This window comes from Apium graveolens, chromosome 9 (genome assembly GCF_009905375.1).
Source record: "Apium graveolens cultivar Ventura chromosome 9, ASM990537v1, whole genome shotgun sequence".
Classification (NCBI taxonomy): Eukaryota; Viridiplantae; Streptophyta; class Magnoliopsida; order Apiales; family Apiaceae; genus Apium; species Apium graveolens.
Window position 1 is genome coordinate 170541740 of NC_133655.1, and position 72089 is coordinate 170613828.

The following is a 72089-nucleotide window of genomic DNA, read 5'->3' on the forward strand; positions in this document are numbered from 1 at the left end:
CCGAAATGCAACTAATACCATGAAATGCATAAACACTAGAAAAACGCATCAAATACACAAAATACTTGATTTCAAGACACCAATTTAAGCCATTTTAAGACGTTCTAAGTGGTATAAAATGCCACTTATCACACCCCCAAACTTAAATCGATGCTTGTCCTCAAGCGTCACAGACTCAAAAACAAATAAAAATATGCATGAATGCAATCTATATGAAAATGCAACGATCCCCCTTACTACAATTAACCAACCAAATTGTCACGTCTCAACGAATGCAGTTAGACACTAAAGATCAAGAAACTCATGCAAACGGACATACCACCACGAACATGGTGTGTGCAAATGCTTAACAGATATGCTTTGGAACTAGACCAATTACTATGACTAGACTATCCTCAAGGCAATCCTACGATTATACAAAGAATAAAAATTCTAGGCACAAAGTGATATACAACACTACAAGAACTCTGGAGCTTACTACAGAATCGTGCTTTTTATTTACAACACAAATGCTTATTTGACCGTGCAATGAGTGAGGTCCACAAAAGACTTATACAATGGTATCCATGTAACGAGCGTTAGGTTAGCGGATCCCAGACTCTAAAAGCCTTAGGTCACTAGGCACAAAGTCCCCTAAGAACTTAATAACTCGAATACCAAAGAGCCCACTCTTGATCAATTACGCAATTTTTTTTTCCTTCTCTGAGCAAGTGCGTTTCGCTCCATCTTGCTCAACCCTAGACTACTCGCATAACATGCGAGCCGGCTACTAGCCATTTGACGCCTAGCCACAACTAGCAACAAATTCCATTTTTACTCCATTTTTTTTTCTTTTTCATGCCTTTACCACTAAGAACCTATTATCAAATTCTAAGCATAATAAATAGATTATCCTCGAAAATAATCAAATCATAACAACAATCTAGTCCTTAAGCATTCTCTAAGACTTAGTGACAATACAAGTGCTTCTAGCATGCATATCAACCTACACAACTTAATATCACTTTAATGCTATCACTACACTCGCCTCAATATCACAATTCAGTCGATAAATTATTGCAAAAGGGATCATGGTATATGCATGAGCTATATGATTTGACAAACAACTAAAGCTATATAAAAAAAACTATATGGCAAAAATTATGCAACTATATGAACTAACTATCATGAATATGCAGCTATATGACACACACAAAATATTCCTTAACTACCACCCCCAAACTTAAAATCTTCACTGTCCCCAGTGAAGGTAGTAGAAAGGAACACAGGGTATACCTACTCGGAGTCATCATCATCATCACCCTCAGTGGGTGGAGTATCAGGCGGCGGGTATGCAGAGTCCTCACCAAAAACTGGCCACTGGATATCAGCTCCAAGGCCTCGAAAAGCAGTCCCTAACGCAAGGGTGAGCTCCTGAGCAAACCTGCTCTGCGTCTCATACATGGCATCCATCCGCCGTGAAAGCCTCCTATACTGGGCATCACCCATCCCAGCACCCTCCTGAGCTCTCGAAGAACTAGCCTCACCACGCCCTGGCCTAGCCATAGTAGCACCTCGTGCTGGACGCCCTCCTGGAAGACGATAACCCAGCCCATGCTCCTCAGGCTCACCACCAGTCCACTCCTGCATCCCATTCAGAGTGCCAGAATCTATCGGAGCTGCTGGCAACTGCAACTGCTCATGAGCCGGCCAGTTCACTCATACTGCTCGGCATAGCTTTGTAACCGTGGATGCATAAGGGATGTTCATATGCTTTGCTCCCCTCAAAAACTTCAGAATTCCTTGGTAGATAAACTCACCAAGGTCCACATAGTATTCCTCATTCAGAATTCCCCACAACAACTGTGCTCTCTCAACTGTGACCTCGTGTGCATGTGAAGAAGGCAAAATATTAGCACATATAAATGCATTCCATGCACGGGCATACCTGTTCATGGCGATCGCCGGAAAGTGACGATACTCATTATTGGCTGGACTGCGGTTCCAAACTGTGCCCGGTCGACAGAGAGTCGCACAAATCAAATCCAAGTCAAAGTCCTCAGCAGTCTTTTCATTCCAGTTCTCCTCCTCGGGCTTCCTCTCTCGCTGTCCAATCACACGGCGAATCGCCGCAGGATGATAATCAACCGTCAGCCCACGAACTACAGAAAACCCATTCTTTTCAGCCTTCGCGTTCGCGTAGAACTCGCGAACAACACTCATCGGTACTGCTTCGGGTGACTCACAAAAAGCTATCCACCCCCTCTCTGCAATCATGGGCAACAACTCACCATCCCTCCCTGATGGTAAAAACCCCCTCTCCTTCAGAATCGGCTTCCCCAACAGCCTAGTGTACTCCTCCTCCGCGGCTCTGTCAGTTAACCGAGGCCGTGCAGCAGTACCCCTTGATGAATCAGCAGTAGGAACTGTGATGCTGCTGTCAATAGTGCGTGCTCTCTTGGGTGCCATTGATTTGTGAATAAAAGTGTGTAAGAACTGATTTTTTGATGTTTATGAGAGGGTTTAAGTGTAGAAAGTTGTGGGAGATATGTAGGATAGGTGTATGTATATATAGGGTGTGGAGTAGGTTAAATTAGATTAGGAGTGGGGTTGAGGGATAAAATCATGGGGTAATGGGAAAAGAATTTGTGGGTTTATGGGCTGTAATGGGTTTTTTGTGTGTTTTTGTTTTTTTTTTTTTTCTGAACTGTAAAAAATTTCTGGAACTCGACCCCTGCGCGGCCGCTCAGCATTTCTGCGCGGGCGCGCAGCAAGCTGCGCGGCCGCTCAGCATAGTTGCGCGGGCGCGCAGAGGGTCTCTGGAAAAAAAAATTTTCAGCCCCTGTTTTCTGATTTTTTTGTGTTTTTGGATAGGTTATTAACTTCTAAGGGTTCCTGTAACAACAATTCATGGGTTGCCTCCCACGCAGCGCTTCTTTTTTGTCATTAGCTTGACGTTCCGTACCTTTCTCACGTAGTCAACAACATGGCACTAACCACCTCTCGGTTTGCCATGTCCCCATAGTAGTGCTTCAACCGCTGACCGTTAACCTTGAATGCTTGGTCCGAATCATTCTCAAAAATTTCCACCGCTCCATGTGAAAACACAGTTTTGACAATAAAAGGTCCAGACCACCTTGATTTCAACTTCCCTGGAAAAAGTCGGAGCCGAGAGTTGAATAACAGAACTTGTTGCCCTGGCACAAATAACTTAGGATGTAGCTTCCTATCATGCCACCTCTTCACCTTTTTCTTATACATTTTGTTATTCTCGTACGCTTGAAGTCGAAATTCATCAAGTTCATTAAGCTGAAGCATTCTTTTCTTACCAGCTGCATCTAAATCCAGGTTCAATTTCTTCAATGCCCAGTAGGCCTTATGCTCAAGCTCCGCCGGTAGATGACATCCCTTACCGTACACCAACTGAAACGGTGACATCCCAAGTGGAGTTTTGTATGCTGTTCTGTAAGCCCAAACAGCTTCATCGAGCTTTAAAGACCAATCCTTCCTTGACGGACAAACAACCTTTTCTAGAATGCGCTTTATCTCTCTGTTAGACACTTCCGCTTGACCATTTGTTTGCGGGTGATAGGCAGTAGCTACTCGATGATTCACATTATAACGCTGCATCATAGAAGTGAACTTACGGTTGCAAAAATATGATCCTTCATCACTTATGATTACCCGAGGTGTTCCAAACCTTGTGAAAATTTGCTTATGAAGAAAATTTAGCACTGCCTTTGCATCATTTGTCGGTAAAGCTTTAACTTCGACCCATTTTGAGATATAATCGACTGCCAGCAAGATGTACTGATTATTGCAAGATGAGATAAAAGGCCCCATGAAATTGATTCCCCATACATCAAAGACCTCGACTTCAAGCATCACATTTAATGGCATCTCATCCTTCCTTGACAAATTTCCCACTCTTTGGCAACGATCACACCTTAAAACAAACTGATGAGCATCCTTGAACAAGGTGGGCCAGAAAAAACCTGCTTGCAGAATACGAGCTGCCGTCTTCTCACCTCCATAGTGTCCACCATAAACCGTGGAATGGCAGTCTCGTAATATCCCCTCCGTCTCACAGAACGGGATACATCTCCTGATGATCTGGTCAGCTCCCTGTCTAAACAAATATGGTTCATCCCATATATACCACTTCACCTCATGCAGAAACTTCTTCTTTTGCGCGGATGTCAAATTAGGAGGCATTATATTGCTGACAAGATAGTTTACAATATCTGCAAACCATGGTTCTTCCTCCTGAATTGCAAATAACTGCTCATCCGGAAAAGATTCATTGATTAACGTCCTATCTTGTGAAGTAGAATCGGGATTCTCCAACCTAGAGAGATGGTCAGCTACTTGATTCTCGGTACCTTTTCTATCTTTGATCTCTAACTCAAATTCTTGAAGTAAAAGCACCCAACAAATAAGTCTCGGCTTCGAATCCTTCTTAGAAACCAGATAGCGAATAGCTGCATGATCAGTGAATACTGTCACTTTCGTACCAAGCAGATAAGATCGAAATTTCTCAAAGCCAAAGACTATAGCCAAAAGCTCCTTCTCAGTAGTGGTGTAGTTCAATTGGGCCCCATTTAAAGTCTTACTCGCATAGTAGACCACATGGAAGAGATTTTTCTTGCGCTGTCCCAGAACTGCACCTACCGCATAGTCACTCGCATCACACATCATCTCAAACGGTTCTGTCCAATCTGGTGCTGTAATAACTGGTGCCGTGATCAAACTCTCCTTGAGAGTCTCGAATGCTGCCAAACATTCATCATCAAATTTGAAAGGCACATCTTTCTCAAGTAAATTGCACAACGGCTTAGATATCTTTATAAAGTCCTTGATGAATCGCCGATAAAAACCTGCATGACCGAGAAAACTACGGATTCCTTTCACCGAATTAGGTGGGGGAAGATTTTCAATGACTCCCACCTTGGCCTTGTCCACCTCCAGACCTTTGCTAGAGACCTTATGCCCAAGGATAATGCCTTCACGCACCATAAAATGACATTTCTCCCAATTAAGCACCAAATTAGTTTCCACGCATCTTTTGAGTACGGCGCGCAGATTATTCAAACATTCATCATATGAGTGTCCAAAGACGGAGAAGTCATCCATGAACACTTCGACGTTATTTCCAATCATGTCAGAGAATATAGCCATCATACATCTCTGAAAGGTGGTCGGGGCGCCACATAACCCAAACGAAACTCTTCGAAAAGCAAATGTGCCAAATGGACAAGTGAAGGTAGTCTTTTCCTGATCCTCTGGTGCAATACAAATCTGATTATACCCGGAATAACCATCCAGAAGACAAAAATACTCATGTCCCGCCAATCTGTCAAGCATTTGATCAATGAATGGGAGAGGGAAGTGATCCTTCCTTGTGGCTTTGTTCAATTTTCTATAATCCATGCATACTCTCCATCCTGTAACTGTTCGAGTAGGGATGAGCTCATTCTTTTCAATTGCGACCACAGTGATACCTCCTTTCTTAGGTACGCATTGCACGGGGCTCACCCACGAGCTGTCAGAAATAGGATAAATGATGCCTGCATCTAGCCATTTCAGAATTTCTTTCTTCACCACCTCCTTCATGATCGGGTTCAGTCTTCGCTGCTGTTCCACAGTTGGCTTACTACCTTCCTCTAACAGAATTTTATGCTTACAATATGAAGGACTTATCCCCTTGATGTCTGCTATGGTCCATCCTATAGCCGATTTGAATTCTCTCAAAATCCTTAAGAGCTTGTCTTCCTCACTACCTGAAAGGTCAGCTGAAATAATAACAGGTAACGTAGATGAATCACCTAAAAAGGCATACCTCAAGTGTTCAGGTAATGGTTTGAGCTCTAAGGTAGGCGCTTCCTCTATTGATGGTTTGAGCTTCCCTTCAGCGTTCTTGAGGTCAGAAGTACCAAGAGATTCAAATGGTATATCTAGCTTTCGCTTCCAGGGAGAAGCGTTCAGATATTGTAATTGCTCGTTGCTATCTTCATCATCACTGTCAAATTCCCCTACTAAGGCCTTTTCCAATGCATCAGACATTAGCATGTGATCGAGTTCCGAAGTAACCGCAGAATCAATCACATCCACTTTTAAGCACTCCTCATCTTCTGTAGGGAATTTCATTGCCTTGAATACGTTGAAGGTCACATCCTGATCTTGGACCCGCATAGTAAGTTCCCCTTTTTGCACATCTATCAAGGTACGGCCAGTAGCCAAGAAAGGCCTCCCCAAGATTATGGGAATCTTCTTATCTTCCTCAAAATCCAGAATAACAAAATCAGCAGGAAAGAAGAGCTTATCCACCTTGACGAGCACATCCTCAACTATGCCCCTTGGGTAAGTAATGGAACGGTCCGCCAATTGTAGCGACATGTATGTGGGTTTTGGATCAGGCAGATCCAGTTTTTTAAAGATCGACAACGGCATCAGATTAATGCTTGCTCCCAAATCACAAAGGCACTTGTCAAAAGTTAGATTGCCAATTGTGCAAGGAATGGTGAAGCTTCCTGGATCTTTCAGTTTTGGTGGTAACTTTTGTTGCAGAACCGCGCTGCATTCTTCTGTGAGAGCAACGGTTTCAAGGTCATCCAGTTTCACCTTCCTTGAAAGAATAGTCTTCATAAACTTCGCATAACTAGGCATTTGTTCCAGAGCCTCAGCGAAAGGTATATTGATGTGAAGTTTCTTGAACACCTCCAGAAACTTCCCGAACTGTCTATCCAGCTTTTGTTGCTGCAATCTCTTAGGAAAAGGTGGTGGAGGATAGAGCTGTTTCTCCCCTGTATTAGCCTCAGGCAGAGTGTGTTCAACAGTAGTCTTCCTTGATTCCGCCGCTTTCTCCCTTTGCTTAGATTCTTCATCTCTAACTTCAGCTTCGACTTCTTTTGCCTTTTCAGCATCAGCTACTTTTCCAGACCTTAAGGTAATAGCCTTGACTTGCTCTTTAGCTTCCTTCCTGCCTGGTACTTCCGTGTCACTGGGAAGAGTGCCAGGTTGACAATTGAGCACTGTATTGGCTAATTGACCGATTTGATTTTCCAAGGTCTTGATAGAAATCGCCTGACTCTTGCACAACAGCTTAAGTTCCTCAAAATCAGCACTAGTAGGTGCAGCTGCACGTCCCTGTTGAGGATATGATTGTCTTGTAGCATACTGCTGTGGTTGCTGGAATCCAGGTGGGTTAAACTGTTTACTCACTCCTTGCTGATATGGTGACTGAATAGCATTCTGATTATTTCCCCAGCTGAAATTTGGATGATTTCTGTTGTTAGGATGATAGGTCGCTGGCACAGGCTGCTGTTGTCGCTGATAATTATTCACATACTGAACAGATTCATTGACAAGAGAACACTGATCCGTAGCATGAGAACCTGCACAAAGCTCACAAACCATAGCTATTTGATTAACTCCATATGTAGCCAAAGAATCAACCTTCATTGATAGCGCTTGGAGCTGGGCTGCAATAGCGGTGGCTGCATCAACTTCCAGAATACCTGCTACCTTGCCTGATGTCATCCTCTGAGTTGGGTTTTGATGCTCATTTGCAGCCATCGTCTCAATAAGATTGTACGCCTCAGTATAGCTTTTAGCCCATAAGGCGCCTCCAGCTGCTGCATCGAGCATGGGCCGAGATTGGGCCCCCAAACCATTATAAAAACCAGTGATTACCATCCAATCCGGCATTCCATGATGTGGACATTTTCTCAACATTTCCTTATAGCGTTCCCAAGCCTCGCACATAGATTCTGTAGGTTGCTGCGCAAACTGAGTAAGAGCACTCCTCATAGCAGCAGTCTTTGCCATTGGATAAAACTTCACTAGAAACTTTTGCGCAAGATCTTGCCACGTAGTGATGGACCCAGCTGGTTCAGAATGTAACCAGTCTTTAGCTTTATCCCTCAGTGAGAATGGGAAAAGCCTCAACTTGATAGCCTCATCAGTCACGCCATTATACTTAAAAGTGCTGCAGATCTCGACAAAATTCCTTATGTGCATGTTGGGGTCTTCAGTTGCCGCTCCTCCAAAAGAAACAGAATTCTGCACCATCTGAATAGTGCCCGGCTTGATTTCAAAGGTGTTAGCTTGAATAGCCGGATGAAGGATGCTTGACTGAATGTCATCAATTTTAGGCCGAGAAAAATCCATAAGAGCTGGATCAGCTTGAACAATACGATCTCCCATGTATACTGGTTCTTTCTGCTCAGTTCCTGAATCCGAATCCTCAAAATCTAACTTCTCCGAAGTATCAATAACTTCGTCTTTTCCTTCAGCTGTATCTAAGGTCCTCTTGCGAGCACGAGAACGAGTTTGCATAAACGCTTGCTAAAGTACCTGAAACACAACCGAAAAGAGTAATTAACTACTACGTCCTAATCACTGAGTCCTAATGACCAATGATGGTAAGTACATAAACTAAACAAATACGCCGAGTCCCCGGCAGCGGCGCCAAAAACTTGTTAGGGTGAAATCACGCACTAATATTCACGCAAGTATACGCGTTCACAAGTAATATAGAATACTTTCTAGTTCGTTCCCTCAGAGACTCAGACTAAGTTATTGTCTAATTAAACTCACTCACCAATGTATGATTACTTCTCAATGTTAAGATAACACTTAAAATTGTTGATTAAATATTAACTATAATTAACTACTTAATTAACCACTTAACTAACACTTCAATTTATCAATAATAAAACACTCATGAGATCACAACTTCATTATTACTTCCTTCTATAGCCATTGTTATTACCTTTAGCATGTGACAGTGATGATATTAATCGAATAACACGAAACTGATAAAAGCCAACTTTCATTGTACTAATACCATTCTACCAAGCATCCACAATTAAGATAGAAGTTGAATAGTCATCAATTATGTTGAGTTCCTATATGTCTACAGAAATTGACAACACAACGATTTAAGCACAAGTTATTCCTTTTTGATTACATAGGGCAAATAAAACTGTTAGAGTTACCCACTAATCATGCACAACGTACATGAACCTATGCTAGCATGGCAAGTTCTAAATCTCAAGATCCACCGTCGCTTCATAAGAGATTAACACCCTATCTTATATGTTCGCAACGCACATAAGACGAATACGCACAACCAATACTAGATATCATGCAATCATCACATACTAAAGTATTAAACAATTAACTAAAAAAGCCCATAATAAATCCGTTGCAACCCCATGATCACGATTAGCCCATAATAGAACTTATCGCCATCATGGGTTCATATGAAATCATGATAAACAAACACAAGAAAATAACAACTAAACTGATTATATTAAAACAGAGTACGTCACAAGAGTAAATAAGTCAAAGCAAGAAAACTAGCATCCAACGTTACAACGAAACAAGAATCACAAGAATATATGCTTCCTCTTCGTTGCTGTGCTAAATCGGTCTTCTTCCTTATCTCCTTCGCTTCTTGTAAAACACAATCTAAAACATAATCTCCTCTTCATACTCTGTGAAAAACGTCTCAAATCTACTTATATAATAGTCCCATAAAACTCAGATTACATAGAAGTTGGAAGCCAAACAGAAGTAGAAGTCTAAAATAATATATCTTTTTCCCCGACCCTGCGCGGCCGCTCAGCATTTCTGCGCGGGCGCGCAAGGCTGCTGCGCGGCCGCTCAGCATTGCTGCGCGGGCGCGCAGGACCCTTCTGGAAAAATTCCATGTTTGCTCCGTTTCTTCGCCGTAATCTGCCCGTTCTTTTCCTCTCGCAATGGTGAACATATGCCAAGGCTTATTCTTGATGATTCCTCCTCCGAAATGTAACTAATACCCTGAAATGCATAAACACTAGAAAAACGCATCAAATACACAAAATACTTGATTTCAAGACACCAATTTAAGCCATTTTAAGACATTCTAAGTGGTATAAAATGCCACTTATCACCATGTCAGAGGTTGTTTTAAGAACTTTTCTTGAAGTCAGAGCAAGATCATCCTTTTCATCAGTAATTTCTTCATCCTCAGGAGGCATATAAACCTTGATAGGTTCACCAACCTTTTCTTTACCCTTGGATCTTGGATCTATCTGCGGTTGTGATTTAGGCAGGAGAATGCCAGGAGACGTAAAGAATTTAATGTTGACAGATAGAATTAATTGTATCTCGTCTCCCCAAACTTGGAAAAAGAAAAACAGTCATTGGAAAGAGAAAACATGGTTTAATGCGCACAAGAAGCAAGTAAAAGTTGACTGTTCAAGTACGAATATCACTAACCCTAACCATAGTGACTATTAATCTTCCACTTCACATATTTTAGTTTGAACCGAGACTGTTATTAAATTTTATCCACAAATAAGTCAAGTAAAGAATTAGACTGTAATATCAGAACTTAGACTTATATCAGAACTTAACAGTCATCAGAACATAATTGCTTAACTCGAAAAAGGAATGCCTATCTTAGGAAGTCCTCACATAAATTCTGATTTATATTCTTCAGAACTTAATCATCAGAATATGTAATCAGAACTTGTCCTCAGAATTTATGCAATGAAACACAATGATTGATCATCTAAAACAACATAGATCACCATAATAATTTTTATCATTCATATTGAGTGATTAGTGTGTGCATTAAGCTAAATATCAGACAAAGATTAAAGTCTGATTCACTTCAGTACATCTTAGAAGTAAGGCATAACTAAAACTTTGCTAAAGAGCTGTCATTATCCAGAAACCTACTGATGAATGAGTTCATGCTTGATTCCACCTCAACTATTTTGTGCTAATTTTATGCATCTTTTTAAATTCCATTTCACAGTGGCTTCTCAGTGTAAGTGAGTCACGACTACTTATCAGAATTTATGCTATTATCAGAGTATTTCTCCAGTAATCATAGAGTGTGAAAAGTCACCAAGAAAATATTTTAGTTGCTTTTCTGATGCATATTACTTAATACCAGCAATGCACTTGGGTCGTTCCTTCCACATTTTTACTCTAGATCTCAAAGGAGTACCTGATTTTATTCTTTGATCCTTTTGCTTTTTCTTTTGATAAGTGAGGTTTATCAGCACTTAGTGCATTCAGCAGATTTACTAGTATCAAAACTTAACAGATGAGTAGCATTATTCTAATTTGTGACTTAGTAATAAGATAAACAAAGTAAACTCAACTAAGCTCAATTATCAGAATTTGCTTGTGTCAATAGATTTCCACAGAAATAATTACTTCTTACATGGGATCCTTTATTTATTAAAGACTACTAGGTCAGCATCTAGCACAGTTATCCTCATAGGATTGAATAGTTACTTAAATAGACATATCACTTATCAGAGTTTAGAAACATATATCAGACAACAGTCAGTACTTAAACACATTTGTCAATTAAGCACAGAATACACAAAGAGATTAAATTCTGTAAATACTGATCATAAAGTCTGATATAACAGAACAAAACTAAGCAGATTTAGAGAAAGAACCTGAAACCATTCCAAGTTTATTTACCAACCTTGTAAAAGTGGCTTCACACAATGGTTTTGTGAAGATTTCTGCTAGTTGTTGATCTCTTGGAACAAAGTGCAATTCCACTGTACCTTCATCCATATGTTCCCTTATGAAGTGGTACCTGATGCTGATGTGCTTTGTCATAGAGTGTTGAACTGGATTACCTTTCATAGCAATAGCACTTTGATTATCACAGTAAATAGGGATTTTGAAATATGTTAACCCATAATCCAGTAACTGATTCTTCATCCAAAGAATCTGTGCACAACAGCTTCCTGCAACAATATACTCTGCTTCTGCAGTTAATGTGGAAATTGACTTTTGTTTCTTGCTGAACCAAGAAACCAATCTGCCTCCAAGAAATTGGCAGCTTCCACTTGTGCTTTTCCTGTCAATTTTGCAACCTGCAAAATCTGCATCTGAGTAACCTATTAGTTTAAAATCTGATTCTCTAGAATACCACAATCCCAGATCAGCTGTTTCTTTAAGATACTTGAAAATTCTTTTCACAGCTGTTAAGTGAGGTTCTCTTGGATCTGCTTGAAATTTTGCACAAAGACAGGTAGCATACATTATATCAGGTCTACTAGCAGTTAGATAGAGTAGAGAGCCAATCATACCTCTGTAATCAGTAATATCTACTGATTTACCAGTATCCTTATCCAGTTTTGTTGCAGTGGCCATGGGAGTGGATGCACTTGAACAATCTTGCATTCCAAATTTTTTCAGCAAGTTTCTGGTGTACTTAGTTTGACAAATAAAAGTGCCTTCTTCATTCTGCTTGACTTGAAGGCCCAGAAAATAGCTAAGTTCCCCCATCATACTCATCTGATACCTTGACTGCATCAGTTTGGCAAACTTCTTGCAAAGTCTGTCATTTGTAGACCCAAAAATAATATCATCAACATAAATTTGGACCAGAAGTAAGTCCTTTCCATGGTTGAGGTAGAACAGTGTTTTGTCTATTGTTCCTCTGTTGAATCCACTTTCGAGAAGAAACTGAGCTAAAGTCTCATACCATGCTCTAGGAGCTTGCTTAAGTCCATAAAGTGCTTTATCAAGCCTGTAGACATAATCTGGATGTTTGGAATCTACAAAGCCTGGAGGTTGTTCAACATATACTTCCTCCTCTAATTCTCCATTGAGAAAAGCACTTTTCACATCCATTTGAAAGACAGTAAACTTTTTGTGAGCAGCATAAGCCAAAAATATTCTTATGGCTTCTAACCTAGCAACTGGTGCAAATGTTTCATTATAATCAATTCCCTCCTGTTGAGAATATCCTTTTACAACCAGCCTTGCCTTATTCCTTGTAATTATGCCATCACTGTCAGTTTTGTTTCTGAATACCCACTTTGTACCAACAACAAATCTATTCTTTGGTCTTGGCACTAGGGTCCAGACTTTGTTTCTTTCAAATTCATTTAACTCTTCCTACATTGCTTGCACCCAATCAGCATCTTGAAGAGCTTCTTCCACTTTCTTTGGCTCAGTCTGAGAGAGAAAAGAATTGTAAAGACATTCGTTTGAAGTACCTGTTCTAGTTCTGACACCTGCATCAGGATTTCCAATTATCAAATCAGGTGTATGTGATTTAGTCCACTTCCTTGCAGATGGAAGGTTTTCTCTAGAACTGGATGCTCCCCCATGATCCATGTTGTCTTCATTTTCATTTTCTGATGCTCCCCCTGAAACTATGCTCTCTGAGTTGGATTCTTCAGAATTTAGATTTTCAGCACTATCAGAACTTGGCTTATCAGAACTTGACGAATCAGAACTTGAAGAGCCAGATGTATGTTCTGATGTTTCTTGAGATGTGGTAAGATCTTGAGTATGCTCCCCCTGCATAGGTGCATCTTCTTTTGGCGTAGTCACCACAGTTTCAATAACATCAAAGTTTAATCAATTAGAGTTTACAGTATCAAGACTTAGACTGTCAGGATTTTCAGTATCAGAATTTGAGTCTTCATTTTCAAATCTCAGCTGATCATGGTCAATAAAATCTTCAAGACCAGTAATCTTCATGTCATCAAAAGAGACATTGATAGATTCCATGACCACTTTTGTTCTCAAATTATAGACTCTGATGGCTTTTGTGGAAAGTGGATATCCAACAAATATTCCTTCATCAGCTTTTAGATCAAACTTGGATAGCTGTTCAGGATGAGTCTTGAGAACAAAACACTTGCATCCAAATCCATGAAAGTACTTCAGATTTGGCTTCTTTTTCTTCACCATCTCATATGGTGTTTTTCCTTACTTGTTAATGAGTGTTGCATTTTGAGTAAAACAAGCAGTCTGCACAGCTTCAGCCCAGAAATAGGTTGGAAGCTTTACTTCTTCAAGCATTGTACGTGCAGCTTCAATAAGAGTTCTATTCTTCCTTTCAACAACTCCATTTTGCTGTGGAGTTCCAGGAGCAGAAAATTCCTGCTTAATTCCATGGTTTTTGCAGAACTCTTCCATTATCAAATTCTTGAACTCAGTGCCATTATCACTCCTTATTGTTTTCACAGAATCTTTGACCAATTTATCCAGATGTTTGACATGATCAATCAAGATAGATGCAGTTTCACTTTTTGTGTGCAAGAAATACACCCATGTGTATCTAGTGAACTCATCCACTATGACCAATGCATATTTCTTCTTTGCAATAGACATGACATTTACTGGACCAAATAGATCAACATGTAGTATATGATAAGGCTCAAGAATTGATGATTCAGTCTTGCTCTTGAATGAAGATTTTCTTTGTTTGGCCTTCTGACAAGAATCACAAAGGCCATCAGGAGCAAATACTGACTTTGGCAGTCCTCTCACAAGATCTTTCTTGACCAGCTCATTTATATTGTTGAAATTTAAATGAGAGAGTTTCTTGTGCCAATTCCAGCTTTCTTCAATTGATGCTCTACTCATCAGACAGATTGCAGACCCATCAGTACTTGTTGAAAGCTTAGCTTCATAAATGTTACCACGCCTGTATCCTTTCAGAATAACTTTGCCTTTAGATTTACTCACAACTTCACAGTGTTCTTCAAAGAAATCAACATAATAACCTCTGTCACAGATTTGACTTATACTCAGCAGATTGTGTTTAAGTCCTGAGACCAGAGCTACTTCTTTAATAATGACATTCCCAAGATTGATATTGCCATATCCCAATGTTTTTCCAATGTTGTCATCTCTATAAGAAACACTTGGGCCAGCTTTCTCCACAAAGTCTGATAGCAGGGCTTTATTTCCAGTCATATGTCCTGAACATCCACTGTCCAGAACTAGAATATTTTTCCTGTTGCCCTGCAATCACAAAGACCACTAATGATTAGTTTTAAGGACCCATACTTGCTTGGATCCTTTGGCCTTATCAAGTTTTTTAACATTTGCAGCGGATTTAGCATCAGAGTTTATGTTAACATTTTTCTTATCAGAACTTACACTATCAGACTTTGAGTCAGAATTTACACTAGAAGGAATAATGGAAACTTTCTTCAAAGAAGGTTTTAATTGATAATAATCATAGTACAAACTATGATATTCCTTACAAGTATAAATGGAATGCCATAAACTACCACAATGAAAACAAGGATTTTGTGGTTTATATCTAACAAACTGACTCTTAACTCCTGATTTTGAAGGTAAGGAGTTTATGTTCTTATTCTTCCTACAAAAAGAAGCCAGATGATTAGAACTTCCACAGTTATGACACGTTTTCCTAGGAGCATCAGGAATATATTTATAATCATTGCTTTTATTCACACCTTCCTTTCCATTCCTATTTTCCCTAGGTGATTTAACCTTGTTTACATTCTTAACATCTTTCAGCTTATGCTTAAGCTGCTTCTTAGTCATTAAGCCTACGTTTACTTCAACAGTCTTTTCCTATTTTAGTTTGTCAGAAGTTAATTCCACTTTAACTTCTGATTTCTCATTATCAGACTTTACAGTTACAAACTTAACAGGTTTTAACTTTGCCTTTTGTTTAACAACAGGCATAATTTCTACAGTTCCTTTATCATTCTTATCATCTCCATAACTTAAGCCCTCTTTCCAATTTTCACTACTTAGCAAATTTTGAGTTGTTCTGCCAGAGTTAGTCCAAGTCCTGATTATCTCTCTTTCCTTTTCTAACTCAGTTTTTAGAGATTCATTCATTTTTAGCACTTCATCCCTAACATAAAAAGCATCATCTCTATCCTTCTGAGTTTGATGGAACATAACTAACTCTTTTTCTAAGAAATCATTTCTTTTCTTAAAAGCAAGATTTTCAGAAGTTAATCTTTTACATGTTAAAGTTTGATCTCTATAACTAACAAACATGGTTTTAAGATATCTTCTCAACTCATTAATATCATCAGTATGAAAAGCATAAGTAGTCTGAGGTACCTTTGTTTCAGCAGTTTCAGAACTGCTCTCAACACTTTCTTTATCAGTATTTGCCATCAACGCATAGTTCTCCTCACTTTTAGAGTCTGAGGTGGCTGTCCATCTTTTCTGCTTTGTGACAAGAGACTTGCCTTTGTCACCCTTTACCTTCTTGCAATCAGGAGATATGTGGCCTTTCTCACCACAATTATAGCATTTGACATTGGTATAATCTCCTCTATCAGACTTTCCTCCTCTGCCTTCAGATCTTCTGAAATTCTTCTTATCAGAACTTATGCCTTTCCTGGAAAACTTCTTTCCCTTCCTGAACTTCCTGTATGCAATCTTTGTGATTCCTTTCACCATAAGAGCACACAGCTTCATCATCTCCTCATCAACATCAGTCTCAGGCAAGCTTTCAGAATCTGAGTCATCATCACTTTCAGAACTTGATGACTCAGTATCAGACTTTGTGAAAAGAGCTTTACCCTTGTCTTTCCTTGAGGTAGCTGCCTTGGGGGATTCTTCTTCAGCCTTAAGTGCAACTGTCCTTGACTTTCCTCCTTTCCTCTTGCTTCTTTGTTCCATCTCAAGTTCATGAGTCTTGAGCATTCCATAAATTTCATCAAGAGTTGTTTCATCAAGATTGTAATTGTCTCTTATTGTTGTTGCCTTCAAATCCCAACATTCAGTAAGAGCTAACAGGAATTTAAGGTTTGAATCTTCAAGATCATACTCCTTATTAACCAGTGACAGATCATTCAAGAGTTTGACAAATCTATCATATAAATCAGTCAATGATTCATTAGCCTTTGAGTCAAAGTGTTCATACTCTTGAGTGAGTATTGTCTTCCTGTTCTTTTTAATCGTATCAGTTCCCTGACACCTTGTTTCCAGAGCATCCCATATCTCTTTAGCAGTCTTGCAGTTAATTACCCTGTTTGACATTACATTATCAATGGCACTATGCAGTAAGTGTCGTACCTTAGCATCCTTAGCAATTGATGCGATATCTTCAGCAGTATAATCACTCTTTTCCTTTGGTACGGTTTTTGCTGTTTCACCTGCAACTGCAACAGCGAGCTTGGTTGGTTTGTGAGGTCCTTTCTTGATTCTATCAAGATATTCTGGATCTGTAGCTTCCAGAAACATGGTCATCCTCACCTTCCATATGGCATATTCAGATGGTCTCAGTATGGGAACTCTGATGGTTTCATACCGACTTTGGATTTGTGTCTTTGGAGGTTCTTCAGTTTTGGTAGGCTTAGTTGGAGTTTCTGTGTCAGACATGATTGTGTTTGGATCTTTAACTGTATGTGTGTTAACAGATAGGCTCTGATACCACTTGTTAGGTCACACACACTGTAGAGGGGGTGAATACAGTATAAAATACAATCAAATCGAACTTTAATATCTTAAGTAACAGAAAACAAACTTTATTGAAACAATAAACTCTGTTACAGTATGGAACTGTTACCTCTCAGTGATGAACAAATATCACGAGAGCTGCTAGAGTTATAATGAATAATTTTCTCGAATATAATAACACTTATAGTGTAAACCCTATGTCTGTGTTTATATACTACAAAGTTACAAGATAATCGCTAATTGATATGGAATATAATTCTGCTTCCTAAAATATATCAATCAAATATCTTTTCTTCCAAGTATTCCATTCTTCATGGAACTCCTTTTTCATGCATATCTCTTCTTATGTTTATCTCGATCTTCTTTCCTTTAATCAGCTATTGTCCTTATCTAATCGTCCTTCAGCACTTAAGTTCTGATATCCAACTTTTGATGATTATCTCCTGATAATATAAGTACTGATATCCTTAAGTCCTGACTTCCAGTATAAGTACTGATTCCCAGTTAAGTACTGATTTGACCTGTTAAGTAAGATCTGAAAACTAAATATAAATCATATCAGCCATGACATTATCAAATATATCTAACATAACTTCCGTGACGTTTCTTCATGTCTTGACTTTGATAACATGATTTTCTTCAGATTAAATCCCTGTAATTATCTGATACCCTGACAAGATCTCTGTCACTTGATTAAATCCACAATCTTGATTTATATCACTGAGGCTTGATCAATTTCTTGAACTTCTTCCAGTGAAGTAATTCCTCACGTCTGTAGATGAACATTGTTTCTTAATCCTTTGACAGATGTTACTTTGAGAGATCTCTTTGACGATAGAACCACTATTTACTTGTTACATTCTTATTTGAGTTGAGTTAAATCCTCGAATAAATAAATAGGCTATGACATATGCCTTTCAGGTCTCGAATACATTGATTCATATTTAGGTTGTTATAAACACCTTATTTCATTAATATAACATTCTCATCGATCCAGTAAACAAACTTTCTTAATCTGCTAATTGAAAAATACACTTCAACTCAATCGAGTTATGATACATTTGTGGTTATTTTTGTGACTTTTTAAAATCGAGTAGATTTTGATGTTAAGTTCGAAATAAAACTCAATATATTGGTCTGAATCAAAAAATTGAATAAATTTATGAATTATGTGTACATCTAACATCTCTCCATTTATCCCATAATTATAGACTTATTTAATTTTTTACGATCATTTTGGTCAAATAACTAAAACTTAACATTCTATTTTTAAAAAAAATTATATTACATATACTTTTTAATAATATAATATTTATTGAATAAACACGCATTATAAACTTTATTTATTTATTTTTCGTGTTAGTGTGAACATGATTATTTGACGCTATTTATTAATTCGTATATATAATATCGTAGATTTTAATAAGAGGTTACTTAAAAACATATTATATTATTTATTGAATACATATTATGTCTTAATTTATTTATATATTTCTTATAATGACTTTATTTATATGTTAAATATTGATCAATGTTATTATATTAATTGCAATTTTAATTATTTATGTTAGGTCACACACACTGTAGAAGGGGGTTAAATACAATGTCTAGCACAATCAAATCGAATTAAGAACACAAGTATGAAACACATAATAATCTTACTAATAAAACAGTATTACAATGGAACCGTCTTCTCCCAGTGATGAACAAATATCACGAGAGCTGCTAGGGTTACAATGAATAATATTCTCGAATAAGATAACACATATAGTGTAAACCCTATGTTGTGTTTATATAGACACATAGTTACAAGATAATCTTCTAATTGATATCGAACATAAGTCTGCATCCTAAAATATATCAACTAGTTATCTTTTCTTCCAAGTATTCTTCATAGAATTCTTCTTCATGCATATCTCTTCTTATTTTAGTCTCGATCTTCTTTCCTTCAATCAGCCGCCTTCCTTATCTGAAAGTCTTCTTAAGTCCTGATATTATCTCCTGATAAATATCTTCCGATAACTTAAGTTCTGACAACTTAAATTCTGATATCTTAAGTCCTGACTTCAGTATAAGTACTGATTTCCAGTTAAGTCTTGATTTGTCCTGTTAGTTAAGATCTGAAAACTAAACACAAATCATCATTAAACATGACATCACAAATATATCTAACAATCTCCCCCAACTTGTAAATTAACATAATATACAAGTTCAACAAATATTTGATGATGTAAAAAACATTAAGTACAAATGCATGAAAATTTGACTAGATCACTACAACTTACAGTCCTTACAGCTTTACCATCCTTAAAGTCTGATATCAACTTCAGTTTGTATATCATTCAGAATTTAAGCAGTTGTAGATCTTTGACTTGGCTTCAGTATGTGATCTCTTTAATATCAGGAGTTGTTCTGAGATAGTTCTTCAACAGACTTCTCTCAGCATATTCAAGTTCATTCTGCATCCTCTTTTTTGCATCTTTAAGTTTAACTGTATCTTCACCTGTTTGGAAGATAGCAGCCCTGAGATCATTTATTTTTGCTTTCCGTATATCCTGATCTAGTCTGATGATATAGGCTTTATCAGACTCTAGATTGAATTCAAGTCCCTTAATACCAGAAAATGTAGTGATGATTTTTGCAGCATTAGGATTCATTTCAACAATATCACCATTGTGATATCTGTATTTAGGAAAGTATGGCATGTCAGACTTTACAGAGTAAAGTTTCTTCTGCCTTTGAATATCAAATTTTAAATAACTGGCAGCACCATTTGTTGATATATTTTTCACTTGAAGTTGAAATAGAACATGTTGCAATTCTTCAAAATACTTCATTTGAATAGCATTCTTCCTAATCTGGAACACCTTCCCATTTGTCATAAAGTATAACATGATATCTTCTTTCAAAACAGAGTGGTAAACCATTTGTACAGACTCCAATTGATTCAATCTTTCAGGAGTTGCACCTACTCCTTGTTCACTTAAGGAAGTTGGATCATTGGTAGTGTTGTGTATTCTTCTTTCATCAGAACTACCCAATCCTGATTTGTCTCTTGCTTCCTTTCCTTGAACAACTCTTGCTTCAAAACCACTTGATGTAGTCTTCAAAGGTTGAGTCTGTTGATCTTTGGTGAATCCTGGTAGTAGACTTGTAGTAGGTTTAACATGAGCGCTGTCAGAGGTTAATGTACCCTTCTTCTTATCTTCTGATATCAAGCCAACTTGAGCTATGTCAGAGGTTGCTCGCTTCACTGTAATATCAGATTTTACTAAGTCCTGATTTTGAACAACATGAGCTATGTTAGAGGTTGTTTGAATATTTTTTTTCTTCAAAATCAGACTAGTATCTTCATCAGATTTTGCTTCTAGATCCATGATTGGCATATATACCTTTACAGGTTCATCAATTTTTGCTTTGCCCTTGGATCTAGGATCAACTTCCACTTGTGATTTGGCTTTGGTTGCCTCAGAATTTGTCTTCTCCTTAATCACAATTCCCTTAGGCTTTGGAAGTTTCTTTTCAATAATAAAAGCTTTAGACTTGGATTTGACATTTTCTGCTTTAAGTTTGGCTTCTTATTCCTTTAGACTTTCAAAGTCCATTCCTCGATTTTCTTTGAGAAATAGTCTTTTTGAAATTTCTTCATCCAGCTTCTGTAATTCTTGACTTTCACCCTGTATAGGAACATCAGGCTTTGTCAGAACTTGTTTACCAGAACTTATTCTTTTATCAGCATCAGAGCTTGATCTCTGTGTAGAAGTTTCAACTTTCCTAGATGAAGAACCTTGACCTTGACCATGACCTCTGAAAGAGATATGTCCTAAGTCCAATCATTTATGAGGATTTAGGAATAACTTTTATGTAATCTATTTTGATTTTATTGATATTAATAAAAGACTTGTTTTGTTTTTATTGAGGGCTCTATCTATTTAAATATTTAAATAAGATATACCACAGTTTAGAGTAAAGCTTTTTATGGATTGTGATGAGATCATAATAATGAGACCTAAAAGATGATAACTCTAAACTTAAATAGTTCCTGGTCGTAGGATTACTAACTGGTAATTAATAATCCGCAAAGATCGGTACATACTATGCTTGCTTCATTATGAAGGATGTCTGTTCTCATAGACATTTGTGTGGTGACACTATAGCTAGTATGTAGGTGCTTATTATAGAATAAGTTCACTGAACATGACTCACACAGCTGAACAACTGATGGAGTTCACTCACGTGTCAGCAGTTGTTCATATAATGATAGTTGTACAAGTATCCTTAGACTTGAGGTCATCATGGTCATCTTGTGTACACTGAACTATGCTTTGGTTTAGTTCTTAGTCTCAAGGGACAATTATAAGGGCTCTATTGGGTATATGAATTTGTACACGAAGATAGTGTATGAGCAATAAAGGATCAACCCCTTCCAGTGAAGGAAGAGAATGTTCAATGCTGATCCACTTATGCTAGTTCAGGAATCTCTGGTCAGAGTGAATGAAATTAGAAAGGAGTTTCTAATTTACATTAAATAGAACTAAGCATAGTGAATGGGAAAGCAAGTGATTAAACAAGATAGGCTTGACACAAGTTCCATGCCTTGTATTTAATCGTGACATTGCAGGGTAGAAGGAATTGATTGTACGGTAACTACTCACTGAATAGGTTCTTGGTATTCTAAGCAGTGAATTCGTATTATCCGGATAGTCGCGATATGCTGAGAAGTATCCCTCACGATGTAGAATAAATTTGATTAATTAATTTAATTAATCATATTTAATGAATTAGAGAATTTATATAAATAATGATAAAATAGTTTTATTATTATTTATTTCTACTACCGGCTTAATATGGAACCTACAGGGTCACACCATAAAAGAGAATGATTTAATGGTGGAGGAATTAATTAATAATGGCTGATAATTATTTATTTATGAAATAAATAATTAATTGGCAAATTTAATAATTTATTAAATGAGATTTAATTGATTATAAATTAATTAAGAAAAAGTTCTTAATATTATTAATTAAGAATTTAATTTTTGAAAATTAAATCAAGTGAGAGAATTATTTCTAAAGAGTTTAGAAAAAGGATTAATAATTAAAAGGTGTTTGAATTATTAGTGAGAATAATAAAGGGTTAATAATAATAATAATATTTTACGGGAAAATTTTCAGCTGAAAAATTTTCCCTATAAATATACTATTATAGACCCTATTTTTGCCTCAACCAAAAAGATTTACAAAACCCTAATTCTCTCCATATCCTCCTCCTTCATTACATCGTTTTCTTCGTGGATACCGGTGGAGTGCTTCACACTTGAGGATCAGCTGCTAAGGATCTCCGTTCATCATTTTTGGATCGCCATTAAAGACCTCCATCTTTTCATTAACGTAAAGCTTCTTAAGGTAAACATACTGAACTACGAATTAAATATTATTTTTCGCATGGATCCTGCGGAGGGTTTCGGGTTTTTTAAGATTTAAATTTACGTTTTCGCTGCGTTTATGTGCTAAAAACCCTTCAATGGCATCAGAGCTACTTGCGAAAAGTTTTTAATTCGTTTATGTGTTTAACTGTTTTCGATATATGAGCATGTACGTGATTCGCCATGATTTGATGTTGATATAATATGCTTATATATGTATGGTTTTGAATATATGATATTCATGTGAGTTGTATAATCATAAGATGATTATGTAATCCGTATATATACTGATATATACATGATTTATGTTTGTTCTAATTATGAGAATCATATTAGATACAGATTCGGAATTGGCTGCTACAGATTTGCTGAAATCTGGGTCTGGTGTCCGATTTACGCAAACGAATACCCTATTCCATAGGTAAACGAGCGTCTGAACAAAACTAATAGCTCAAGCTATCAACAACTCGTCTGTAAGGCGTTTGACGTCGTTTACTGCCCGTAAACAGTGATTCTTGTTTTTCTGATTTGATTCTGATTTTTCTAATTTTTGTCATATTTTCTTTGTATGATTAGATCATGGATAATATGATATGTTAAGATCAGATTATATGTTTTAACATGCTTTTATGTGTTGTATGAGCATGGTGGATGGTTATGGCCTTTCGACCTTAGTGTAATGGTTTTGGTTTTGGTTTTAAATACGACTTGCATGTCGTCAATCTTTGTAATCATAAATCTCGAATGTAACTCGAGTTATTCTTGTATTAGATTAGTTTTACTTTCAATCATGTAATGTAATTGAAGACTCAAGAAGGCTATCCAATGGAGGTGATATAAAGAAGAAGACGAGGCATACAAGAAGTCTAAACAAAGAAGAAGACTTATGTAATAAGTAGTTGTATTTATTTCCATCACCATATTAGATTGACCTTGATCTTTATCATGAGCTTGATAAAGATCACATAGGATAGGGCCATAACCAAACACAATTACTTTATTTCACTTTACATTTACTTGTTTATTTAATTTTATATATGAGATATATGCCTATGTTTACCATGCGATGATAGATTTAGGTGAACTAAAATCAATATAAGGCGTGCTCTAGAAAATCTAGAATATGAATCTTTTCTTGCCTTAACAATAAATATTATGAATACGATCATGAGATTCTTGTGTTTATGAAATACGTAATTGAATATGAATTTTTAATATTGAGAGAAAGGATGATTCTGTCAACAACAGATTTCTATCTGTAAGAAAGAGTTATTAAGTGACGCCTCTTGACAATGCTTCACCCGATCTGGGAATCATCTGATTATCGATTATTGATTTGAAATATTTAATTTAAAAGGAAGAATCTCTTTATAATATGATTATGATTGTAACGTAATATAATCCCTCTAAAATTAAATAATATCAAGTAGTAATTGGCCAATGACACAACGGGCTTGTGTCGGTCATAGCCTTCCAACATGGTAGAAAGTGGTTCTTATTTTTAAATCATTGTCGTTTCGTGCTACAGCCGAGGGCTTTGATTTCAAAATAAGAAATACTTGTCTATTACATAGAGATGTGTACATTGAATTAGAATCTAAAGGTCGGTACGTGCTACAGCCGTGGGCCGTTGGAGACTGATTCAATTGTACGAAATGTTGGGTTAGACTTGACTTAGAATATTGAGTTTGTCGTGCCACAACCGTGACTCAATTATTCAAGAGGCTAAACTTATATTAGGGAATAACATAAGATGTAATTGACAAGAGTTGTCTGCCTATTGAACATCACATGATGTTTCGTGCCATAGCCGAGGTTGTGTGATGGAATGTAGGATCCATATTCCCACTAGCATTATGAATGCTTAATTTTCACTTAGGGGGTTGAAAAAATTAGATAAACTAGTGGGAGACACTTATGAATAAAGACCCGATTCATATAGTATTTTGAAATGAAATTGAATATTTGCTAAGTGTTGTTATGTGTTTATCATTTACAGATTTACTATATTCATCATGTCTTCTGCACTATCACTCCAGAGCATACTAGATGCTCACAAGTTGACTGGTCCTAATTTAGTTGTTTGTTTTCACTGTAACAAGTTGGGGCACTGGAAGAGGAACTACAAGGTTTACCTTGCAGAATTGAAGAAGAAGAAGAGTAGTGAGACTACCGCTTCTGATTCAGGCATGTTCATGATCGAAGTTAATATGTCACTAGGTCAAATTTCTACTTGGGTCTTAGATACCGCATGTGGTTCTCATATTTGCAATTCGTTGCAAGGACTAAAGGGAAGTAGGACTCTTGAAAAAGATGAGGTGATTCTACGTATGGGCAATGGAGCAAGGGTTGGAGCCATATCTGTAGGATCATTTAGTTTACATATGCCTATGGGCAATACTATTATTTTGAATGATTGTTATTACGTTCCCTCTATTGTGAGGAATATTGTTTTTATTCCTATGTTGGATGTGGATGGTTTTTTATTTATTATTAAGAATAATGAATGTTCTATCCTTAGAGATAATGTTCTTTTTGGTGGCATTTTAAATAATGGTCTGTATGTATGTGACGTAGAGCATGATTTACTTCAGATTTAACAAACTAATAAAAGAAAATGAGATGATGAAAATCTGACCTATTTATGGCACTGTAGGCTAGGTCATATTAGTGAAAATAGACTGCGGACATTGCATAAGGAAGGGTTACTTGACCCCTTTGATTTTGAATCATATCCTACATGCGAGTCTTGTCTATTGGGTAAAATGACCAAATCTCCATTTAGTGGACATGGAGAGAGGGCTGCAGCTTTGCTAGTAGGGCTGTAATTCGAGCCGAGCTTTTTTGAGCTCGACTCGAACTCGACTCGATTAACTCGGCTCGACTCGACTTGAACTCGTTATCGAGTTCGAGCTCGAACAAGATTTTAGGCTCGATTAAAAACTCGAGCCGAGCCGAGTTTTTTTGAACTCGACTCGATAAACTCGAACTCGACTCGACTCGAACTCGAACTCGGTTAATTTTTTTATAATTTATTAATATTTTTATTTTTTATATATGTTATTACTTATGTTATTAAATTACTAATGTTTTTCTATATTTTTATTTTTTTTCATTAATATAACTTGATGCTATCTTATTTGTTATTTACATGATTAATGATATTTTATTTTACTTATATTATTGTCCCTTTTTCTACTCAAGGGTGTTTTTTTGGTCAACCTTAATATACTAATCATGTCTTCCATAGCCTCATTACGATTCTACCATATTTGATTAACAAACTTAACACTTAACATTGTAATAGTGATATATAAATCCTGAAATTTAGTGTAGTATTGTACTATGATTGTAAGAAAGTAACAATATCACTAAGTAAATTAGAATATTATATCATCCACCACATAATTAAATTCCACAAAACCAGTAGAGATAAAAACATAAACTCATAAAATAATAAGTCAGCATGTTCCCCATACTTCATAACCTGATTTACCAGTCTACCATTTTCTACTTTTATATAATACATCCATTCCAAAATTACCAAAGTCTAGTTAAAAAAAGACAGCAAACTACACTTGAGAATTGAGATATGTCTCATAAGCAAAAGTTCAATAATCAAAATTAAGCTTCTTCTTTATGGTGGATTGTAGTCAACGATCTTGCTCATGTTTGAGTGAAATCTACGACCTCTGCAAAACGTGAACAAGAAATAAAAATAGAAAAAAGATGACATGTAATGGCAGAAAAATCTATGGAATATTAACACTTGTCTGGGAGTTATCACCTGAACATATACCAGCTTTCACATCTAACTCAAATTAATTTCTTTAACTTTAACTTTTTCCTTCTGCAAAAAAGGTAAAGAAAATTATTTACAACTAAAAGATGATTAAAAATAAGGATATAAAAAGAGGGTTTAACAATAGTACCTGACTCGACCTATTTAAACCATACAATGCTCGTACAATCAGCACCACACAATAACATTTGGACAGTTTCTGGTTCCAAGCATGAGCGGTGCGGCTCAATCACCCTACTTCATGCACTAAAAGATGACTCGGAGGCTGCTGTACTAACTGGTATAGCCAACACATCATGTTCCATCTGGGATAAAATTGGGTATTTAGGACTATTTGCTTTCCACCATGATATGATATCAAAACTTTTATGTGAATCACCGAGCATCAAAACTTTCTCAGACAGATAATCATCTAACTCTGATTTAACAGGCTCCATATTTGTACCACTGGACATCAAAAAACTTTCAAATTCAGAAACACCCGCTAAATTTCCAATTTCGCTTGATCCTATCTTTTCTGACAAAATCTGATTAGACTCTTGTGAATTCATTCCCTTAAGCATTGAGTCTTCTGCCACATAATATTGATAGATTTCGCTTAGAACATCTCGCAAGTATTTAAGTTTTTTGGCAGATTCACCTTCTTTTGTATAGAGAGTGGCAAAACTGAATTTCGGCAGGGCCATTTTAAATCTAGGATCCATAACTGCACCAATAGACATCACCAGATTACTCTCTCCCCAATATTTTTCAAATTTTTCTTTCATTGCTTCAGCCATCTCACTAATATAGTCATTTCTGTCACACACCTTTTCATCTATGACTTGTTTAACTCTTCTAATCTCTGAGAGGAATAAATTAGATGTTGGATACTCACACCCTGAAACAACTTTGGTAGCTTCATTGAAATAAACTAATACCTTGCACATATTTTCCACTCTTTCCCAATCTTCTATCTCTGGTACGTAATCTTGAAATCTTGCATCCCAATTTGCAAACCTAGGGAAAACTTATCTAACACCAAGAGCAGAATCTAACATACTATATGTTAAATTCCAACGAGTTGGGACATCCAAAATTAATTTTCTATGTGTCAACTTCAATTGCTTAGTAATTTCTGCAAATTTCAGTACACGTGCCTCAGATGCAGCTACATATTTAATGCCATCTCGGATACTATCAACTATTGGCTGTATTGTTTCAAGTCCACGTTGAACACATAAATTTAATATATGCGCACAAAAACACACATGAAAAAGATTTCCACCGAGGCGCAACGGCTTCCTAATGCTAAAAGACTCCTTTAAATTTTTTATTGCCACATCATTAGCCTTTGCATTGTCTACAGTGATTGTTCCGATTTTATCTTTTATTCCCCACTGACCAAAACATGAAAATAGCGCCTCAGCAAGAACATGACCGCTATGTGGAGGTGGCACATTAACAAAATTAATAATTCTTGAATTTAACTTCCACTCCTTATCTATCCAATGTCCAGTAACAACCATATAACCGATTTTCTGATTTGAAGTCCAACAATCTGTTGTAATGTTAACTCTATTGGCAAGACTGAATTTTTCCTTCAATTTTTGTTTCTCAATCTCATAAGTGGTTTTACAATCAGTTTTTAGTGTCCCTCTACTTATATTTTTCCAAAATGGGGTAGCTATTTTCATTACTTCATTAAACATAAAGTGTTCAACATGCATAAAGGGAAGTTCACATACCATAATATAGTGCGAAATTTTCTCCCTCATCAATGCATGATCATACTTAAATGTCGAAATATTTGCTTCTTGATTGTTTCCCCTTGCAAATTGAAGTAATGTCTGGCGATCTTGTCCTTATTTTGCCAAGCACTTTTCAACATATCTCTTAAAAGATGACGTAGATTTGCTCTCACTCATCTTAAGTTTCTTTGCACAAAATTTACACCTTACGTACTCTTTCCCATCAACTGTAATACTATCAAGATACTTCCAAACTTCTGATGTTGGTTCCCTTCGCTTCCGTTGATAAGGTTTATCTTCAGCTTGATTATTTTGTGTAGCGGCTTCTGAGGCAGATGCCATTGTCTCAATTCTGCTAGAATCCGTTAATTTCTTTCCAGGAGATTGGGACAAATTGATCTCGTCAATATTTTCATCTTCATCTTCAAGAGATTCGTCACCCAAATTTGGAAACAAGGTTTCATTTTCAGCAGTCACATGTGCTGGAGTAACATCAATTTGAGGCCTACGTTTTCTTTTACTTGCTGTATTTGCTGTCTTTGGAGTTGACATAATTAGAGCTGCAAAGGTACATATGACAGAGTAAGAAACACTTCCCAAATCTAATCAATATATAGGTAACAGGAAGTTACAAGACTCAAAATTATGGGTATTGCACTCGGACTAGAATTTGGCTAAAATGTGTATATATATTTGAATCATTAAATTAAATCATGCTTTAGATCTTAACTAATTTTTTATACAGAAAGATTTATTTTACAATATAGAGACTAGAAATCATATAATACTTGTCTTCAGATTTCAATAAAAATTGGCAGCCAAGTTCATTTTATAGCAAGTCAGCAAGTGGGAGTTAGTTTAAGTGTACACTACACCTGGGAGGCTGGGACATGGGTATAAATAATCAAACATGAATCTAGCATTTAAAAATGAGGATCCTTGTAATTAACTATATATTAATCTTTATAGCATTTACCACTTTATCACATGTATACAAAAAAGAATATAGGAGAATCTGCAAACATCAATCAGCTCAATTAGGTAATTAGGTTTAAGAATTAAGAACACTTTAACTTAAACCTATTCTAACACTAAATATCATCGGCCGAAAAATTGAAAACCGTACATACATACCTTAAAGTGTTTATAAGGTAGTAGACGCTAATATAGCCAGGCTCCTGTAATAGCTTCCGAGGAACCTCGATATCAAGACTCTGTACTCTCAAGTCTCCACTCTGTATTTAGGGATTTGGTTTACTTTTATTACTTGGTGTTTGGGCAGGATAATAAGGTAGGTAGGTAGCTTAAAAAATTTAAAAACGATTGGTTTCCCTTTATTTTGCTAAACTAATTTCTTTTTATTTTTAATTATTATGTTTATGACCAATAGTCTCAAATATATTTAAAATATTAAATTTATTTCAAAATAATTCTATTTTAATATACGCCACCTAAATAAAGATTATTTAATTTAAATATTTTTTTAATTTTTTTCAATATGTATGTAATTGTGTTATTCCATTATACATATAAATTATAAAACATTTTAGCTACCGACATTATAAAGCCTTCTTTATTGCTATTGTACACAAAATAGGGCTAATATGATTATCAAAAAAATATTTTAATTTTATTCTAGCGTATCATTTATAAATACTTGTTGACTCAGATTTCTTGTCATACTAATTTTTTTAAGTAAAAATTTCTGGTCATATTTTTAGTCTATCAATTTTTCATGTAACATTTATTGTGTTTCAAAACTAATTTTGTTTTGAACTGAATTAGATTTGTATTGCATCAATTATTAATATTTTATAGAAAAATAAGAATTTATTAATTTGAAAGAGTAAAACAAAAAAGAATCAAGTTGGAGTTGAAGCAAGTAAAATTATTATCGAGTTTCGTTTGATTTTATTTTAAAATAAAAAGGACAGTTACGAATTTTACATCAAATAATCTATTCAATATAGGGTTTCTATTTTTTTGTTTAAATCATGAATCTATAAAATATTCTTTTATTTTAGATTCAAAAGTTATCATTTATTTCAAAATCTAACGGTCCTTTATAGTAATAATGTATTACTACTATATTGATATTTTATTATAAATTCGATTCATACTTTTGATAGTTATAATTGAGATGTCAACTAATTACATCTAAATTTACAATTTAGTGATAAGTTAATAGGTATATTATACAACTCTGATATAAATTACACCAAAAAAAGTTTTATTATGATGTATTTCTATTAATTAAAATTATTATTTTTATAATTGTTATTTAATAATGATTTAATATCTATTGCGTACTTTTATTTTAAAAAAGATAGAAATTACTTTTCTCCCCCGAGTCCCGACAATAATAAAATTATCATATTATTTTATTTATCATATATATAAGATATACAATATACAATATAGAAAAAAAGTACATTTTTAGAGAATATGAAGATAGAGTTAAACAAAATTAATAAAATAGATGATTTGAAAAATTATACTAACAAAGGTGTTGTTATTTGTTTTCTAGTTTATACATGTATTTGAATATATTGTTAGATTTACCTCAGAACACATGTAAGTTATTTTGAACATTTATTTATTGTTATTAATAGTGAACCCGATAACTCGAAAACATGTTAAAAACTCGAATAACTCGATAAAAACCCGATAACTCGAAAACATGTTAAAAACTCGATAAACTCGTAGGCTCGATAAACTCGATAAGGACTCGATAACTCGAAAATATGTGAAAAAACTCGATAAACTCGAAAACTCGTTAAAAACTCGTTAAACTCGAAAACTCGTTAAAAAACTCGTTAAGTTCGAAAACTCGCAAACTGCTCGAACTCGGCTCGTGTATTACCCGAGCCGAGCTCGAACACACAATTCAGGCTCGATTATTTTCAGGCTCGACTCGACTCGATAAAAAAAAGCTCGAACTCGACTGTAAAAAACTCGAACTCGGCTCGAATTACAACCCTATTTGCTCGGATTGGTACACACAGATGTATGTGGACCAATGTCTACGCAAGCCATGTATGGATTTTCGTACTTCATTACTTTCATAGATGATAGATCTAGATCCAGATATGTGTATTTGATGAAACACAAGTATGAAGCCTTTGAAAAGTTCAAAGAATATAAACATGAAGTGGAGAAACAAACCAAACACAGTAATATAACTCTTCGATCAGATCGAGGTGGTGAATACTTGAATGGAGAGTTTCTAGATTATCTCAAAGAAAATGGTATAGTCTCCCAGTGGACTCCTCCATATACTCCACAGTTAAATGGGGTATCTGAAAGGAGAAATCGAACTTTGTTAGACATGGTTCGGTCCATGATGAGCTATGCGAATCTTCCAGTATTCCTATGGGGTTATGCATTGGAAACCTCAGCATATTTACTGAATAAGGTGCCTTCCAAATCTGTTCCTCAAACATCATATGAGATATGGAAAGAAAGGAAACCGAGTCTTAAACACGTTAAGATTTTGGGATGTCCAACTTATGTCAAGAAAGTTGACCCAGATAAGCTGGAATCTCGATCCGTAAAATGTAATTTTGTGGGATATCCTAAAGAGACTTTGGGGTATTACTTTTACACCGATCATCGGGTGTTTGTCTCCAGACATGCTACCTTCTTGGAAAAGGAGTTTATCCTTGAAGGAAACAGTGGGAGGAAATTGAACTTGATGAAGTTCAAGAAGCACAAACTACTACGGATCAAGTGGAAACACCTGTTCAGACTGAACAACCTTCTGTGGAACAGCCCATTCGTAAGACAGGGAGAGTGTCTCACCAACCTGAGAGGTATTATGGCCTTGTCATTGAGAATGACAATGAGTTGTCAATCATTGATGATGACGACCCTGTGACCTATAATGAGGCTATGAGTAGTGTTGACTCGGAGAAATGGCATATTGCCATGAAATCCGAAATGGAATCAATGTATACCAACCAAGTATGGACTCTGGTTGAGGCGCCTGAAGGTGTTAAGCCTATTGGGTGCAAGTGGGTATACAAAAGAAAGATTGGAGCAGATGGCCAGGTGGAGACCTATAAGGACATGCTCGTGGCAAAATGATTTAAACAAAGGCAAGGGATTGACTTTGATGAAACTTTTGCCTGTAGCCCTATTAAAATCAATTCGGATTTCGATTGCGATTGCTGCTTACTACGACTATGAGATCTGGAAAATGGACGTGAAAATGACCTTCCTCAATGGGGAACTTGAGGAGGAAGTGTATATGACACAGCCAGAGGGTTTTCTTTCCAAGGGAAATGAACACCTAGTGTGTAAGCTGTTATGAACCATATATTGTTTAAGGCAAGCTTCTTGTAAATGGAACATCCATTTTGATGAGACAATCAAATAGTTTGATTTTATCAAAAACATAGATGAACCATGTGTCTACAAGAAGGTTAGTGGGAGCGCGGTAACATTTCTTGTATTGTATGTGGATGACATACTTCTTATAGGAAATGATATACCGATGCTAAAATCAGTCAAAGTATGGCTATCAAAGAACTTCACCATGAAGGACTTGGGAGAAGCATCATACATTCTCGGTATGAAGATCTATAGAGATAGATCTAGAAGAATGATAGGTTTTACCCAGGGTACATACATCCAGAAAGTGCTTAAAAGGTTTAGCATGGAAAACTCCAAAAGAGGTCTCATACTGATGAGCCATGGAGTGTCCCTTTCTGAAAAAATGTCTCCTAAGACACCTGAGGAAAGAGAGCGTATAAGTAAGATTCCTTATGCTTCAGCAATAGGATCTATCATGTACACGATGTTGTGTACAAGGCCTGATGTTGCTTATTCAATTAGTGTGACGAGCAGATATCAGTCCAATCTAGGTGAAGACCACTGGAAAGCAGTGAAAAGCATCCTTAAGTACTTGCGAAGGACTCAGGACATTTTTCTTATTTTTGGTGGTGAATCTGAGTTGAAAATAGAGGGTTATACTGACTCTAGTTTTCAATCATAAAGTGATAGCAAATCCATGTCAGGGTACGTGTTTACTCTGAATGGTGGTGCGATTAGTTGGAAGAGTTCCAAACAGTCTACAACGGCTGACTCCACAGCGGAAGCAGAATATATAGCTGCAAGTGAGGCTGCCAAAGAAGCCATTTGGATGAGGAAATTTGTTTCTGAGTTGGGAGTTGTTCCTAGCATTGAAGAGTCTATTGTGTTGTATTGTGATAACAACGCAGCAATAGCTCAAGCCAAGGAACCTATGTCTCACACCATAAAAGAGAATGATTTAATGGTGGAGGAATTAATTAATAATGGCTGATAATTATTTATTTATGAAATAAATAATTAATTGGCAAATTTAATAATTGATTAAATGAGATTTAATTGATTATAAATTAATTAAGAAAAGGTTCTTAATATTATTAATTAAGAATTTAATTTTTGGAAATTAAATCAAGTTAGAGAATTATTTCTAAAGAGTTTAGAAAAAGGATTAATAATTAAAAGGTGTTTTAATTATTAGTGAGAATAAAAAAGGGTTAATAATAATAATATTTTATGGGAAAATTTTCAGCTGAAAATTTTGCCTATAAATATACTATTATAGACCCTATTTTTGCTTCAACCAAAAAGATTTACAAAACCTTAATTCTCTCCATCTCCTCCTCCTTCATTACATCGTTTTCTTGGTGGATACCGGTGGAGTGCTTCACACTTGAGGAGCAGCTTCTAAGGATCTCCGTTCATCATTTTTGGATCGCCATTAAATACCTCCATCTTTCCATTAACGTAAAGCTTCTTAAGGTAAACATACTGAACTACGAATTAAATATTATTTTTCGCATGGATCCTGCGGAGGGTTTCGGGTTTTTTAAGATTTAAATTTACGTTTTTGCTGCATTTATGTGCTAAAAACCCTTCAACCTCTACCCTTTTCAGAGTTTCCCTGGTCATCATTTCCATCATCCTTACCCTTCAGTGGTTGAATAGATTTGCATTTGGACTTAATCACTTTCTCCCCATTTTTGGCATCAGCAGGTAGAATAAGAGAGACAAGCAATTCCACTGAGGATTGGATCTCATTGAGTTGAGTTTGCTGAGAATCTTGATTCTTTAGAATTTCAAAAATCTGATCTTGTTGCTTCTCCTGAGTCTTTTCAATATACCCAATTCGGTCAAAGGCTGGCTTAAAAAATCTGTTCTTTTCCAATTTTACATTCATATCTTGCTGGATCAGTGATTCTTGAATTTTGTTCACCTTGTCATGAGTTATTGAGTGTTGACCTTGAAGGTGCCTTGTACTCAATGCAGTAACTCTAAGTTGTGCCTTAAAATCATCATTTATCAGCATTTCATCAGCTTTAGCCAGGTGCTCAGCAAGTATGTTCTGAGTGGGAACAAAATCAACTGTGTTCCACTCCTTAGTCCACTCCTTAGTCCACTCCTTAGTCCACTCCCTTCCTCTAGGAGTTTCACTCCAAGGTACTGGTGCATCCTCTCTAACAAACTTCTTGATTAGATCAGCTTTGGATAGAGCTTGTTGAGGTGCATGTCCAGATGGACCAGCTGCATCAACATCTACATTTGTAGCAGCTTCACCAGTAATTTCAGCATTGTCCGCATCAGAACTTACAGAGCCTGCAGTATCAGCATCCTCTAATAGAATAACAGTATGTGAGGCTATAGAGGTTTCAACATCATCCTCTAAATTCTGATCTATAACTAAGTTCTGATCAACATCCAAATTTTGATGCTTACCTAATATCTGATCTTCAGCATCTAGATTCAGAATTGGTGTTGTTGGAATATCTTCATCAAAATCAGCATCTAGAAGTGGTGTTGTTGGTGGAATAACTTGAGTGGGTGGAGCTTCCAAGTACAGAACATCAGGTACAACCAAGTTGTGAATATCTATTTCATCACTTGTACATGGATCTTCAGCATGTACTGGATCAATTACAGGAGACACAGGAGGTGTAGGTACTTTCTCTGGAATATCCTCTTGTTCTTGAATATGAGACTTGTGAGCTGATTCAACAGTGGGAAGTAATTCAATTACTATAGGTTCTGTTGGGATCAGAGATTCCTGACCCCCTTCCTTAGCTGCTGCCTCCAGGATTTCTTCAGAGTGTGATGATTCACTTACAGCCCTACTGGTTCTTTGCTTTTTAAGTCTCTTTGCTGAAGTAGAAACTTTGGGAGCTTCATTATCAGAATTTAGCTTTCTAAGCCTTTTGAGGGGCCTAGAACTCCCAGTTTCAGTATCTTTATGAGAAGAGATCTTCTCAGCTTCTACAATAACAGGTTCTGATATTGGAACCTGTTCCTCAGTATCTGACTCATCTCTCAGAATAATTCTCCTTCTCTTTTGCTGAGACTGAGGCACAGACTGTGTCCTCTTTGGTTTTGAAGATGAAGGCTTCACTGGATGTGCTGAAGGTTGTGGTTCTGTTTGAGGTTGGTGAGAGATGTTATGTTCTGATGGATGTTGTGTTGGTTGTGATGAGTTGGTGGTTGAACATCAGGATAAACAGTTGTATAAGTGTGTGGATCAGCATTTACCAAGATTTGTTTTACTGATTGAGGCATTTGTAATGGTCTCAAAACTCTCTTCTTAGTATCAGAGTTTAACAGGTCATTAAATGCCCTTTTTGCAAGCTTAAAGGGTGAAATTAAATTACTGGCTAGTTGGGGTTCATCGGCACAACAAAAAGTATATATAAGCTGACAGAATCTAGCAAAATAGACTACATTCCTATCTTCTTTCATCCTATCCCCTATGAAACCTAGCACATCACTTGCAAAATCAAAATGAGTTTGATTGATAAGGGCATACCCGATTTGCTGACTCATGATGGGAATAGCATCAAAGCTGGAGCATTTATTAGCAAATGCCTTGGTGATACAATCAAAGAAAAAGCTCCATTCCTTTCTGATATAAGATCGTTTCAGTTGACCTAGCTTTCCCAAGCTTTGCTCATAGCCCAAACTTGCCATAAGCTGCTGTAAAACCGGCTCCTCCACTGTAGAGAATGTACAATCTTCAGGTAAATGGAGAGCTTTGCGAACAGTCGACCTGGTAACCACATACTCAACATCTCCTGATGTAAAAATGATGCTTGGTGATCCAGCAGCACCACCATTATCAAATAGCCCAGTTCTCCAAAATGTCAGCACTTGTTCGCTTGAAAAAGTTCGAGGTTGGGTCAAAGCGTACCCAATCTCACTATTGGCTAAGAAATCTTGCACAAAGTACAAATCTGATGGAGCTTCAGCCTTGTTTAAGATTGTAGAATAGTTATTTGGCACGAACTTGACTCCATCAACAATTAAATCCTTGGGCGCCATTAAAAATAAGTGAGAAATTAGATGCCTGAAAGGTATTTGATGAAATATCTGTATAGAAAACCGTCAGAAAATGTTAGAGAATAAGAAAAGAGAGAGAGTGAATAGAATAGTATCCCACATGACAACAGTTATTGAGAAGTGGAACAGACCTTTATACATGTCAGCCATGCAGCAGTTAAGATAAAAGTTAATGGGCACGGTAAATAAGTAATGATTACATTGCACGTTCAGTTTTTCAAAAAGAAACTGTTCCCACTAAATAAATGATTATTACTGCTTTATCTCACATAGTCCAATATTCTGAAAAATATAACCGTTCAAGTATTGACTTAAAAGTAAACCAAGTAAATAAATACTGCCACGTCAGCATCAGAACTTGATTATTATCAGAATTTAAAAGTCATCAGAATATGGCTCTTTAACTCAAAAGGTAAATGTTTATTTCTGTAATTCTTCACACAAATACTAATATGGTTACAACAGAACTTAATCATCAGAACTTCCATCAGAACTTGTCCTCAGAATTTATGCAATTGACACTTAAACTGTTCATTTAAACAACATTGATCACCACATTAATTTTCATCATTCATATGGAGTGTAAGTGTGTGCATTAAGCTAAATATCAGACAAAGAGTAAAGTCTGATTCACTTCAGTACATCTTAGAAATAAGGCATAACTAAGAACTTTGCTCAAAATCTATCATTAGTCTGAAGTCTACTCTAGAATGAGTTTATGCATGAATCCACCTCAACTATTTTGTGCTCATTTTATGCATCTTTTGAAATTCCTTTTTACAGTGGCTTCTCAGTGTAAGTGAGTCACGACTGCTTATCAGAATTTATGCTATTATCAGAGTATTTCTCCAGTAATCAGAGAATGTGAAAAGTCACCAAGAAAATTTATTTTGCTTTTCTAATGCATATTACTTAATACCAGCAATGCACTTGGGTCTTCCCTTCCACATATATTTGTCTCTAGATCTCAAAGGAGTACCTTATTTTTATTTCTTTTCTTTTTCTTTTTCCTTTTCTTTTGATAAGTGAGGTTTATCAGCACTTAGTACATCCATAAGATTTACAAACATCAGAACTTAACAGATAAGAAGCATCATTCTAGTTTTTAACTTAGTAATAAGATACACAAAGTAAACATAACTAAGCTCAATATCAGAATTTGCTTGTGTTAAGAGAGTTCCACATAAACAATTACTTCAAACATGGGATCTTTAGTATATTAAAGACTACTAGGTCATCATATAACACAATTATCCTCATTGGATTGAATAGTCACAGAAACATTCATATCACTATCAGAGTTTAGAAATTCACATTAGACAACAATCGGCACTTAGAAAATTTCAATTTAAGCACAGAATACACAAAGATAGTAATATCTGTAAATACTGATCATAAAGTATGATGTATCAGAACATAAACTAAACAGATTTAGAGAAAGAACCTGAAACCATTCCAAGTTCATTTACCAATCTTGTAAAAGTAGCTTCACACAGTGGTTTTGTGAAGATATCTGCTAGTTGTTGATCTGTTGGAACAAAGTACAATTCCACTGTACCCTCCATCACATATTTCCTTATGAAGTGGTACCTAATGCTGATGTGCTTTGTCATTGAGTGTTGAACTGGATTACCTGTCATAGCAATAGCACTTTAATTATCACAGTAAATAGGGATTTTAGAATATGTTAACCCATAATCCAGTAACTGATTCTTCATACAAAGAATCTGTGCACAACAGCTTCCTGCAGCAATATATTCTGCTTCTGCAGTTGATGTGGAAATTGACTTTTGTTTCTTGCTAAACCAAGAAACCAATCTGCCTCCAAGAAATTGGCAGCTTCCACTTGTGCTTTTCCTGTCAATTTTGCATCCTGCAAAATCTGCATCTGAGTAACCTATTAGCTTAAAGTCTGATTCTCTAGGATGCCACAATCCCAGATCAGTTGTACCCTTAAGTTACTTGAAAATTCTTTGCACAACTGTTAAGTGAGGTTCTCTTGGATCTGCTTGAAATCTTGCATAAAGACAGGTAGCATACATGAAATCAGGTCTACTTGCAGTTAGATAGAGTAGTGGGCCAATCATACCTCTGTAATCAGTAATATCTACTGATATACTAGTATCCTTATCCAATTTTGTTGCAGTGGTCATATGAGTGGATGCACTTGAACAGTCTTGTATTCCAAATTTCTTCAACAAATTTCTGGTATACTTAGATTGACAAATAAAAGTTCTTTCTTCATTCTGCTTGACTTGAAGGCCCAGAAAATAGCTAAATTCTCCCATCATACTCATTTGATATCTTGACTGCATTAGCTTGGCAAACCTTTTACACAGTCTATCATTTGTAGAACCAAAAATGATATCATCAACATATATCTGCACCAAAAGTAAGTCATTTCCATGGTTGAGATAGAATAAAGTTTTGTCAATTGTCCCTCTGTTAAATTCACTTTCCAGAAGAAACTGAGTTAATGTCTCGTACCATGCTCTTGGAGCTTGCTTAAGGCCATAAAGTGCTTTATCAAGTCTGTAGACATGATGAGGAAGTGTTGAATCTACAAAACCTGGAGGTTGTTCAACATATACTTCTTCTTCCAATTCTCCATTAAGAAAAGCACTTTTCACATCCATTTGAAAGACTTTAAACTTTTTGTGAGCAGCATAAGCCAAAAATATCCTTATGGCTTCAAATCTAGCAACTGGTGCAAATGTTTCATCATAATCAATTCCCTCATGTTGAGAATATCCTTTTGCAATCAGCTTTGCTTTATTCCTTATAATTATGCCATCACTATCAGTTTTGTTTCTGAACACCCACTTTGTACCAACAACTGATCTATTCTTTGGTCTTGGCACCAGGGTCCAGACTTTAATTCTTTCAAATTCATTTAACTCTTCCTGCATTGTTTGCACCCAATCAGCATCTTGAAGAGCTTCTTCCACTTTCTTTGGTTTAGCCTGAGAAAGAAAAGAGTGATATAGACATTCATTTGATGTTGTTGCCCTAGTTCTTATACCTGCTTTAGGATCTCCAATAATCAAGTCAGGTGTATGTGCTTTACTCCACTTCCTTGCAGATGGAAGATTATCTCTAGAACTGGATGATCCCCCATGATCCATGCTGTCTCCATCAACATTCTCTGATGCTCCCCCTGAAATTATGCTCTCTGAGTTGGATCCTTCAGAATTTGAGTTTCTAGAATTATCAGAATTTGGCCCATCAGAATTTGATGAATCAGAATTTGAGTTTCAAGAATTATAAGAACTTGTGTAATATCAGGGATATATCGTGTAATTATTTTGCTATTAAATAATTATTATACGTGTCCAGTATCTATTCTGTGAATTTATTGTTAAGTGTTATATATATTTGGATATTCAAAAATAATATTAATTGAGTATTTTAATTTTTATATGTCCAAAATAAAATATAGATAATTGTCATATCTTCCTAATTATTTTTATGTTGATTTATGAATTTATAGGAATCATATGAAATTTATAAAATCTTTTTCCGGATATTTAAAATCTATTTTATAAAAACGGGATCCAACCAACGTCACCCGTTGTTACGTTTTTGGAACCCGAAACTCTTCCGAGAACTCCTTCCTAACCTAATTGTAATATTCCGAACATTTTCCATGTTTCGACTTTTTCGATCCGGCGTACGGTTTGTCCTGCGCGGGTCCCGGCGTAAAATTTTCGATACAATATTCGTTTCGGTAAATCAATAAAACTCGTATTTTTGATAAACGGGAGCTTTTTATTAAACTGCCACAATTATCACTTCGTAATACGTGTAACCAGGCGCTGAGACCAAGACCGCAGTACAAATTGTACTGATTTGGATAATTATCCCGAAAACCGATACCGTTTGGATCCGTTTTTATAAATAAACGTACCGTTTTATATCCGGAATGATCCAACGAGATACTAATTTTCCGTAAATATAAATAGCCTTTTACCGTATTTTATTTCGTATCAAAATCATTTGCAGACAGATAATTATATAATTTTACAGAGAAAAATCATATATTCATAAACTGTTCCAAGAATCAAACCAACTTTTGAAGGTGTTATTGATCTTTGTTTGAAAAGCTCGAGTACCAGATTTGAAGGTCTTGAAGAGCTCTATCAGATTTTATAACCTATTTTACTGCAGAATCAAAGGTTGATTTTATATATTTTTATTTATTTTCGAATTATTTTGATTAAAAATATAAATTTTTGTTCGGATGGTTGTTTGTATGATTTGATGATTGCATGTTGTAGAGCTTGTTTTCCTGATGATTTTGATATATTATACGTCTGATTTGGAGTTCAATAACATGTTCAAATTTGAGTTTGATTTTCGAATTTCAAAATTAGGGTTTATAACCCGTATGAATGTTTTCAATTGAAATTTGGGGGTTTTTGATTCAGGGGTTATTAGCTGTTGATTTATAGTGGATTGTGTTCCTTATGAAATTTGCAATCGATTGGTATATAGCTCGTTAACAGAGGATTAGTGAATTGAAGGGAGTTGTGTTTTTAAGTTTTACGATGTTCGCCGGAAACCGGCGATGTTCTTGGCCATTTTCCGGCCAGGACAGGGATGATTATTGAATTTTGATTGCATGTATAAGTTGCTGGTAACCTGTAGATTAATTCTGGATAGTTTGGTGGCCTGAGGTGGCCGGAATCGTGTTCTCCGGCCACACTCCGGCGAGTCGACGGTGGGAGTTTGCAAAATTGCAAACAGGCCCCTGTACTTTTGGAGATGATGAAGTTAGGTCCTTGAAGTTTCCAGACTTTGCAAAAATTGGATTCCTGTTTTAAAAATGTTTAAAAATCATATTTCCTATTTATTTTTATTATAAAAATTTGTTTTTAATTTCTGAAAATTCTAAAAAATTTGTATTTTAATTCCGAAAATTATTGTTAATTCAAAAATAAATCTGAATTAATTAGTTAATTAATTTCAGTTAATTTTTAATTGATTACTTGGTCAATTAATTCGAAAATTAATTGATTAATTGATTTAATTAATTATTAATTGATTTTAACTAATTATTTAATTAGGTTTAATTATTTAAAAATGATGTAAAAATTCCGAAAAATAGTTTCGAGCTTTAAAATATTATTCTAAATTATTTTCAAGGCTCGATAAATATTATAAAATTGTTTCGAAGCCAGAATGGCTGATCGAACCCTGTTTATTTACCCGAAATTGATCCAACGACCCGTTTTAATTCCGAAAAATGTTTTAAAAATCATTTTAAATAACCAAAAGCTTATTTATGACCCGAGACTTCTTTATAAATGATATATCATTGATTACGTGATGTATTATATGTTATACATGACTTGCTGATTAACTATTGGTCTATATATTCGGTGTTTACTTGATTATTGCGTAACCTTCAATCCGTTAATCGGATTTGGGTGAATCGAAGGGTAGATAGAAGTATGTGTTGAATAGAATCGTATGAGTTGATTATTGATAGATGCTTATGATATGTGAGCAGAAGAGGCAAAACGTAGGAAAGGGAAACAGGTAGTTAAGAAGTAAGACGGTTGAGATTGGAAGCGAGTGCAGGATAGTAAGCTAATACCAGGCAAGTGTTCTGAACTTTCTCGAGATATTATAGTACTTGATAGTTTTGTTGATCTTGCAAGTGCTTTGAAGCACAGAAACCTAAACCCTGATTCCAGTTTTGATCTTGAGCCATGAACCTTATTCTTTCTAAGCCATTGATTATTGCATACCCAAATATGAACCTCAAATATACGATACTACTCTACAAATACATACAAACTAAATACCGAACACTGAATCGAATTACCCACACACTCAAACTATTGCATCCTATGCTTTGAAAGGCAAAATCCTTGAAACCTTGAAACACTGATTCCTTTGTTATTCAATTCTTTCATTACCCAACAACTAAGCCTTGAAGCTGCCATATTGATTCTCATGAATCCTGAAACCATTTCATTATGGAGCATCCAATGTTGTTAATGATTCTGTTTATTGCTATTATTGCTTATTCTGTTATTATGTTAGAATTGGATTATTTTTATAAAATTGTGGACCAGATTCGTGGTCAGACCATATAATGGTCAAATTAGGCCAATGTGTGCCTTGGATCCAGTAGTTAGAGCAATGCTGTGTGCATTGCTCGGGGTTAGTGCGTGACTGGTCAGCAGCCTAACCTTGGTTTTTAAAATAAAAGTATAATATCCAATTCTAAACCATAATCCATTGTTCACTTGATTTCATAACCATATTCACCTGATGATCATTATTCTCAGTTTTGTCATTGTGACTTGCTGAGCTAGTTAGCTCATTTGTGCGATGTTATTTATATTCTTTCCAGTTAAAAATGAACCAGTTGGTAGCGAGGATCCCCAGTCCAGCGCGAGAGCTAGGGGTTATGGTTGATCGAGTTAAGCTAGCAGGCTTCTTTTGAATAATTTGAGTTTAAAAGTTTGTAATAATGTTTAATACTCAGTTTCGAGTTTGAATAGATGGGATTTGATCGGTATGTAATATATTAGTGTGTTTGGCTTGTGTGCATACTTTAACCTGTTGCGATCCATGGTAGTGGTAAGTAGGGTCACTGCATATTATTATTATCTTTATTATTGTTATAAGCAGGTTATAAATAAGGTGTGTGTGTGGACCCCAAACTTCTGACCCGGGTTTGGAGGGCGCCACAGGTTTGGTATCAAAGCTACAGGTTATAAGTCACTGATACAAGCCTAGGTTGACAGGAATGGGTATAGGGTTAGGATTAGAAGTAAGGAATAGAATGATAGAACGTCGAGATGTTGAGTGTTACGGTATAACCGGTATTAGTATAATTCGCATCGTGGTTCGAGATTCTTATATTGCGATATGATTTCAGATAGCAGCGATGACCAACTCTTTTATTCCCATATCAGTTGATCACTTAGAGCCTTCAGTTGGAGTTCCATCATCGGATCCAGGTCCTGTTATTCCACCAGTATTGGTTATTCTACCTCCACCTGTGTTGCAGCCCGTACCACTGCAAGCTATTCCACCCCCAGGCATGAGGCCACCTATCAGAGGACCCCCACCAGCTGATTCAGATTCCACTGGGCATTCAGTTGTGAGTGCCCCATTTCAGTCCACATTGCCCCCAGTTCCTTATTACCGGTATGAGGCTCTTCTATTGGAACGTGATTCCTTGTTGGCTCAGATCAGAGAGCTACAGCATATCATCAGGACTACAGATGTTGATCGTGGTGTGAGGGAGCTTCGAGAGGAGATTCTTGTGACACGGAGGGTTCTTGAGGCTAGGCTACATGGAGCTACACTACCTGGCTGAGGCCCTGATGAACTGATGGGCTGGGCTACTGAGGTGATGGAGGACTTTGAGAGGCTGGCTGGACCAGAGTTTCCTTGGAGCTGAGTCAGAGATTCTGAGATGGAGATACTGGGTAGTGTTGTATGGTTGTGTAGTATGTACAGTAGTGTGTAGTGTGTATCAGTAAGCTTTTGAGTTGTATTTATAGACTAGCTATGCTGACTAGTGAGTAGGTTGTTGTACCCTTTTTCTTTTACTTTCGAAGCATTTTTACGCTTGTACCACCCAAAACTTTTGATCTATATATATCAGTACCTTTTTCTTTCCATTACTGTCATTTCCTTTATTGTACCTGTTTTACTTTACCTTATTTATTGCACCAGTTATACCCTGTAATACCATGTACCCTGTTTTCCATAACTGCTTATATTCTGTAAAGAAGCATGCAATTTACTTAGTTACAATTGTTTTCAAAAGGAGATATTTCTATTTTACAAAACTTTTCTTTTATGCAAAAGATTTGATTCAAAAGCTAAATAAGTTGTTTGATTCTTTACAGAAAATGCCTCCTAGAAGAAATACCCGCACTAACACCCAGAATGAGGAAACCAAAAACAATAACAACCAAGATGATACAAATCGAAATGTGAACCTAGGACCCATGGACCCAACAATAGCCCAGATTCTTCAAATCTTGGCCCAACAAACAGTTCACCTGGCACAATAGCAACAAAGACAGACTAGTCCCCAAGTAACTTTCAAAACTTTTCAGGCAGTAAACCCACCAGAATTCAAGGGTTCCCTAGAGCCGATTGAAGCAAATGTTTGGTTAAAGGAAATAGAGAAGGCATTTGCCTTAGTAAAAGTAAAGGAAGAACAGAAGGTTGAGTTTGCAAGTTACTATTTGAAGAATGAGGCCACCTATTGGTGGGAGATGGTGAAGACATTGGAAGGTACAAATGTTATTACTTGGGAGAGGTTTAAGGAATTGTTTTTAGAAAAGTATTTTCCTCAGTTTTTCCAAGATCAAATGGAGCTGATGTTTTTAGAATTAAAGCAAGGGAACATGTCGGTAATAGATTATGAGAGTAAGTTTGAAGAATTGTCAAGGTATGTGCCGTCGTATGTGGATACTGACAGGAAGAAGGCTAAAAGATTCCAGCAAGGTTTGAAACCATGGATCAGAGGGAATGTAGCCATTTTTGAATTGGATACCTATGCAGGAGTGGTATAGAAGGCTATGATTGCAGAGACAGAGAGTGAGATGTTCCAGAAGGAAAAGGAAAGCAAGAAGAGGAAATTTGAAGGGAATGAGGGCCAGTCACAACCAGGGAAGTTTCCAAATTTTAAGAAGGGCAAGTTTCAGCCAGGGAGGAATTTTAATTTCAGGAGACAAAATGCAAGCGACGGAGGCCAGGGCAACCGCCCAGTTAATGCGAATCAGCCGAATCAATTGAGATTAACTTTTCCAGATTGTCAAGTATGTGGAAAGAAGCATGGGGGAGTTTGTAATAAGTTGAATGTAATTTGTTTTAAATGCAACCAGAAAGGGCACTATTCGAGGGAGTGCCGAAATCAGCCAGCAAGAGAACCAGCAAATAAGGATCAGCCTACCTGGAATCCAGCAGTGAAGGTTCCAGCCATTGGATTTACGTGCTTCAAATGTGGAAAGCCAGGACATATGGCCAGGGATTGCAAGACACCAGCTCCAGCATAATGCATTAAGGATTATGGGATCTACCCCAACTGTGAATGAGACTCCAAGGGCTAGAGTTTTTGATATGTCTGTAAAGGATGCTATCCAGGATACGGATGTCGTGGCGGGTACGCTTAATGTGAATTCTTTATGTGCCAAAGTGTTAATAGAATCGGGAGCTACCCGATCGTTTGTTTCACAAGATTTTGTTAGCAAGTTAAATTGTCCAGTTGAGTGTTTAAATGAAATAATGACTGTGGAATTAGCAAATCAAGAACATGTATTTGTTAATCAAGTTTGTGGGAATTGTGAGATTGAGATTTCTGGTAGTAAGTTTTGCGTAGATTTGATACCATTTAAGTTAGGGGAGTTTGATGTTATATTAGGAATGGATTGGTTATCTAAGCACGATGCCCAGATAGATTGTCGAGATAAGAAGGTAATGGTGAAGACACCAGACGAAAGAATAGTAACGTTCAAGGGCCAGAAGCAAGTAAAGAAGTTCTTAACAATGATTCAAGCCAAGAAGTTATTACGGCAAGGATGCGAGCATTTCGTATCATATGTGATCGACAGAAATCAGGAGCCAGCAAAACTTGAAGATATTCCAGTAGTGAATGAATTTCCAGATGTGTTTCCCGATGAGTTACCAGGACTTCCTCCAGATAGAGAAATTGAATTTGTGATCGACTTAGCACCTGGAACAGAACCAGTATCCAAGGCCCCGTACAGAATGGCGCCTGTTGAGATGAAAGAGCTAGCGAAGCAATTGCAGGAGTTGTTAGAGAAAGTAGTAATCAGACCCAGTGTATCCCCATGGGGAGCACCGGTATTATTTGTCAAGAAGAAAGATGGAAGCATGAGACTGTGCATTGACTATAGGGAGCTCAATAAGCTTACAATCAAGAACAAGTATCCGTTACCTAGAATCGACGATTTGTTTGACCAATTGAAGGGAGCCAAGTATTTCTCCAAAATTGATTTAAGATCGGGATATCATCAACTGAAGATCAAGCCAGAAGATATACCAAAGACAGCTTTTCGAACAAGGTACGGACATTATGAATTTTTAGTAATGTCTTTTGGATTGACCAATGCCCCGGCAGCATTTATGGACCTGATGAACAGAATTTTCAAGGAATATTTGGAGAAGTTCGTTATTGTATTTATAGACGATATTTTGATCTATTCAAAGACGGAAGAGGATCATGCAGAACATTTAAGGACAGCTTTGGAGATTTTAAGGAAAAAGAAATTATATGCTAAATTCTCGAAGTGTGAGTTTTGGCTACAGGAAGTTCAGTTCTTAGGACACATAGTTAGTAATGAAGGGATCAAGGTGGATCTAGCAAAGATCGATGCAATTACGAATTGGGAGAGACCGAGAACACCCACCGAGGTAAGAAGTTTCTTGGGATTGGCAGGATATTATCGACAATTCATCCAGAATTTCTCAAGAATTGCAACACCATTGACAAAGCGTACACGGAAGAATGAAAAGTTTATATGGAACGACAAGTGCGAAGAAAGTTTTCAGGAGTTGAAGCGACGATTAATCACGGCACCTGTTTTGTCACTTCCAGATGATCAAAGGAATTTCGTAATTTATAGCGATGGTTCTCACAAAGGATTAGGATGTATTTTAATGCAGCACGACAAGGTGATTGTGTATGCGTCAAGGTAATTGAAACCACACAAGCAGAAGTATCCTATTCATGATTTGGAGCTAGCAGCCATATTGTTTACTTTAAAGATCTGGAGACATTACCTTTATGAAGAGAAGTGTGAGATTTATACGGATCACAAAAGTTTGAAGTATATATTCACCCAGAAGGAACTTAATATGAGGCAAAGGAGATGGTTAGAATTGATAAAGATTATGATTGCTCGATTAATTATCATCCCAATAAAGCGAACGTTGTAGCGGACGCGTTAAGTTGGAAGGAAAGGTTAAATGAGTTATCAGTACCTGAAGAGATATATAAGGAATTTCAGAGATTGGAATTGGAGATTAGAGTTTGCAAGCCTGAAGAAGTGAAAGTGTACAGTATGACTTTCCAGCCGGAGTTGCTGGAGAACATAAAGAAATGTCAGGAAGATGTAATGGACCAAGATATAAATCGTTTGGTAGGTGAAGAATTATGCACACAAAAGGATGATCAAGGTATTTTGAGGTTTTCTTCTAGAATTTGGATTCCACCAGTAACGGAGATGAAGAATGAAATTTTGTAAGAAGCGCATAGTTCAAGATATTCCATCCATCCGGGAAGTACCAAGATGTATAGAGATTTAAAGGAAAATTATTGGTGGCCAGACATGAAGAGGGAAATTGCGGAATGGGTTAGCAAATGTTATACCTGTCAGAGAGTTAAAACAGAGCATCAGAGACCAAGTGGATTGCTACAGCCATTGGAGATTCCAGAGTGGAAGTGGGAACATATTGCCATGGATTTTATAGTTGGATTACCAAGGACAAGGGCTAATCATGATGCCATTTGGATTATAGTGGATAGACTTACCAAGTCAGCTCATTTTCTGCCTATAAATGAAAGATTTTCGCTCGACAAGTTAGTCCATATGTACCTGAAGGAAATCATAGTTCGTCATGGAGTTCCTGTGTCTATCGTATCTGATCGAGATCCAAGATTTAACTCGAGATTTTGGAAGAGTTTTCAAGAATGTTTGGGAATAAGACTGAATATGAGTACGGCCTATCACCCCCAGACGGACGACCAAAGTGAAAGAACGATCCAGACAATCGAGGACATGTTACGCGTTTGTGCTATTGATTTCAAAGGAAATTGGGACGAGCATTTACCCCTGGTAGAGTTTGCTTATAACAACAGTTATCACGCCAGTATTGGTATGCCACCCTATGAAGCCCTTTATGGACGCAAATACAGATCTCCAGTATATTGGGATGAAGTAGGAGAATGCAAGATACTTGGAACTGAACTGGTACAACAGACAAAGGAAGTTGTTGAAATTATCCAGAAGATATTGATAGCCGCACAAGATCGTCAAAGGAAATACGCAGACCAGTCAAGGAAAGACATGGAATTTGAAGAAGGAAGCTTCGTATTACTGAAAGTATCACCGTGGAAAGGACTAACAAGATTTGGGAAGAAAGGGAAGTTAAGTCCAAGATATGTTGGACCTTTTGAGATCCTAAAGCGCGTTGGCAAAGTAGCTTACGAGTTGGCGTTACCACCGCACATGGAGCACATTCACAATGTTTTTCACGTATCAATGCTTAAGAAGTACAATCCAGACTCCAGGCATGTAATAGAATATGAACTAATAGAGCTTCAGGCGGATTTATCATATGTAGAAAGTCCGATAGAGATTCTAGAGGAGAGAGAGAAAGTATTGAGAAATAAAATGGTAAAGTTAGTAACAGTATTATGGAGAAACCCAAAGGTTGAAGAGTCAACCTGGGAGTTAGAAAGTGATATGAGAGAAAAGTACCCTCATTTATTTTCTTAAGAGATTCTGAGGACAGAATCCTTTTAAGGGGGAAGGATGTAATATCCGAGATATATCGTGTAATTATTTTGCTATTAATTAATTATTATACGTGTCAAGTATCTGTTATTCCTAATGAACTAACAATGAGATTTACAGAAGGGGTTTGAATGTAAATCTCAAAACTTTTTCAAGTTTTGAGCAGTTTCAAAGGCTATGTGTTTAAGATAAACAAGTGTATGAATTGCTTTAAGCTAATACTGACAGATATATATTCAAACACTAATGTAAAGAACACAACAGACCTTAAAAACTTTTCTGGTGGATTGTTGTTCCACCAGAGATGGTATTTCAGAAAATCTGTGATTCAAGAAGTTGATCACAGTTGCGTCCTAGTACAAACTAGATAATTTTTCTCTCAAGATTTTTCTAAACAGCTCTGGAAAAATTCTCTTCTAATTACTAGCTGCTACTTGGTTTATATAACACCAAGTGTACAAGTGAAGACAAAGATAAAAAGTACAATAATAAAATAAGTTCTCCACTTGTTTCTTCTCCATTTTACTCCAGTGCATTGTTGACTATTGCCTCTTTATACTAGAGTAGAATGGCTGCTTTTTCTGATGTTCCTGAAATAGGCTACCACATCTCAGTTGTCTCTGTCAACCCATGTGCCTCTGTTTGTAGGTACAACTACCACTTGTCAACTGCTATTTAACAGAACATCCGTTGAAGCCTTCATCCGTTGATGGCTTTATCCGTTGAAGGATGTTATCCGTTGAAGCTTTAGAGACATCCGTTGAAGCTTTGTTTCTCATCCGTTGAAGGTCTTTAAGTTATCCGTTGACACCATTTCATTTATACAAAATTACAAGGCATGAAATATTTACAATTGGCCTTCCTATCTGCATATCCTCTAGTAGTCAACATGACTTATAATTTCCCTCAACATTTAAGAGTTATATCTCAAATTCAGAGACTGAAATGTGCTACAACACTAGACTTATTTCTAAGTAAAGCTACACCATCAACGGATAGCCAAAATGGTCTTATCCGTTGAGGCTACAAACACTAGATTTTTACTTAAGTGTTTTGTTAAACATATCATCAAATTAATGCACATATATTCCTAACAATCTCCCCCTATTTATGTCTATAAGAATTGTAGACATAAATTCAAGGTTAACTTGATGATAACAAAACACTTAACAAATATATGAACTGAAACTAAGTAGAAATTCAAAAGTGCTGCAAAAGTGTATGTACTAGAAGGTAATTGAAGATTTACAGTATTTCCAAGGATGCTCCTCTAGCCTGAGCAAATCATCTTTTTCTTCTTTGATCCCTGGTTTTCTTTCCTAGCCCTTTATCATTTTCCTCAATTTGGAGTTGGAGTTGTCTGAAGAATTCAGCTTCATCTTCATCACTGATATCCAACTTAGATTGCATTTCTTTGAGAGTTTCATTGCTGGCAATCTTGAGTTGGTCTTCAAGTCTGAAAAATCTTCTGACTCCTTTATCATCTCTGAATTCCATCAACCAATGAGGTGATTTGTGAATTGTAGTTCCCCTTTCTTGAATGAGTAAGGTTCTGGGCAAGGCATTGGGCTCCCTCCAAGTTTTCCTTATGTTGGTAATCTTGTTGAGAATTTCAGTCTTAGCAGTCCTGGTAAAGCCAGAATCCTTTTGTATGGCTGAAAAGACTCTGATCAAGGTAGAGTAGCCTTCATTCAGAATCCTGTAGAGAGGCCATGTTCTTTCCCCAGCTCCTTTGTATCTGAACACCAATCTCTCTGGTAGCTGTCTGTAAGCAGCAATTCCCCTTACATCCTCCAGCTCATCCAGATAGAGTTCAATGTCTGAAATTTCTTTTATGTCACAGATGTGAACATAATCATCTTTAAAAATGGGTGGCTTAGGGTTAGGTTTATGTTTTTGAGTGAATTTCTTAGAGTTTAGGGGAGGTGTAGATTTGGATTTTCTTTTCTGTTTCTTTGGTAGTGGAAGAGTGGTTAAAAAGGTAGGAAAATTGATGGTGTCCCAATCAATAGGTTCCTCTTTTGGGATGATTGGTTCACCATGGATGTTTATAGTGGGATCAGCAACAAAGGGTTCAGGTATGGAAGGTAGAGATTTAGTTTCTTCAGTGTTGCCTTCACTCCTTCTATGTGCCTTGGCCTTTCTTCTGTTTCCCTTCTGCCATTCCTCTTTTTCCTCCATACTTTCACCAAATATACTCCCAAAAACCTCATCTAAGTTTGCAATCTTGTCTTCACCCCTGACTTCAATTCCTTTCTCATTTTCAACTAGACTTGACTTTAGCTTTTGTTCAAGCTTTGCTTGTGCTCTTTTGTCAGCCTTGAGTTTTTCAGCTTCTTTCTTTAACCTTTTGGTTTCTTCCCTCTTGGCTATTGAGAATTTGGGATGTCCTTGCATCACATATATGCTCTTTCCCTCTCTAAAGATAATAGCCATGTTTCTCCTTACTGCCTCATCCATGGTCTCCTTGTGTTTTATGATGCTAGTACCCAAAACTTTGTCTTCATCAGGCTTTGGAAGGGGAAAGTCCACTTCTTTCATCTGAGCAAAGTCTAGAGGGTTCTTTGTGGAGTCCTTGCTGGATCTAGTGTTGGGCTTGAGAACCATAGGTTTTAGATTCTTGAAAGAAGTCTCTCCAACCTTATTTCTCCTTTCTGGCTTGTGCTCCATATTGATTGGTTCAACCTTTGTGCTATGTTTCACAGATATTGATTTATCTTGTGTTGAGCCAAACAGCTGTTGCATCCTTTCATCAATTCTCCTCCTTTGCTCTTTCACTTGAATTTCAGCTGCTGCTAGCTGGATTAAATCAATTCCATCAGGCTTTCCTTTGATTTGAATGATTGGAGAAGTAGTGATGGCAGGAACTAGCACTTTAGATATTTGGATTTTTGTAGATGGCTCTCCTTCCCCTTCCCTTTTACTCTCCCCCTTTTTGTTATCATCAAGGAGAGGGGTCAAGCCCTGTGCTTTTGCCAGCTGCATAAGTAGATTTGTTTGAGATTGTTGGTTGTGAAGAATGGTGGCCACAGAATCTTCAATAACTTGAACTCTGTCTTCCAATTTGGCCAGCCTCTTTTCAGTATGTGATTCCTTTTTCAATCTCAACAAAATGTCCTGCATTGTACCATAGGGCATGACTGAATCCAATTTTTCAGAATTGTAGGATTTCAAGTCAGCAATATCCTTTCTGAGTTCATCCACACTCAGATTCTGTCTTACTTGCTGCAACTTCATGAGATGCAGGGAGTCCAAGTGAGCTGTAAGGATAGCCTTTGTACCAGCATGTGAAGTTTTCTGAATGGCCTGTTGGATAGTACTGATTTGTTTGACTAAGGAGACATTGAATTACCCTGTTGTAGACTCCTTTGTCAAGGCCCATTCAGGTAGATTTGGAATAGAACTAGGGCCTTCATCTCCCCCTAAGTTCATGCTTCCATCAGAAGAAACAAAGTCATCATCATCAGAATTTACTCCAAATTCTTCAAATAACTCACCAGCTGTTGAAGGCATCTTGTTAATAGCAGCTTTGTCCCTTTGAAGAGATGCTGTTGTATGTACTAGATGTAGTGTCTTTTCTGCCTCCACATTGCCCTGTGCAGCCAATAATTGATAGGCTGAAACAGGATGAGTAAAAGTGTCAGCATCCAAGGAAATGTTATCAATAACAGCTTTATAATGTTGCTGAAATTGTCTTTCCTTTTCAGCATCATTCACAATCATTGACTCACTAGCAATGGCTGGATCCATCCTTATTTCTGTTGTACCTGCCTTTCTCTCATTTTCTCTATGTTCTTGCATCAGGGGCTCCCCCTGGCTCACACAACTCACTCCCTCACCTTCACCTACTAAGGTGGTACTCCTTTCACTTACTTTTGCCATGCTGAAAAAAATAGCATGCATGTTTGAGCTCTCAATCTCTCCTTTTGCCTGGGAGCAACCCAGCCTCTCACTCAAATTGTCACTCCCTTCCCTCAGTCCTAGAAGTGATTGTACAGTAATCAAGTCTTCTACACTTGGAATTGTTTCAGTTGTGTGTGTAGAGACTATCAACGGATGAGGAATAGCCGTTGAAGGTGAAACTGATGGTATCAACGGATAACTGCTGTTAAGCTTATCCGTTGAAGAACAACCACTTGTCAACGGATGAGTGATATCCGTTGAAGAAGGAAAAGAAGTAGAAATTGAAAGTGATATAACTGTTGAATCTGTGTAGATTGATATGAGTTTTGGTGACACAGATCCTTCAATTACATCTGAAAGAATTTGCGGGTGATCCAACAAATCATCTAAAAGATGATGATCACCTGTATTTGAGTGGGGCTCCTCCCTGAGTTGTAAAGAGGGAGAATCAGGAATTGATGGGAATAACATATCCACATCTAGAGATGGTGAAGAAGTGTGTGGTGATTGATGTGTGTTAATTGTGAGAGAATGGGGCTGTGACTCCACATTTGTTGGAGCCACATCAAACTGAGTTTGAGAAGGCATAGATACAGATGGATGTATCTGTGCAGTGTGTGCACCCTGTGTAGAAGATTGGGTTCTTGCTCTCGTTCTTCTAATAAAGGCTTTTGTTGGTGAGTGTTTGGCTTTAGTGTCCCTCCCTCATTTGTTCTGTGTTCCTGGTGGGGAACTATTTTCAATAGTTACATCCTTTTGGGAGGATGCAGCTAGGGATATGCTAGTAACCCTTTCAACCACCACAGCTTTTTGAGAAACTGTGGCTTGGCTAGCTTGGGAAGCACTTAACTCTCCTTCCTTATCCTGGGGGTTTCTTTGATTTTCACCCCTCCCCTCACCACTCACACCCTGTTCACTCCCCTCAGGGTTAAGGGTAGGTGTTACAACTATTGTCTTTTGAGAAACAACAGAGGTGGTTTTCTTTGTCTTTGATTTTGAAAGTTTAGTTTTGGTGACCTTGGTAGGAATCTGTTGGGGCATTGTCACAGATTTCATGGCCACACTAGAAGATAAAGAAATAGAGGGGTTGGAAGAAGTAGGAGTTGTAGAAGCAATTATGTAACACCCCCAAATCCGGGGTCGGGGATCCGGGTTGTCACGAGTTCCATTTCCCTTAATAACACCCAATCTTAATAATTACTCAACTACTCTGTACTGTGACCCCACAATAAACACACACACCATACGTTATAGTCTCAGAGATGAACATCCAAAAATAACCACAAGTCATTTTATTCCACAATTATCTGCCAATACACCTTAAAAGGTTTTCTGAATAAATTTACATTTCTTTGCCATTATTACAATTCATAATTATACATAAATCTGGTACATTAGAAGTTGAAAGCCTAGTCTATTGGTAGTTTCTACCTCAGCTACGGCGGCATCAATGCTTCTAGAAAACTGCGGAACGTCTCCTAATCGCTTGCGAATCGGGAGCTTGGTCCTGTTCATCCTTTCTATCTGTTGTTGTGTGATGAAAGAAGAAAGCAAGGGTGAGCAGCAAGCCCACCAAAATAATATGTATAATGATTAATAGTATATGAGCCTTCTCTTAGTACTCATGAAAGTCTTGGTCAAAAGAAATGAACCAAGTTGATATCTTAATGCGATGAAGTCGCAAAATATTCAGTATATATATATATATATATACTTTTCAAAATCTTGGAAGTCCTCTTCCATGCATAATATACACAGAGTTCCAGTTTATAACTGTATAAAAATATCGTTGCAAGGTGATCTCATATATCTAACCTTGTCTCAACGTTTTTCTGAAAATCTTTGTCATGCATAAGATAATCATATACTAGATATAAGTTTAAAAGATGAAGTTACAAGATACCCCAATATACTTATATCTTTTCCAAATATTACTTGAACTACCACCGTTCAAGTTATAATCAGTTCAAAAGTTCATCACATAGATGAGACTACAAGACAAGATTTGAATAGATTCAATCTTTGAATATCATTATAAATAATGAAGTTACGAGATACTTCATTAAATCCCGATATATATACACCTATATATATACATTTCGTACACTCCTTGAAAACCTCTGTTATGAAAATTATAAACAGAGTTGCAATATCCAATGAATTTGGAAAGGAGAAAACCTTGGCATAAACCTGATATCTTGCTGATCAGACAAAGATACCAATAAGTAACCTTTTCTACTAGTAGATGGACGAATTCCCCACTGGTCATCACCCTGGTCGCATTAGGACCTTATGCTGGACTGCCACTCAGCCACTTATGCATTTGATGGACTCCCACTGAGCCACTTACACTATCATGGACGCCCACTGAGCCCATGTTGCTTATGCCGACTCAATAGATGGACTTACTTCCCGAACGTTGGGTAAGTAATCAATTCATTTACCAAAACTGCAACCTTGTTGCGAATATAAAATACACCATAGAGCCGGATCCCTTAGATTTTTGAGCGAGTATTCAAGTCCCCTTAAAATGGAAGATCTTGAATTTGAAAACAAGTTTTGGGATCCGCTCTACCCTTTTTAAATTCATTTTGAAGACTCGAAAACATTTTTAAGAATGTTTGGAGTAATGCTGATTTATAAAATAAATCAGTCCCAGTATGAAAGGAATATCTGAATATTATTATTTAAATAATATTCCCATAAAGAATAATCTTTATAAAAATAATTGAAGTAGAAGTATTAAAACTTATACTTGAAACGAGTATTAAATAACCAAAGATATACTTATATGAAAGTACTATCTTTATTTGAATAATCGAAAATAAGTTTGATTATTGACACCTTATTCTTTAATAAAATAAAGAATATACCTCAGCAAATAATCGGAGTCATAGATCCTCAAATAAATATTCAATAATATTCATTAAATAATATAAACTGAGTCATAAGCCCTCGAATGAATATTCAAATAATATTCAATAAATAATATAAAAGAGTCATAAGCCCTCGAATGAATATTCAAATAATATTCAGATAAATAAATAAAAGGAGTCATAAGTCCTCGAATGAATATTTAAAATAATATTCAGATAAATAAATAAAAGGAGTCATAAGTCCTCGAATGAATATTTAAAATAATATTCATTAATAAAATAAAAGGAGTCATAAGTCCTCGAATGAATTTTCAAAATAATATTCATTTAATATAAAGGAGTCATACGCCTTCGAATAATATTCGAAATAATATTCAATAATAAAATAAAGTTAAAGTAATCGAATAAACCTTATTCGATTAATAGTTTTGAAAACTATGACCATATATATATATATATAAGTATATATATATATATCCATATATACAAAATCTACTCGGGATCCTCGACTCCCGGTTTTAGAAAATATTTCCACCTTTGGGTCCCTATACTAAGGGTATACGCAAATACCGCTTATCTCTAGCATAGGTATTATGCAACGAATAAGCATTTGAACCAACAGATATATAAATCAAGAATACGAAACAGGCATGCATATATATACCATATCAGCATGCTTCAATATATCGCAACATTTGCTAATTAACCAACATGCATCTATCGCAAGATAATGCATATACATATATTCATCACAACAACAGTATAACGGGTAGAAAACTTGCCTGAGCGACTGGGGGTTACGAATGGCTCGGGACGAGTCTGGTAACCTATAAACAACAAGTAAGTTGGAATTAAACCAAAGTCACTTGTAAATCTATACTTTAACTAACTTAGACTCTAACGCTTGTTTTGCGCTTACTGATTTTCTTAAGTCACTCGAGTACCCTCGGCTCCACCATTTTTAATAAATTAACCATTACGAATTTTAAGGCGATTCCTTCGCGAGTGTCTTACCAACTGCCTAACACTCTTACCATAATTGTTTCATACATTAATTAACCCTTTTTGGTCTTTAACCTATGTTTCAAAGTAAGGCGAGGGGAAATGTTTCGTTCGCGAAACGCCGTTACTTGAAACGGTCGTTTCTCCTAAACCGTGCATCGGAATCGAACGAACTACATATCAAAACGAAGCTTGTAACACGAGCTATCTAGACATGGCAATGGTCATAATCTAGCAGGGGGTTCTCGGGTCCTAATGTTATGCACAAAAACAGTCTAAAGAAAATCGGACGTTACGACGACTATGTTTACGCGATTTCCCAAATTTAAACCATTCAAACACCATCACAATTCAACCTCAAATCAATCATACAACCAACATCCATCCAATCCACATCATAACAGCCCTAACCAATTCAAGTTTAACATTCATACTTATTCCTAAGCTTAACTTTAACCATACTTAAGTTCTTTTAATCAAAACAACAACATTTACCAATCCAACAACATCCCAAAACTCACTAATCTCTACATACACAACCATCAAGCCTCTCATGAACTAAAATACTCATATTATGCTCTTAACATTCAATAACAAAGCTTGGTTAAGAGATTATACCTTCCTTGAAGCTTTTTAACACAACCCAAGAGCTTTGAATGCCTAAAGAACCTTGATCCTTGCTTGTATAACCTTAATCTTTCATAAAAATTCAAGAAAACTAAAGTTATTTCTTGAAGGTTACTATTCACCATCTTCTTCCTTGATTTATAGAAAAAGATTGGCTTGGAATTAGAAGCTTAAACTTATAGGAAGTATGTAACTATCCATGGGGAAGCTTAGATAATTACCTTGCTAAATAGTAAGTGGTGGAGCTTGGATCTTCAAATTTTAAGAAATGGGCCGAGAGCTAGCTTGGGAAGAAAGAGATTTTTGTGTTTTGTTTGATGAAAATGAAATGATTTGCTTGGTTGGTTGATTTTTGTGTTGTTTTTGGTTAATGACTTAATTAACCTTGATTTTGTGTGGTTATAATTCAACCACACTTCCTTCCCTTCTTTGTCATGCTTGTGTCACCTTGCACATGTCATAATGCTCCCACTTGTCCACACCTTGTGGTTTGATGATGTCACAATCCCTGGCTTCTTGTACAAACTTGTCTCTTGGTCACTTATTTGTTTTACGGTTCGCTTATCTTTCGTTCTCGTTTATCGTTTGAGGGATCATACCCGGGATCTTATTACTTAGGTTCCCTTAACCTTTCTCAATATATTATATTCCTTTTATGATCCTCTCCTATAATCCTTTAATTTCAATCCTTTTTATCCTGTTACCTTATACTCAATTCTCTCCGTATCTTGTGGATTTCCGGGAAAAATCAAAGTGTTCGGAATTGGATTCTGACGATCTTTACATACACTTATATACCACATAGAGTACTAATAATATCCCATAAGATCAATAACAGAACCCCTACATAGCGTGGCATGAAAAGTTTTCTCGTTCAGCAAAAACACTATTCATAAGGGTTTCAAAATTTCTCAAAAATTGGGGTTATTACAGTCTCCCCTCCTTAAAAGGATTCCGTCCCGGAATCAGATAGAAAACAAATGGGGATACTTTCTTAGGATTACACTTTCTAACTCTCGAGTCAATTTTCCACATTGTGGTTCTACCACCAAACTCTGCCTAGTTTGATAATCCTTCTCCTAAGCACTTGTTCCTTTTCACTCTATAACCCTTCCTGGTTGCTCCATATAGGTTACGTCGGGTTGCATATCTATGCGCTCATATGCCCCTATTTGACTGGCATCCGAATTACACTTCCTTAACATTGATACGTGGAACACGTTATGAACTTGCTACATGTTCGGGGTTAGGGCTAGCTCATATGCTAACTTCCCAAACGTCTTAATATATCCAAGGGTCCAACAAATTGTAGACTTAGCTTTCCTTTCTTTCCGAACCTCATCAATCCTTTCCAAGGGATACCTATAATATTACTAGGTCCCCTATTTCATACTCTTTATCCTTTCGTGTCAAATCAACATACTTATCATGTCCATCTTGGGCTACTACCAGCCGTCCTCTGATTAGATTTATCATATCCTTGGTCCTTTGGACTACTGCGGGTCCGAGCATCTTACGCTCTACAACTTCATCCTAACGTAAGGGAGATCGACATTGTCTTCCCTCAAGGATCTCATAAGGCGACATCTCGATAGTGACATATGATCTATTGTCGTAAGATAACTCAATCCGAATTAAGTGATCATTCCAAATTCTTTCAAGTCTATTGCCCAGACTCTCATTATAGCTTTTATCATTAGAACTTTTGCTTCTCAATACCCATTCTTTTCCAGTTCGTAATCGCTACTACCTTCCGTTCCTAATATTATACTGGTTATACTTTTGCTCGTTAGCGTTCTATAACCTTTTAATAACCACGTCAACCTTAGTATCACGAATGTGTTCCCATTCTGCATACTACCACCACTTTATTACTCCTTTTTCAGTTGTTTCTATTTTCCAAAATTTGATCAATCAAATAGAAGTAAAGGAATTTGTTGAGAGATCACTATGATCATGAACACTTGTTATATCGCTTAGTTAGTACAGAAGGTGGCCAGCCTTTAGTACTTGACAAGTGATTAAACAATAGCTGGTATCCTACTAGGCTTCTATCACACAGATAGATAGTCATTCGGCAATACCTCCCCTTTCTGGAAGGGTTGTTCTTCTCAGCTTACATGAAATGAAAAGAAGAGAAAAGAACGAATTGAAGAGAACTGTATATGTGAAAAAAATATATATATTGCCACAAAATATCTGGCTTGGAACCTACCTCTGAACTATAGAGGTTTGTCATAGGAGAACAATTCATATACGTATATAAATCAACATTAAGCATTGTAGCCTCGTATTTCCCATGCCTAAATATTTTCTCTATCCCGTCCATCATTCTATGGACCCACACTCTTCCTCGAGCTTATACACAATTACCTTTGAAACTCCCTCGATATCGAAAATCGAATCTGGGATCTCATTCTAGACATCATCGTTACTTGAATTCTATGCTTGCACCGCAACCTTCCTCGTATAATAATACGACTCTCTATTGATAAGAAAGAATAATAATTCACTAGGTAGATACTCTACTTAATTAGTCTATCAATGATAACTTATACACTACCACGACCCGATTAGTGGTACTCAATCTCAACACCCATTCCAATACAACTCTCACGGTTGTAATCAGCTCATTACTCGCAGAATCATTGCTGCCTTACTATGGTCCACCACTGACCTACTGTAGTCATTCATTTTCCATGAAGTCTTAATAGCTAACCATACGGAGTCCATACATGTCGTATCAAATCCTTCTAAGGAGGTAACATAATCACCATTCATGATTCATGGAGTACACTCCTGATCCTGACATACATACATGACATGAAACATATAAAATTGCAGAAGAGTTTCAATCAAAGCAACGATAGCAGGTTAATACCATTCTAAATCATATGCCTTAAATAGAAGACCTACTCAAAGGTTCGTCTAGTCCTTTTTGAAACATGGTCCTGGCTTATCTCAAGATAGGACCTTCTAAGATAGATAGCCCGTTCATGGCGATTACACGAATTAAACCTTTACCAACTACTATTACGGTTGGGTATTGCACAGTCATCAGAAGGAATGTCAATCTTCCAAACCATAATACAACCTTTACAGCTTTAACCATCATCACTGTATTCTTTTGGCACAAGCGCCTATAATTATCCTCTTACCTTTAAAGTGTCGGCCACCTCTTTGGCCTTTCCTGATAGTACAATTTCCTTACAGTCAATGTCATTTTAACCACCTCCAAATAATTTTCTACCTCATTTCAATCACAGCTTATGTGAAGATGTTTTCCTTAAAATCAGATGGGTAAAAAAAAATATCACCATTTTTCCATAAGTTATTGCCTCAGTCTTTAGAGGCTAATCACTGTCAAGACTGACTCTCAATCATACTTAGAACATTTTTTATCCTAGGCCCTAATTGCCCTGAACAATTTCGACCATTACTGGTTCGATCCATACTTTCTCGTGGTGTAACACGTGCCCCACTTGGCATCATAATAATTACGACACATTTCCTTTATCAACATTTCTATTCTGGAGAATTTTGAATATTACCTTTCTCCTTGTAAAACCTCTAAGGTTATCCTTGAATCGTTCCTCCTGTATTCCCTAGATACAGGGCATATCAAAATACCATTTACTAATACTAAAACCATTGTCTATATACTTCTGAAAAATTTCTCCACTGATCCTTAAAGGTCGTTATTACCTTAATCCTTTCCAAATCATACTGTCAAAACTCATACTGTCCCTATTAAGGGTGAAATGCCAACCTTTATGCATTCCCCTAGGATTCATTTTAAGTTACCGATGTTCTATTCTTAATTCCACCTTTAAAAGGTACCTGCATCCTTCCATGGATAAATCAAGTCATATATCCCTGATAAGGGTGTCTTATTCAATCATTCCCACCTCGATAGTATATGCCTAATTTCACAATAACATCTGTATACAAAATGAGGTTAATCAAAATGGCCTCCAAAAGATAACAATGGTTATCCGCTTTTCTTGCCTAATCTGGTAACGATAACAAGGATGTTCTGGAAGATATTGGTCGTGTTCAACGTGAACTTCTTCTTAATAATTCCTTATTTACTTTTGTTGTTTATCTCAACAGTCACCTCAATGTTGGGATATCTTTCATATCTGGCGTCTCCCTTTCTGGGTATCATGCCACTGGTCTTACACTTCACCTTCTTGAAGGTCACTTCCTTCATCCAATTTTCTTAATTTCTTACTTTCTTGTCTCCTCAGTCTATCCGCGTCTCATTATTTATCCTTCGAATTATCTCAAGGTTTCCTCGAATCTTCCCAACTTACAGGGGATAAAATATATGTATCTCTTATGCCCTCAACCATCAATTTTAACTCATGGTGAATCACCCTCATCCTGACGATTACATAATCTTCTATTTCTATTTCTACGAGTCTTTAGGGTTTCCTCATACCCAACTCCCTTATCATTCCTCAAACTCTATTGCCGTTATATTCCTTTCTCTTATCATTATTTCATGAACCAACACAACATAAGCATTGATTTCAAACATCCCGTCATTCTGGATTCGTGTCTTCAGAACGAATCTTGACAACTTTTACATCTTAGATTCATAATTCATCATACTCGTCTGCCTTTGTTCTGGCTCTAAAGCTTTTACACTATCTCCTTATCTTTGGGAATTACTTTCCCGAAAACAATTGACTGAACTTAAATCAGTTTATTAAAATCTCTTGCTCCGTGCCTTCCTTGGCCTTTCACCAGCGGGTGGTCTCTCTCTTAGGAGGGTAAGTGACAAAAACAGTCTTTTGTGGTTCTTCAATCATTTTGAATCTCAAATGATTCCTATATTTCCTTTAGCTAGGCTCTTGCCTCGGCTAGGTCAGCTTGTTCCTTGGAACTCTGAGAGCTTAGCGACTTAAAGGTCATGAAAGAATTTCCTACCGCATTGTTTCCTCAAGGTGGTGGTTGGGGATAATAGTCTAAGTTCTTTTTAGACAGGTCCATGAATTGCCGTATAGGAGTACCGTCTCGGGTCTCCTTTCCTTACTCGACTTTCTGTTTCCTTAGTATGAAATGTTTCATCCTTCTCCCATACTTGGGGTTATCTTATACGTTAAAATCCTCATTTTCCACTTCATTATGTTATGGGTTCCTTCTATCTTGATGGCGTCCTCCCTGACTATCACATTCAGGGTTTGCCCTTAATCTTATTCCTTGAACTATGACTTTCATCTAAGATCTCATCTTTAAGCTCTTGAACATTTGGAACCCAAATTCTATAGGAATACCTCATTATTCCCTTATCATCTTTCTCGGTATTAATCTCATATCTATTTGTTGGCTCTCTGCCTTCATTCATCACTTTTTCTAGCACAATATGTTCTTTTCCGATAATTCGGTCTGTATTGCAATCTCAAACAGCTTTTCGGTACCGGCTCCGGTTACCTTCACTTCTATTTCCATTTTCTCAAAATCTCTTATAACTCTCCCAAGGACATTATCATCTTGAGTCTCTCCTTTCTACTAAGGGCATCAGCCACCACATCGGCTTTCCCCGAATGATAAAGAATCTCTCAATCATAATTCTTGATTAGCTCTAACCGCCTCCTCTGGCGTATGTTGAGCTCTCTCTACGGGAAAATATACTAGAGCACTTATGGCTTAGGTAAATCTCGCACTTCTCTCCATACAAGTAGTGCCTCCAATATTTAGGGCAAAACTATTGCCACGAGCCCAAGCTCATGGGTGGGGATATCGAATTTCATATTACCTTAATTGTCTTGACGTGTACGCGATTACCTTACCGTGCTGCATAAGCACGCCCTTGTGCGAAGCGTCACTACACTTCACAAAATCTCCTTTTCCATCCGGCAACGCCAGCATAGGGGCCGTCACCAACCTTTGCTTCAGTTCTTGAAAGCTGTTCTCGCATTTCTCTGTCCATTCGAACTTCTCAGTCTTACGAGTAAGCCACGTTAAAGGGGGCTACTATCTTTACAAACTTGAACAAACCTCCGGTAGTGATCGACCAATCCTACCTCTGGTAGTCGACCTAACCATGGTCATCAATTCATCAGTGGTCCTTTATTCATTCTTATCAGGATCCTCCATGGGATCCTCCTCAACAACTATCCCTTCTAGGACAACATCCTCAACTGCTATATCCTCAATATCAACATTATCCGGTCCTGCATTAGGACGCTCCATCGGATCCACAATCTAATCTCCAATAAGTAATAAAACATCATCGCGTTGTTGCTCCGCAACCTCAGGGTTCGGAGTCCCGCTACCATATACGATAACGAACTACGCTTCTATCACGATATTTATAAGGGTTCCCATAAGGGTTTTAACTGTCGGTGCTACGTTAGGTAGCCCGACTATGAACTTGGCAAGAGTTATTATTATCTTAACGAACTTATTATCTTAACGTCACATCATCTCTGAGGTTTATAACGCTTAGCTCTGATACCATTTCTGTAACACCCCCAAATCCGGGGTCGGGGATCCGGGTTGTCACGAGTTCCATTTCCCTTAATAACACCCAATCTTAATAATTACTCAACTACTCTGTACTGTGACCCCATAATAAACACACACACCATACGTTATAGTCTCAGAGATGAACATCCAAAAATAACCACAAGTCATTTTATTCCACAATTATCTGCCAATACACCTTAAAAGGTTTTCTGAATAAATTTACATTTCTTTGCCATTATTACAATTCATAATTATACATAAATCTGGTACATTAGAAGTTGAAAGCCTAGTCTATTGATAGTTCCTACCTCAGCTACGGCGGCATCAATGCTTCTAGAAAACTGCGGAACGTCTCCTAATCGCTTGCGAATCGGGAGCTTGGTCCTGTTCATCCTTTCTATCTGTTGTTGTGTGATGAAAGAAGAAAGCAAGGGTGAGCAGCAAGCCCACCAAAATAATATGTATAATGATTAATAGTATATGAGCCTTCTCTTAGTACTCATGAAAGTCTTGGTCAAAAGAAATGAACCAAGTTGATATCTTAATGCGATGAAGTCGCAAAATATTCAGTATATATATATATACTTTTCAAAATCTTGGAAGTCCTCTTCCATGCATAATATACACAGAGTTCCAGTTTATAACTGTATAAAAATATCGTTGCAAGGTGATCTCATATATCTAACCTTGTCTCAACGTTTTTCTGAAAATCTTTGTCATGCATAAGATAATCATATACTAGATATAAGTTTAAAAGATGAAGTTACAAGATACCCCAATATACTTATATCTTTTCCAAATATTACTTGAACTACCACCGTTCAAGTTATAATCAGTTCAAAAGTTCATCACATAGATGAGACTACAAGACAAGATTTGAATAGATTCAATCTTTGAATATCATTATAAATAATGAAGTTACGAGATACTTCATTAAATCCCGATATATATACACCTATATATATACATTTCATACACTCCTTGAAAACCTCTGTTATGAAAATTATAAACAGAGTTGCAATATCCAATGAATTTGGAAAGGAGAAAACCTTGGCATAAACCTGATATCTTGCTGATCAGACAAAGATACCAATAAGTAACCTTTTCTACTAGTAGATGGACGAATTCCCCACTGGTCATCACCCTGGTCGCATTAGGACCTTATGCTGGACTGCCACTCAGCCACTTATGCATTTGATGGACTCCCACTGAGCCACTTACACTATCATGGACGCCCACTGAGCCCATGTTGCTTATGCCGACTCAATAGATGGACTTACTTCCCGAACGTTGGGTAAGTAATCAATTCATTTACCAAAACTGCAACCTTGTTGCGAATATAAAATACACCATAGAGCCGGATCCCTTAGATTTTTGAGCGAGTATTCAAGTCCCCTTAAAATGGAAGATCTTGAATTTGAAAACAAGTTTTGGGATCCGCTCTACCCTTTTTAAATTCATTTTGAAGACTCGAAAACATTTTTAAGAATGTTTGGAGTAATGCTGATTTATAAAATAAATCAGTCCCAATATGAAAGGAATATCTGAATATTATTATTTAAATAATATTCCCATAAAGAATAATCTTTATAAAAATAATTGAAGTAGAAGTATTAAAACTTATACTTGAAACGAGTATTAAATAACCAAATATATACTTATATGAAAGTACTATCTTTATTTGAATAATCGAAAATAAGTTTGATTATTGACACCTTATTCTTTAATAAAATAAAGAATATACCTCAGCAAATAATCGGAGTCATAGATCCTCAAATAAATATTCAATAATATTCATTAAATAATATAAACTGAGTCATAAGCCCTCGAATGAATATTCAAATAATATTCAATAAATAATATAAAAGAGTCATAAGCCCTCGAATGAATATTCAAATAATATTCAGATAAATAAATAAAAGGAGTCATAAGTCCTCGAATGAATATTTAAAATAATATTCAGATAAATAAATAAAAGGAGTCATAAGTCCTCGAATGAATATTTAAAATAATATTCATTAATAAAATAAAAGGAGTCATAAGTCCTCGAATGAATATTCAAAATAATATTCATTTAATATAAAGGAGTCATACGCCTTCGAATAATATTCGAAATAATATTCAATAATAAAATAAAGTTAAAGTAATCGAATAAACCTTATTCGATTAATAGTTTTGAAAACTATGACCATATATATATATATATAAGTATATATATATATCCATATATACAAAATCTACTCGGGATCCTCGACTCCCGGTTTTAGAAAATATTTCCACCTTTGGGTCCCTATACTAAGGGTATACGCAAATACCGCTTATCTCTAGCATAGGTATTATGCAACGAATAAGCATTTGAACCAACAGATATATAAATCAAGAATACGAAACAGGCATGCATATATATACCATATCAGCATGCTTCAATATATCGCAACATTTGCTAATTAACCAACATGCATCTATCGCAAGATAATGCATATACATATATTCATCACAACAACAGTATAACGGGTAGAAAACTTGCCTGAGCGACTGGGGGTTACGAATGGCTCGGGACGAGTCTGGTAACCTATAAACAACAAGTAAGTTGGAATTAAACCAAAGTCACTTGTAAATCTATACTTTAACTAACTTAGACTCTAACGCTTGTTTTGCGCTTACTGATTTTCTTAAGTCACTCGAGTACCCTCGGCTCCACCATTTTTAATAAATTAACCATTACGAATTTTAAGGCGATTCCTTCACGAGTGTCTTACCAACTGCCTAACACTCTTACCATAATTGTTTCATACATTAATTAACCCTTTTTGGTCTTTAACCTATGTTTCAAAGTAAGGCGAGGGGAAATGTTTCGTTCGCGAAACGCCGTTACTTGAAACGGTCGTTTCTCCTAAACCGTGCATCGGAATCGAACGAACTACATATCAAAACGAAGCTTGTAACACGAGCTATCTAGACATGGCAATGGTCATAATCTAGCAGGGGGTTCTCGGGTCCTAATGTTATGCACAAAAACAGTCTAAAGAAAATCGGACGTTACGACGACTATGTTTACGCGATTTCCCAAATTTAAACCATTCAAACACCATCACAATTCAACCTCAAATCAATCATACAACCAACATCCATCCAATCCACATCATAACAGCCCCAACCAATTCAAGTTTAACATTCATACTTATGCCTAAGCTTAACTTTAACCATACTTAAGTTCTTTTAATCAAAACAACAACATTTACCAATCCAACAACATCCCAAAACTCACTAATCTCTACATACACAACCATCAAGCCTCTCATGAACTAAAATACTCATATTATGCTCTTAACATTCAATAACAAAGCTTGGTTAAGAGATTATACCTTCCTTGAAGCTTTTTAACACAACCCAAGAGCTTTGAATGCCTAAAGAACCTTGATCCTTACTTGTATAACCTTAATCTTTCATAAAAATTCAAGAAAACTAAAGTTATTTCTTGAAGGTTACTATTCACCATCTTCTTCCTTGATTTATAGAAAAAGATTGGCTTGGAATTAGAAGCTTAAACTTATAGGAAGTATGTAACTATCCATGGGGAAGCTTAGATAATTACCTTGCTAAATAGTAAGTGGTGGAGCTTGGATCTTCAAATTTTAAGAAATGGGCCGAGAGCTAGCTTGGGAAGAAAGAGATTTTTGTGTTTTGTTTGATGAAAATGAAATGATTTGCTTGGTTGGTTGATTTTTGTGTTGTTTTTGGTTAATGACTTAATTAACCTTGATTTTGTGTGGTTATAATTCAACCACACTTCCTTCCCTTCTTTGTCATGCTTGTGTCACCTTGCACATGTCATAATGCTCCCACTTGTCCACACCTTGTGGTTTGATGATGTCACAATCCCTGGCTTCTTGTACAAACTTGTCTCTTGGTCACTTATTTATTTTACGGTTCGCTTATCTTTCGTTCTCGTTTATCGTTTGAGGGATCATACCCGGGATCTTATTACTTAGGTTCCCTTAACCTTTCTCAATATATTATATTCCTTTTATGATCCTCTCCTATAATCCTTTAATTTCAATCCTTTTTATCCTGTTACCTTATACTCAATTCTCTCCGTATCTTGTGGATTTCCGGGAAAAATCAAAGTGTTCGGAATTGGATTCTGACGATCTTTACATACACTTATATACCACATAGAGTACTAATAATATCCCATAAGATCAATAACAGAACCCCTACATAGCGTGGCATGAAAAGTTTTCTCGTTCAGCAAAAACACTATTCATAAGGGTTTCAAAATTTCTCAAAAATTGGGGTTATTACAAATTACCTCACTTACCTGAGGTGCTTTCATGATTGGTAAATATACCAATGGCACACTGCTGTTGAGATCCATTCTCAATAAGTCTGCAAGAACTCTTTTCTCTTGTGCCCAGCACTTGAGTTTATTATTCTCATTGGTTATGACCAAACCTTCAGCAACATGGTTAGCCAATAACATAAAGAATCTAGCATAATAGATGTTATTAGATCTATTAGCTTTGTTACCTAATCTAGTACCCAATTCTAGCATAACATAGTTGCTAAAATTAAAATACCTATCAGAAACAAGCATATAGAGCATATTAACAAGAGATGAAGTTATGGCATCAAAATTGCTAATTTTCCCAGAGAAAACCTTGATAAAGGCATCCCCAAGAAAACTCCATTCTTTCCTAAGGCCTTTTCTTTTAATACTCCCTAAACTAGCAGAGTTAAGAGAATAACCTATGGAATCTAACATGCTGGATACATCATTATCAGTGTGTGGTGTCATGGCATTGTTCTCAGGTAATTTAAAACATGCTAGTAAATCATAACAGTTAACACAGTGATTTTTACCTTTGAGAGTGAAGGAGACAGTCATATCTATTGAGTTGAACTCAGCAGTTGTCCAAATCTCCTCAACTACTTCACAATAAATCGTTGGGGCTTCCAGCATTGCATAGCTAAGTTTACAGTTTTTGATGAAGTCCATCATTTTGTGATAATCGGAGTGGGCTTCATTCTTTTCTACCAAAGCTATGAAATTGTTCTTCTCATAGATGAATCCAGATTGAGACATAATCTTTACTACTGGTGCCATTGTTGTGAGTAGAATTTGCAGAGAATAACTTGAAGGTTTTGCAGAGAGAAAATGGTAAAAGCTTTGAAATTTCAAGAAAGCGTAAAGTAAAAAATGAAAAATCAGAAGGGCTTATATACTTTCTCAAATTAAAAAGCATAAATAAGAGATTAAACAATAAATATATGTAAGTGAATTTCAGCCGTTTAAGAATAAACTGTAAGTATTCTAAAAACTACCTTTAAAACAAATACATACAGCTGTATGTATGAGTATCAACGGTTAAGACAATAGAATCAACGGCTGTGAAACACTTGAATCGACTGATGTGATATTTCAACGGATAAGGTAAACTGTCATCCGTTGAAGAGCACTTCAGTTTTATCCGTTGACGGATAAAAATTCCAGAAATGTATATGACTTTCAACGGATAATGAACATCCGTTGACAGAACAATTTTGACTTTCAACGGATAGGGAATATCCGTTGATGGAATAATCTGTGTTAAAAATCAAATTTGTTCTTGCAGCTAATACATTTCAGGCTTCAATTCAAATTGCAATAAGGACATGAATTTTAAGAGTAATTAAGCATACCTAGCTCACTTACCAATCTTGTGAATGTTGATTCATCAAGTGGCTTGGTAAATATGTCTGCAATTTGTTGTTCACTTGGAACAAAATGAAGTTCCACTGTACCTTTCATCACATGTTCCCTAATGAAGTGGTACTTGATATCAATGTGCTTGGTTCTTGAGTGCTGCACTGGATTTTCAGTAATGGCAATGGCACTTGTGTTGTCACAAAATATTGGAATTTTGTCAACAGTCATACCATAGTCAAATAACTGGTTCCTCATCCATAGTATTTGTGTACAGCAACTACCAGCTACAATGTACTCAGCTTCAGCTGTTGATGTGGAAACAGAATTCTGCTTCTTGCTGAACCATGATACAAGCTTGTTCCCTAGAAATTGACAGGTGCCTGTTGTGCTTTTCCTGTCTATTTTGCAACCTGCATAATCTGCATCTGAGTAGCCAATTAGATCAAAACCAGACTCTCTAGGGTACCAAATTCCTAGATTTGGAGTCCCCTTGAGATATCTGAAAATTCTTTTAATGGCCACTAAGTGAGATTCTTTAGGGTCAGCTTGAAATCTAGCACAGAGACATGTAGAAAACATTATATCAGGTCTACTAGCAGTTAAATATAAAAGTGAGCCAACCATGCCTCTATAACTTGTAATATCCACAGACTTTTCAGCCTTGTTTAATTCAAGCTTAGTGGCAGTGGCCATGGGAGTTTTTGCAGGTGAACAATCCATTAAGTCAAACTTCTTTAAAAGATCATAAATATATTTAGTTTGACTAATGAAAATTCCACTACTAACTTGTTTTACTTGTAACCCAAGAAAGTAAGTTAGCTCTCCCATCATGCTCATTTCATATTTACTTTGCATTAATTTAGCAAACTTTTTACAAAGCTTATCATCTGTAGATCCAAATATAATATCATCTACATAAATTTGTACAAGTATCTTAGAGCCATTAACATTTCTAAAGAAGAGAGTTTTGTCAACAGTACCTCTTGTGAAATGATTATCTAGAAGGAACTTTGACAAAGTCTCATACCAGGCTCTAGGTGCTTGCTTTAGTCCATAGAGTGCTTTCAACAGATAATACACATGGTCTAGAAAATTTTGATCTTCAAAACCTGGAGGTTGGCTTACATAAACTTCTTCCTCCAATTCCCCATTTAGAAATGCACTCTTGACATCCATCTGATAGACTTTGAAATTGGCATTAGCTGCATAGGCTAGAAAGATTCTGATGGCTTCAAGTCTTGCAACTGGAGCAAATGTTTCATCAAAATCTATTCCCTCTTGTTGAGAATAGCCTTTAGCAACCAATCTGGCTTTATTCCTTATGACAATGCCATTTTCATCCATCTTGTTTCTGAATACCCATTTTGTGTCAATGGAACTCTTGTTCTTTGGCTTGGGTACCAGCTTCCAAACTTTGTTTCTCTCAAATTGGTTCAGCTCTTCCTGCATAGCTAATATCCAATCTGGATCCATTAAGGCTTCTTCCACTTTCTTAGGTTCCTCCTGAGATAGAAAACTACTATACAGACATTCATTTTGAGTAGCTTTTCTTGTTTGCACTTTAGATGATGCATCACTAATGATCAGTTCAAAGGGATGATTCTTGGTCCATTTCCTTTGAGGTGGAAGATGTGCTCTAGATGAGGTGGCCTCAGTATTGTCGTGATGTGAGACAGAGTGTTGATCAGTTGAAACTCCCCCTGAGTTGTTGGTCCTTTGCAGGAAACTTGGAGTTCTATCAACTGATGATGTAAATCGATTATCCGTTGATGAACTATGATCAACGGATGCTTCATTATGTACTTCAACGGATGATGCACTATGTCTTTCAACGGATACTGCATTGCCTCTTTCAACGGATGCAGAATTCTGTGCATTATCCAAGGGCATATCTTGAATCCCTTTTGAAGTGTCATCTCCATCAATCTCCTCTTCACTATCATCACAATATATCTCAATGTTGTCAAATTTGAGTCTTTCATGGTGTCCCTCATCTGTTAGTCCATCAATATTTTATCATCAAACACAACATGCACAGATTCCATAACAATGTTGGTTCTTAGATTGTAGACCCTATAAGATTTTCCAGCTGAGTAACCAACAAATATCCCTTCATCAGCCTTTGCATCAAACTTCCCTTTATGGTCAGATTGATTTCTCAGTATAAAGCATTTACATCCAAAGACATGAAGAAAGTTTAGAGTTGGTTTTCTTCTCTTGAACAACTGATAAGGAGTCATGCCTTTAGCTTGATTGATCAAAGAAATATTCTGAGTGTAGCAGGCACAATTAACAGCTTCAGCCCAGAAATATGTTGGTAACTTTGATTCTTCAAGCATTGTTCTAGCAGCCTCAATTAAAGATCTGTTCTTTCTTTCAACTACCCCATTTTGCTGAGGTGTTCTTGGAGCTGAGAACTCATGCATGATTCCATTTTCTTCACAGAACAGCCTCATTGTCAAATTCTTGAACTCAGTTCCATTGT

General features: G+C 36.5%; 1 long non-coding RNA gene and 1 other non-coding gene across 2 annotated transcripts; one reads left to right on the top strand and one right to left on the bottom strand.

Annotated features, from left to right (window-relative positions):
* Nucleotides 1-7684: 7684 nt before the first annotated feature.
* Nucleotides 7685-7791, top strand: LOC141687981 (small nucleolar RNA R71). Its single transcript, XR_012561453.1, has one exon. It is a non-coding gene; the product is annotated as a small nucleolar RNA R71 (small nucleolar RNA).
* An 18316-nt stretch (nt 7792-26107) lies between these two features.
* LOC141686967 (uncharacterized) lies at nt 26108-29425 on the bottom strand. Its single transcript, XR_012560871.1, has 3 exons — nt 29295-29425; nt 26561-28720; nt 26108-26478 (listed from the first exon to the last, which is right to left on the bottom strand). It is a non-coding gene; the product is annotated as an uncharacterized LOC141686967 (long non-coding RNA).
* Between the last annotated feature and the right edge of the window lie 42664 nt (nt 29426-72089).